Source organism: Bos indicus, chromosome 14 (assembly GCF_029378745.1).
Source record: "Bos indicus isolate NIAB-ARS_2022 breed Sahiwal x Tharparkar chromosome 14, NIAB-ARS_B.indTharparkar_mat_pri_1.0, whole genome shotgun sequence".
NCBI classification, from domain to species: domain Eukaryota; kingdom Metazoa; phylum Chordata; class Mammalia; order Artiodactyla; family Bovidae; genus Bos; species Bos indicus.
Genome location: NC_091773.1, coordinates 7030713 through 7102801, shown reverse-complemented (window position 1 = coordinate 7102801; position 72089 = coordinate 7030713).

The window sequence follows — 72089 nt, the reverse complement described above, 5'->3', positions numbered from 1 at the left end:
TGTTTTGTTTTTTTCTTTTTGATATTGTTTTTCATTGTTTCCATCCTCAGACATTCATGTGGAGCTTGTTGTACACTGAATGTTTGTATCTCCTCTTAAATTCATAGAAGCCCTAACATCCAGTGTGGCTGTATTTGAACATGGGGACTGTAAGGAAGTAGAAAAGGTTACTTGAGGTCATAAGGATGGGTCCCTGACCCAATAGGATTAATATCCTTTTAAGAAGAGTCCCCAGGACACTGACTCCACCTTCCCAGCCCCCACTCCACCCCTTCTCTCTTTTTGTCTTCACGTGAAGTCACTGCAGGAAAGTGATTCTGTGAAAAGTGAAGTCGCTCAGTTGTGTCCGACTCTTAGCAACCCCATGGACTACAGCCCACCAGGCCCTCCATCCATGGGGTTTTCCAGGCAAGAGTACTGGAGTGGGGTGCCATTGCCAGGAAAGTGACTCTAAAAGCCAGGAAAACAGCTCTCATCAGAAACCCGGACTCCTGAGTCTTCAGAACTGGGAGAAGATGAATGGCTGTTGTTGTTACCACTCAGTCTACGGTATTTTATTATGGAAGCTTTTGCTGCCTAAGACGGAGTGGATTCATACATGCTTCTTGAGTTGAAGTCATAACACACCACAGTCCCTGTAATGGGAGAAGAATGGAGTGGAGGCAGGGTGGGACCATTTCCAAAGGGTGATGGAAAAATGAGCCTAGTCAAAGTTAGTAGGTGTCTAGAAAAGCACAGGGGGTAAACTTATCCGTTTATTATATTCTTTCAAGAGAATTTTTAAATTCTTAAAAATTTTTTACCTTTATTGAAATGTAATTGACATATAAGATTGTGTAAGTTTAAAGTCCTCGGTGTGTTGATTTGACACTCTTATATGTTGAAAATGATTATTCCCCTAGCGTTAGTTAGCACCTCCATCACAGCAAGTAATTACTGTTTCCTTTTTGTAATGAGAACATTTAAGATCACTCTCTGAGCAACTTTCAGGTGTATACTATAGTATTATTAACTGTACGCACCATACTGTACATTACTGTACATTAGTTCCCCAGAACTTATTCATCTTATAACTACAAGTTTGGACCGCTTTGACCAACATCCACCTCCGCCCCGGATCCCTAGTGCCTGGTAATCACAACTCCACTTTCTGTTTCTGTGAGTACAGTTTTTATAGAATCCACAGAAAAGTGATATCGTACAACTTTGTCTTTCTCTGCCTGACTTAGCATAATGCCCTCTACTTCATCTATGTTGTAAAGGCAGGACTTCCTTCTTTCCTGTGGCTGAATCATATTCCATTTTTTCTCTATCTCTGCCTCTGTCTGTATCTCCAGTCATCCCCATCGGTATCCATGGGGATGTGGTTCCAGGAGCCCCCATATGTACCAAATCTTAGGATGCTCAAGTCCCATGTCAGCCCTCCGTGTCCATGGTCCTGCATCCATGGATTCAACCAACCATGGATCGTGTAGTTTTTGTTGTTTAGTTGCTAAGTCTTTTGAGACCCCATGGACTCCTCTGTCCATTGGATTCTGCAGGCAAGAAAACGGCAGTGGGTTGCCATTAGTACTGTACACAAAAATGTCTGATGTCTCATCTCACATATTTTCGCTGTTTCGAGAGATTTGCCCCATCGAATACTGCTTAACTTGAATGACTATTCCCTTCTTGATCATTTAGGTGAAATTGTTTTTCTAGTGACAGTGGCCTTCTATCTTGTACCTCATCTTAGAGACAGGGTAGTTTTTGTCTGTTTCGATGGGGCAAATCTCTCAAACAGCGAAAATACGTAAGATGAGACATCAGACGTTTTTGTGTACAGTAGTCGTGGCAACCCAGTCCAGAATTCTTGCCTGGAGAATCCCATGGATGGAGAAGCCTGTCGAGTTACAGTCCATGGTTTCAGAAAGAGTCAGACCGACTGGGCGACTAACACACACAATAATGATCTAATGAAACTAATAAAGATCCACTGCTTAAGTTGCCAAAAGAATTGTTGCTCAGCTTCTACAGATATTTAGAGGATGGTCTCAAGAGTGAACAAAATATGGCTTCTTAATGTGTGCAGAAATTTTGCTGAAGGAAAGGAATAAAGTGAATGATCTGGTGGGGAAACGCATTAACTAGCTTTGATTATAATCCATGGTGATGTCCATGGTAGAAAACAGTGATGACTTCTCTAAATAAGGTCTCTCGGTCCGTGACACAGTTCCAGCACTCTTGTCTTTGAAGTCTTCGAAGTACTGGATATTTACTGTTTATGCCATTTCTCTAACAACTTTGCACGTGATCCCCACTCAGAGATGTGGGTTCGAGTCCCAGCTCTGGCACCTAGTAGGCTGAGTCAGTTAGCCACTGTTCACGTCTTGTGATACTTCCTTCTAATCTTTGTCTTATGCATTTTTCATTACTGAGATATTATTGCATAATTTTGCATCCTGCCTTTCTCACCTAAATTAAGCTCTTCGTGTCTCCATTTTACTGAAAGCTCTTTTTTTTTTTTTTTAAGATTTTTTTTTTGATGTGGACCATTTTTAAAAAATCTTTATTGAATTTGTTACAATATTGCTTCTTTTTTATGTTCTGGTTTTTTTTTTTTTTTTGGCCCAGAGGCATGTGGGGTCTTAGTTCCCTGACCAGGGATCAAAGCTGTACACACTGCACTGGAAAGAGAAGTGGTTCTTAACCACTGGACCACCAGGGAAGTCCCACAAGCTCCTCTTTATGTTTTAATTTCAGTGACTGCTTATGATACATTTGCATAGACATGCCATGATCTTCATGTCCGTGCCTCTGCTATCAGAGCAATTTTGAACAGGAAATGGCATGATTAGATTAATGCTGGTAGCTGTCAAGAGAGTGGTAGCAGGTTGGGAGGGACCAGGGTGACTGAGAGCTACTTTTATTACATGATTATTGTTGGTGGAATCAGAGCAGTTTTGTGCAAGAGGACCCTAAGGATCTTTTAGTCCTATGCCCTCCTTTTATGGTTGAAGAATCAATCAGGGATTCAGACAGGAAGAGTAACTTCACCAGGGTCTCCAGCCTCAGCTGGGGCTCCCTAACACCCAGTCCAGTGCTCTTTCTAGTCCGGTCCAGCCTGGAATCACAGCCAAGTGGTGGCTGAACATCATCTAAAACCCACTCCCAGGGGACTATTTCATTAGCAAATAGAGATCTAGTCTTGAAATATATTTGGTGGTTCATTTTTTTTTTTTTTAACAAATTGTCAGTGTGATTAGTAATTACTGGCTGCTGGCTGAAAATAATTTCCTGCCTACCCAAACAAAGCAAATTAAGGAGAACAAATGATGTAACCCTGTTCAGGAAAAAAAAAAAAAAAGCCATTGAAACGTTCCCCAAAGAGAAGAAGCTATTATTATCCCAGACTTATAAATGGGAAGATGAGAATAGGAAGGCTGGACAACTTGTCCAGAGTGATCAGCCCAAATTAGAAGCCAGAGCTCCTGATGGCTACCCAAGGACGAGACCTCAGCTGACAGTCTGGCTTTGTCGACTACCGGGAAAGCCAAGTTAAACAGGACGTAATTAGGGGCAAAATTCCATGCTTTCTCCTGCTCTGTGACCCCCTGACTGAGAAGTTCTTGCCAAATTTCTTGGCTGCTCTATCAACCTTCTGACCCCCATGCAGTCAGCAGGATGAGGCAGAAACATCGGGGGTGAATAAAACTCTTCCACTGCTCCCTGACCACGGCCCACTGGGCAAGTGGCTTCATCTTTCAGACCTCAGATGGCCCATCTGGAAAGGGGGATAAGAAGTCATTGCCCGCCCAGCTCAGTGATCCAACATGTAAAGTGAGAGTACCTTCCCAAAATGCGTTTGCCTGGCTCCTCGGCTGGCAGGTGATAGAATGCCCATTCGAAAGAGTCTAGGCAGGGACTTCCCTGGTGGTCCAGTGGCTGGGATTCTGCTTTCCCAGTGCAGGGGGCCCAGGTTCGATTCCTGGTCAGGGGACTAGATCCCACATTTGGCAACTAAGAGTTCAGATGCCGCAAATAAAAGGTCCTGCATACTACAACTGAGATCAGAGATCCCACGTGCCGAGACAGAGGCCCAGAGCAGCCAAAGAAAACAGATACTTAAAAGCAAACAAACGAAAACAGAACAAGAAAACCCCAAAACAAAAGAGGTTAGGTAAAGGGAAAATTTACAGCAAGAACTTGGTATCAGCAGTGAGAACCTTTCCCTGCAAAAGTTAGGGTAATAATTGGGACTTCCCTGGCCAGCCAGTGGTTAGGACTTTGCATTTCCAATGCAGGGATGTGGGTTCTATCCCTGGTCAGGGAACCAAGATCCCATGCTGTCTGGCATGGGCAAAACAAATTAGGATAATAATAATAATAGGATTTTCTTCCGGTTCCTACTAGACAGGAAGCTCAAGCCTTGTATAACTTATCTCATTAAATCCTGGTAAACTATGAGATACCACATTTTCAATCCTACTTGATACTGGAGTCAACCAAAGCCTTATGACCAGGATGCCATCAGATAGAACTGCAAGGCTGGATTCTCAAACCCAAGGCTCCAGGCTTCCACTCTTCTGCTGGGTTTGAGGAATGAGAGACAGGCATTTGTAAAGTGCTCACGTCCTGGCATTGTGACAGTTTTTTGAGAGAGGTATAATTATCCCTGATTGGCAGCTGAGAAAAGCGAAGCTGCCTCCACACGACAAAAGTATGTGTCCCATCTTGGGAGTTTGGATTCAAAGGAGCAGGCGCGTCATGTACGCTGTTCCTTATGGTTTGGGTTCAAACCCAGTCAGCGGGCAAGTGTGTCCGTGACTGAAAGGAAAGCAACTTGACCTTGGTTGACTTACACTGAAGGCCTGCAAGCTGAGGACGGTGGTTTCTTGGGCTTTGAGTTTAACTGTGTGAATTATTAATAAATGGACGTTTTCTGAGCAGTCTCTGTGAGTGAGGCCCTGCACCGCTCAGTCATGTTTGCCTCCTCCTTTAAGACTCACAGCAACTCTGTGGGATGGTGTTATTTCCACTTAATAGATGAGGAAACTGAGGCTCAGGGGGTTTAAGTGACGTGTCCTAGATCATGGAGATAATAAACAACAGAGATGGGGGTTGGATCCACAAACGTCAGATTCTGGATTTAAGACACTTTCTATTATTCCTCAGTGGTTTCTTTGGAATCAGCATTGGAAACCTTCTAGGTCCCTGGTTAATAGAACAAAAACAGACCACAGAGATGCTTTATATCCCACTGAATTTCAGAAGATCAGACTGGAAACTTAGTGGTCCTTAAGTTCTGGGGAGGAGTTCCAAAATTTTTTGACATTTTTCTCTGATTTATGATGTATTTATCATTTTCTCTATTTTAATGCACATAGCACAGATACACAGATTCTTGCTCAAAGTCTTGGGGGGAAATTGCCCTTTCCCTCATTTCCTTATGCCTTCACCTCAAGTGTGAATTTAGTATAATGAAAGGAAGTAATATAGTATACTTGCCACTAGAGTATGAGTTCCTGAGTTCCTATCTTAGTCATGGTTCTCTAGAGGAACAACTAATAAGGTGTGTGTGTGTGTCTGTGTGTGTATATATTCATCCATTCATCTATCTATTTCTATCTAGCTGTCTATCTATCCATTCTATTTTTCTGCCTATTTATTTTTCTGGCTTTATCTATCTACTTACCTACCTGCCTACCTGTCTATCTCTCTGGAGGCAGACAGTTATTTTAATGAATTGGCTCATGTGATTGTGGAGGCTGACAAGACCAAAGCTTGCAGGACAAGCAGGCAGGCTGGAGACCCAAGAAAGAGTCGATACTGTGGCTTGAGTGCAAACGCATCTGGAGGCAGAATTTTCTCTTCTTCCAGGAACCTCAGCCTTTTCTCTGTCTTCAACTGATTGGATGAAGCCCACCCACATTACAGAGGGTCATCGACTTTGTTCAAAGTCTGCTAATTTGAATGGCAAGCACACCTAACAAATACCTTCACAGCAAAACATCTGGGCACTATGGCCAGCCAAGCGGATTCATAAGATTGGCCCAGCCAAGCAGATTCATAAGATTGACCCTCGAAGGTCCTCAAAGCCAACCCTGAATTTCACCTGACTCTGTGTTCCCACAGCTAGACACTGTGTCCTGCACAGTGGGTACTCAGGGCATGCATGTGTATGAATGAGTCAAATTCTAAAGCTCCCAGGATGACCTTGGAGGAAGCAAGGAAAGAGAAAGAATATTATGCTCAGCCCAGAAGAGTGGACGTGAGTCTCAGAAATAACTGAGCATCCTTGAAGAGTTGTGGATTAGGGAGGTGAATGTGGCAGTGACTCATAGGGACTTTGGCAAAGGTGTGGGCTCCCATGACCTTGCAGGTGTGTCCCATCAGAGCAATCCTGGCAGGGATTCCCACCCACTGAGACCTGCAGAGCGGGGAGGAGGCTGGACTGGAGCCTGGCTGTCGGGAGGTCTGGTCTTTGTGCCATCTCTGCCACCAACAGGCTGTGTGCCCTTGGCAGATTGCCTCACCTCTCTGGACTCAGCCCTTGCTTCAGTGGTTGGGTCAGCAAGTGGCCATCGGTAGGTAGGATCCAGGCTGCAATGGGGTTAATTGATTCAGGTCAATTTTTAAAAGCAGTTTGTTCCATCCCTGGGTTGGGAAGAGTCCCTGGAGAAGGCAATGGCAACCCACTCCAGTATTCTTGCCTGGGAAATCCCCATGGGCAGAGGAGCCTGGTGGGCTACAGTCCATGGGGTTGCAAAGAGTCGGACACAACTTAGCAACTAAACAAGAAGAAGTAAATGGCCAATATTTAAAAAAAAAAAAAAAAAAGTGGATAGATTTCACACACAAAAAAATGGCTTCTGTGAGAAACTGCAAAGGGCTAACAAGTCTGGGCCTGACTTTACTGGGTGGCCAGGGCAGCCGGCCAAAGCTGATGGGCTCTCTCCTCTGTGGCAGAGAGGCTGCAGGCGGCCACCAGGCAGCCCTGAGCAGCACGGCTGACATTGCTCCTTCTCTATTACCTGCCAGAGTGAGGTAGCTTATGTGCATCTCATAGGCAACACTCTAAGACCCTGAGCAGCCTTGGAGTAGGGTGAGCACTGGGCTGGGGCTGACCCAGGGCGGGGAGAGGGGAGCGAGAAGGACCACCTTCTCCGGTCAGTTGCCGGTCCCAGCCAGGACAACACTGAATCAGCTTTTCACTCATTTTCTGTCCTAGGAGTTCTTATGGGACATGATTTTAAATATGCATCTTGACACCTTCAAGAGTTTGGGAAGGGACTTCCTTGGTGGTCCAGCGTTTAAGCCTTCACCTTCCAATGCAGGGAGTGTGTGTTTAATCCCTGGTTGGGGAACTAAGATCCCACATGACGTGGGGCCCAAAATCCAAAATACATTGTAACAAGTTCAATAAAGACTTTTTAAGAGAATATATTGTTTAAAAAAGAAGAGTTTGGGAAGATTTTGTTTGTCTCCTGAGATTATTCAAATTTGAGGAAATGTGGACTAGCAATTCATCCACAAGCTTAGTCACAGCTCTTCACTGTATGAGGATGCCCAGGATGTGGCCTTATTACCTGCTGCAGGTGACCTTCTGAGTCCTCATTCTCCTTCAAAGATCTATAATTGCTCAGTGAGAAGGACATTTCTGGACTGCTGTCTTTGGTGATGAGTGACAGAAAGCCCACGTGAAACGGATCAGATACAGGGGAAAATGTATTAGAAAGACTTTCACTCATAACCCGAGTACGAACTTTGGGGAAATGTGGGATTATGGCTCTTATCTCAAGGAGTGTAGGCTCAGTCTGAAGGGCAAGGGGAGCCCATGAGAAAGGTAGTTACATTTGATTCCTGCGTGGAAAGCATGTGAGACTTGGAGGCAGACAAGCCCGGCTTGTTGTCCACTAGCTTAGCTAGCAGTGTGAAGTCTCTGTTTTCATCTTTAAGACAACTTCCTTCCTTGCAGGCCTGTTTTGGGAATTACTTGGCAACCTCCTGGGACACAATAGGAGCTTAAGGTATGCCAGCTGTGGTCGTTATTATTCCACTACCCAGATGGGGAGTCTAGAGGTGCTGAGGGCCCTGTTGTCTGGGGGTCTGGGCAGGGTTCAGAAAGGAGATGGGCTTCAGCTGGGTCTTGGGGGGTGGGCAGCCACCTCGGGGGAGAACACAGTGTGTGCAGGGGTGAGGCAGGGGCCAGGTCACTGTGCGTTCGGTGGATAGGGCACACTGGCCTGACTGGAGAGTTGGGTTCACACGGGGGCAGCTGGTTAGAACAACACTTGGCCCTTGTGACAGCTGGTTAGAACTGCCCTGTAATCCTCGCTGAAACACCCTCCCCTTTGCCAAGTGGAAATTGGCATCCTGTGCTCTGGCCGGGGACTCTTTCTCCCTTGCCTGCGTACATGCAGCCTCGGGCAGTGGACCTGATGAATTGTCCTCATTCTCTGCCAAGTATCCAATTAAGAACTGCAAGCCTGGCACTGGCATTTCTGTGGAGCTGGCCTTCGGAGTGCCTCCAGACAGTGGGTCAGCCAGGCTGGAGGAGGGCAACGTTCAGGGTCCACGGGGACCCTCTGAGTTGGAACGGCTGCTGGCCAACTTCTCTCTGTCTCCGTGCGGACTTGAGGGACTGGGGTTTCAGAGCAGGGCTTAGACACCTTGGGGCCCAGATCATTTTCTGTGGAGGAGCCCAGGAAGCCATGTAGTGCCTACCAAGGTCACATCCGGCTGTCATTGCAGGAAACGCTGCAACTTTTCCAACAGGTGGTTGCAGCTCTTGTTTGCAAACTTCCCCGGGGTGGGGTGGGGTGGGGGAGGGGATGAAGGTGGGAGGTTGTGGGGGGCGGGGCTTACTGTCTCCCACGGCTGCCCTTCATTCTGTTGAAAGCCTTAGCAATTTGTGTTTCCTTACACTGAGTTATGAACCAACACCCATTCTTTTCTTGGGCTGATTTCTGTTTCATTTTTATCGCATGGTTACAAGGGTGGATGACATTATCTTAATAGCTCTTAACAGAGTCTAAAATCTAGGAGGAGAGACGTGTAAATAAATGATGTAGTGAAGGGAGGGGGGAAGCAATGAAGGGACTGGGGGGAAGGAGGAGGGGAGGTCCTGGCTGAGAACAGAGCCACGTCCATCTCAAGGCTCCACACTGGACACGTGTCCTCAGGGTCCCTTTGAGGAGAAGCCAAGAGGGAAAAAAAAAACACTCCAGTCTTGAGACAGGAGAGCAGGTCTGGTGGAGCTGGCTCTGTAGGATTCCCCCGTAACAACCACCCGTTTGCTTTCTACTCTCTGCCAACAAGGAGTGACTCCCTTGCACTGTGACAGGTCTTCTTTCCCTCCATGGGGTGAATGAGACAGTCCCTGTCCACCAGGAGGTCACAGTCCGGCAGGAAGAGAGGTCTGGAAAGGAAAGCAGGCAGATAGGAGGACACGGAGGGATGGGTGTCTACAGGTACCAAGAAGAAGACGAGGGTCTTTACCCACCCTCAAGGGTCTGCCTTTCCCACCTCACCCTCAGTCTGGGCCATCTCCTGTACTTTGCAGATAAGATCAGTGGTTGCTGTTTTTTTAACTTTCTTGGCTGCACTGCATGGTTTTCCAATACTTGCATTGGAAGTATGGTGTCCAGTGTGAAGTCGTAACCACTGGACCACCAAGGAACTCCCAATCAGTGGACTTCTTATTTAATCTTTCCTGTTTCTTTTTTTTTTTTTTCCTAAGTTTTATTTTAATTTTAATTGGAGGACAAATACTTTACAATATCGTGTAGGTTTCTGCCTGCCATACTAACCTTTCTTATTTTTGCCTATTCTCGGTCAGTCGTACTTTTACTGAATAGTCATCGCACCGGGGCCTGCACTCAGTCCTTCTCATGGATGATTTCAGTTGACTGCCTACCCTCAGTCCTGTGGGTACCTGCCAGGCACTGCCAGGGGCTGGCATCTGAAGACGTCACGGCTGCACCCCTGAGCCCACTGCGGGACTGGCCCTCACAGCCTCTGTCCCTGTGTCCGGCTGACCGCCATCCAGCGCCCCGACCTCCTGCCTCAGCCTCCATCCCTGTGTCCGGCTGACCACCATCCAGCCCCCCAACCTCCTGCCTCAGCCTCTGTCCCTGTGTCCGGCTGACCACCATCCAGCCCCCTGACTCCTGCCTCAGCCTCCGTCCCTGTGTCCGGCTGACCACCATCCAGCCCCCTGACCTCCTGCCTCAGCCTCCAGCTCGCCGAGCGCACACCCGCCTCGCACACTTGACACCAGCCTTGGTCTGGAATCCCCTTCAAGGAGGTTTGTGAGCCTGGCTTGTAATTCAGATCTGAGCTCAAGTTTCTCTTTCTCGGAGAGATACCCCCGCCTTCCACCTCCAGGAAACCCAGTCCGTCTGCCTTTCTCTTTCTCTCAAAGGAGAAGAAACCAAGGAAGGGCCCTCTCTGTAAGAGGAGGCTGCTGGAGTCTTTACAACATCCCACACTCAGAAACCCCAGAGTCAGGGATGAAGCCTCCAGAGCCTGAGTCTAAAGGTCCAGTTTTACAGGTGGAATCCTGGTGCAGAGAGGGACGGGGCTCCACTCCCATCCGATAGGGGCTGCCCCTGACAATGGGTTTAATGCCTTTTCTCCACCTTCTAGCACTGAGCATTAATACACTGGCCCTCGGCCCTAAGCCCAGCCTTTTGTTCTCTGCTCTGGGATGCTGGGACTGGGACCCTGAAAGCACATTTCTATCCCCTCCTGCCCCTTCCTGGGAGCTCCAGATTAAGTTCTTCAGCAGCAGGTACCAGAGGGCATTGGTGAAGATACAGGAAGACGGTATCCTTGATCTGTTCCACCTCAAAGCTGTCACGACAGTTGACCCCAAGAGTTACATGGGTTCAGGTGTCAGTTTCCACACCCCAGGGGCAGCCTGAGCGTACCCTCAACAAAGAAAGTTCCCCACCAGCCAGCTGCAGCCCTTTCCTTAGACGCTCGTGTTCCAGCCCCACGGGGCCCCTCCTCACCCTCCGAGAAGCTTCAAAGGGTTAGTAACCCTGGCCTCCACTTCCATGTCCCAGCTCTGGGTGGGCTGCTTCTGCAGCCTGTGACTCTGTGATGTCTCAGTGTCTTCCACCCCCCACCCCTTCCTTTTTTTTTTTTCAGTTCTCTCATACTTGGCTGATGATTCTTTATACCAGCATCTCCCCGTTAAAGTGACTGGTAGAGTGTCTGTCTGCCAATGAGACCCTGAGACATACTACTTTTATTTTATTTCATTTTTTTATTAGGGTAGAGTTGCTTCTGTCTGGAAAATTCCATGGGCAGAGGAGCCTGGCGGGCTGCAGTCCGTGGGGCTACAAAGAGTCAGATAAGACTGTGCGACTGAACACGTACAGAGTTGCTTGACTATCTTGTGTTAGTCTCTGCTGTGTGTGCTCAGTCATGTCAGACTCTTTGTGACCCTATGGAGTGTAGCCCACTAGGCTCCTCTGTCCAAGGGATTGGGGATTCTCCAGGCAAGAATACTGGAGTGGGTTGGCCGTGCCTTCCTCCAGAGGATCTTCCTGACCCAGGGATCGAACCTGCCTCCCCTGGGTCTCCTGCATTGGCAGGCAGATTTTTTTTTACCACTGAGCCACCTGGGAAGCCCTAGTTTCTGCTGTACTACTTCTTAATTTCAAGTATCATTGAAAAAGCCCTTTTGCATCCTTTTTCTCCCCTGGTCCTCATTTCCTTCTCATGAAGCAGGACTTGTTCATGTTTCCAGGGAAACTAAGGCCAGGTATCTCAGGCCCCTCAAGTAGTAAGTGGTGGGGCTAGAACTCGACTCCAGGTCCTCTGTCACCAAGGGCACTCACTATAGGTCCTTCTGAAGCCTGGCTGCTTGACCTAGTTACAAGGGAAAAATCCAGGATTCCCACCTTGGCTTGTGAAGCTGAGGTTATTATGTGCCTTGTTCCAGGCATTATAAAACCTGTACATTAGAGAATACACTCCTTGGAAATAAAAAGCCAAGAACTAGAATTTGTTAGTAAGTGCCCATGATAAATTGCAGACTGGAGAAGACATCTTAATAAAATAGGATTATTCTATGAGGCTTACAGTTCTGCAAGGACTTTACTGTGAAAATGATATACCTTCTTGTTTAATTCTCATTCCTCTCTACATGACATTGTAATGGTTGTATGTTTTCCATCAAGTTATTTTAGCGCTGTGCTTTTCTATATGTCTTGTATTTACAGGAGTTTTGGAGTGCATAAAGAAAATATGGGTTTATCCATAGTATCGTACCAGGGAGCAGAGTTTCTCCCTAGTTGGATAGTCTGTTGAAGTGACTGTAATCTCTACGTTGACTGGCCATTTTAAAAAGTTAGAATAGGGACTTCGCTTGTGGCACAGTGGATAGGAATCCGCCTGCCAATGCAGGGGACATGGGTTCCACCTCTGGTCCAGGAAGCCCCCATGCTGTGGGAAACTAAAGCCCGTGCCCCAGAACTGCTGCATCTGTGTGCTGCAAGTACTGAAGCCCGTGTACCTAGGGCCTGTGCTCTGCGGCGAAAGTAGCCCCCGCTCACCGCAACTAGAGAAAGCCCGTGGGCAGCAGCAAAGACTCAGCACCACCAAAAATAAATAAATGAATAAATTTTCAAAAAGTTAAAATAACGTGGCAAACTTACAGGATATTTACAAGATCCCCAGCACTATTCTAAGTACTTGCTGTATATTTACTTACATAATTTCCATATACATAAAAACCCTAAGATTGTACTGTTATCTTTTCAGCCGATGTCATTAAGCTCAAGGAGGTTGCGTAACTTGTCCAGGGTCACACGGCTGACAGATATGAGAGCTAGGACTTGACCCTGTGATACCTGGCTCCAGAATTCTTGCTCTTATTCATTAGACTGATCCTCCTTTAACTTCACTCTTTTTTCTTTTTTTTTGCATGTGCAATTGCCAGCATAGAAAAGTTACACATACAGACCTGGAAGGCGAGGCTGATCCCAGTTTGTAAAGAGTGCAGTCGCGGTGTTTCCGTGTTGCATTGACAGAGTGCTGCCAGCGTTGGCAGACCCTGCCGGTGCTGGGCAGGGTGGCACACACGGTGTGCCTCATCCCGGTTGTCTGCCTCACGTGGGATCTTAGTGTCCCGACCAGCGATCAAACCCACGCCCCTTGCATTGGAAGTGCGGAGACTTAACCACTGGACCACCAGGCAAGTTCCAGGAATTAGTGTTCAGTGGGCACAGGGTTTCAGTTCTGGAAGATGAACAATGGTCTAGAGGTGGAGGGTGAGGACGTTTGCATAGCAATGGGAATGTGCTTGGTAGCACTAAGTCGTATGTTTAAAATGGTAAATTTTATGTTATGCGTCTTTCCCCGCAATTTAAGATTATGTCTCACCTGCAAACCTTCCTGTCAAGGGTAAAAAGGCATTGTTTACCTTATGCTCATGGGTTCTGATGGGAGACTATCTGGGTTCAGATCCGGGCTCTAGCTGTGTGATGCAGTGGTTAGCTCTCAGCAATGCCACTTAAGCTCCCTGAGCTGTAGTTGCCACATTTGCAAAAACCAGGATAATAATAGGACCCAGCTTCCAGCATTGTTGGGAGGGTTGAGGGATGGGACACGTGGAAGGTGCTGAGCACTCGTGCCTGGCAAGGAGGAAGCAGCCGGTAAATGTCAGCTGTTGTTGGTACCTGATAAAAGATAGCACCTACCCCAGTGAGCCTAAAAAAACACCCAATACATACTCATCATTATGCGGAACATAAAGAACATAATTAAGAATCTTGGCAACTGAAACACAGCATATGGTTTCATACCTACTGTGTGATCATAAGAACAAACAACTTGTTCTTTTCCCTTTGGGTTAGTATTCAAAATTAAGGGAAAATTGCCCACAATCAAGTCTGGGCATGATGAAAATGGGTCACAGTACAAAGCCTTCCACAGTCAAATGATTCAATTAGTGTGGAAGCGGGCAAGCCCCAGTCCTGGATCCTCTTTCTGGCTCTGTCCAGCTTACAGGCCCTGTTTCCCTCTGAAGCCCCGAGCCCTTCTTGAAGGCCTTGGGATGCGACATCTGACATCGGGGGCTGATTTACCCTCTAGTAGGTCACTGTGCTGCTGACGCAAAGAAGGCCTTTCTGAGCACCCAGAGGATTAGATTCATGTTGTCGTGAGCACTTTCAGGACATAAACGTTCCCTAAATGCTAGGAGATATGTTTACAATTTGAGTATTCAACTGTAAACCCCACCCACAGTGGATTACAAACTGTGGTTGTGTAAGCATGAAGACACCCAGGCTGCCTAAGACCTGAGTGGGTGTGTGCTCAGTTGCGAAGTTGTGTCTGACTCTTCGTGACCTCATGGACTGCAGTACACCTGGCTTCCCTGTCCTTCACTATCTCCCAGAGCTTGCTCAAACTCATGTCCATTGAGTCAGTGATGCCATCCAACCATCTCATCCTCTGTCACCCCCTTCTCCTCCTGCCTTCAGTCTTTCCCAGCATCAGAGTCTTTTCCAGTGAGTCAGCTCTTCTAATCAGGTGGCCAAAGTATTGGAACTTCAGCTTCAACATCAGTACTTCCAGTGAAAATTCAGGACTGATTTCCTTTAGAATTGACTGGTTTGATCTCCTTGCAGTCCAAAGGACTCTCAAGAGTCTTCTTTAACACCACAATTTGAAAGCATCAATTCTTCTGCACTCAGCCTTCTTTATGGTCCAACTCTCACATCTATACATGAGTACTGGAAAAAATCAAAGATTTGACTACACAGATCTTTGTTGGCAAAGCAGTATCTCTGCTTTTTAATACACTGTCTAGGTTTGTCAGAGCTTTTCTTCCAAGAAACAAGTGTCTTTTAATTTCATGGCAGCAGTTGCTGTCTGCAGCGATTTTGCAGACATCAGTACCATCCCCTAAGGGAAAAGTGTGTCCATCAGAAGGTTGCCTTGGCTACTGGTTGTGGTGGTGTTTACTCAGCCTTGGAGGTATGGAAAACAGTCGCGGAGCCAAATATTGTCAGGACCAGCCCACCTCTCATCAGGGAAGGAGTCATACCTGGGTCTATTCATTGACCCCTGTCCATGGTGGAGGGGGACATGCTGGACTGTGTAAGTCTGACACCGTTGTGGCTCCACTTCCGTGCTCACCAAACCTCCTTCATAGACCTATATACAGGGAAATAATGTATTGGTTATATGAACTCAAGTATTCTTTTTTTTTTTAAATTAATTTTTATTCGAGTTTATTAATAGTTGCTTTATAATGTTGTGTTAGTTTCTATTGTACAGCAAAGTGAATCAGCTATACATACAAATGTATCCCCTCTTTTTTGGATTTCTTTCCCCTTTTGGTCACCACAAGGCATGGAGTAGAATCCCCTGAGCTACACAGTAGGTTCTCATTAGTTATCTATTCTATATGTAGTAGTCTGTGTATGTCCGTCCCAATCTCCCAGTTCCGTCCACCCTCACATCTCCCCAGCTGATGTCCATACATTCGCTCTCTCTGTCTGTGGCTCTTTCTATTTCGCAAATGAGATCATCTGTACCATTTTTCTAGATTATTATTATTTTTCTAGATTGTTGTTAATGCACATACGTGCGTTAATATACGATATTTATTTTTCTCTTTCTGACTTACTTCACTCGATGTGATACTCTCTAGGTCCATCCGCCTCTCTACAAATGACCCAATTTCATCCCGTTTTGTGACTGAGTAATATTCTACTCTATGTACATACCACATCCTCTTTATCCATTCCTCTGTTGATGGACATTTTAGTTGCTTCTCTTGGACTCAAGTATTCCTGTTCTCATGTGTGGTAGGCAGAATAAGGCTCTCCCCCCAAGATATTCATGTTCCAATTCTTAGAACCCGTGACTAAGTTATGTTACATGGCAAATGCAAACTGAGGTTGCAGATGGAGTTAAACTGGTCTTAGAAGAGGGGGATTATCCTGGGTCGTCTGGGTGGGCATGAGATCACAGGGGTCCTTAAAGACCTTAAAGAGGCAGGTGGCAGCAGCCTGAGGTCAGAGTGACGAGATGTGAGGGGGATTCAGCCAGTGCTGCCGGCTTTGCAGATGGAGGCAGAGGGCGGCACGGCAACGAGTGCAGCCGCCTCTAGGAGCTGGAAAAGGCAGGGAAGCAGAGTCTCTCCTGGAGTCTCCGTGGGAACGTAGCCCGCCGACAGCTTGATTTTAGCCCAGTGAGTTGGGGGCCAGACTTCTGGCCTACTGAACTGTAGGATAATAAATTTCTGTTGTTTTAAGCCACTCAATGTGTTACAGTAGCAAGAGGAAACTAATACACCATGGCAGTGATTTCTCGACGTATATGAATAAACTGGCATTTTGATTTATGCTTCCATCTCAGCGTACGTGGTTTAAACTCTCCACGGACTGACAAAAATCAGATTTCTGACTCCACAAAGGTAAGCAGAGTCGGCCCCTGGAAGGCTTCTCCACTAACAGAGAGGAAGATTAATTTTCACTTATTGAGAAGGTCTACGTGTTGAGTGCTTTCAGTATATTTCCTAGAATTCTCTCTACAGCTCTGTGACTTAGGTATGCTTATGCCCATTTAATGGGCTGCTCTGGTGGCCCAGCAGTAAAAGAAGCGGCCTGCAGTGCAGGAAACCAGGCGGGAGCTGCAGGTTCCATCCCTGGGTTGGGAAGATCCCCTGGAGAAGGAAATGGCAACCCACTCCAGTATTCTTGCCTGGGAAATTCCACGGATAGAGGAGCCTGGCAGGCTATAGTCCTTGGGGTTGCAAAGAGTCAGACATGACTTAGCAACTAAACAGCAACATGATGAGATAATTGTGGCTCATGCTGGACCAAATAACCTCAAAGGATCTGAATTTACAGATCATTTACTGTCTGAGTGTCCCTAACATACATGCCTCGCTGCAGTGCTGTCCCAGACAGCTCCATGTTTCAGAGAGCAATCCTTCGGGTCATGCCTTCTCAGTAAAGGACGCGGGCAGAAGCAGGACAGCATGAAGTTCCCGTCTTCATGTTCAGCTGGAGCTTTTATGTTCCATCCAGAGAAGGGGGTGGAGTGCATCCCACATATTTTGTTATTTGTAAAATGCTGCCTGAGTAATTCCGAACATTCTGTGCTAACTGTTTTACACACTGCGTAGGGTTCATCACACTGTGTGTTCTGTTGTTCTCAACGACTGTTATCGTTATTTAAAAGTCTTTCTTTATCTGGCTACACTGTGTCTCAGTTGCAGCACTGGGGATCTTCGTTGCTTTGTGTGATTTCCCTGGTTGTAGTAGCTACAGCAAATGGACTTAGCTGCCCTGAGGCGTGTGGGATCTTAGTTCCTCAACCAGGGCTCAAACCAGCATCCCCTGCATTGCAGGTGGATTCTTTACCATTGAGCCACCAGGGCTGGAATCCATCCCCAAGCAGTAGCTTCCAGCACTTGCCCTTCAGGCTGTAACCCAGCCTCTGCATTCCCCACGGCACTCAGTCTGGATCTGGCTTGGACGAGGAGCCCCAAAGAGCTTCCTGAATGAAGCTGAGGTCGTGCATGAGGGAGAAAAGCGTGAACACTTCTCCTCGTCTTCCTGGGGTTTTGCTGGTAATGGCAGGAAGCGCTCGGCGGGCTTTCATCATCAATACCCAGTTGTGGGTCTTCACATCTGGAAGGCTTCCATCACTTGTGTTCTCAAGTTGTTGCAGAGGTGGCTCACAGGTGCCTGGCAGCTTTGTTCCGAATTTTCCATCCAGATAAGCAAGTAAGTGGAGAAGCCCCTGATTCCAGCCAAACTGCAAATTGCTTGTCTCCTTCCCAAAGGAAAGAGAGAAAATGTGTCCCGAGCTGCAGCCCAAGGGAGTCAAGAGCAGGGGCTTTGGGACCAGCACCTTCCTTGAATTCATATTTTCATTTTTCTGTCGGGCTTGAAGAGACCTGGGCTTTATTTCTTTACTTATTTTTTAAAAAAGTCTTTCTATTGTGTATAATTAGTAAGCAGCCACCTTTTAAAAAAAAATTCTTTTATTTATCTTTTTATTTCTGGCCTCATTGCGCAGCGTGGCATGTGGGATCTGAAGTTCTCAACCAGGAGTTGAACCCATACCCCCTACATTGGATGCGAAGAGACTTAACCACTGGCCCACCAGGGAAGCCTCCTGGGTTTTATTATTATGTGTCTCAGCAGAGCTTTCAACCTCATCACCTTCCCCACTCATGGTGTGTGTGTGTGTGTGTGTGTGTGTGTGTGTGTGTTAGTCATTCAGTCATGTCCGACTTTCTGAGACCCCATGGACCGTAGCCTGCCAGGCTCCTCTGTCCATGGGATTCTCCAGGCCAGAATCCTGGAGTGTGTAACCATTCCCTTCTCCAGGGGATCTTCCCGACCCAGGGATAGAACCTGGGTCTCTCACATTGCAGGCAGATTCTTTACTGTCTGAGCCATCAGGGAAGCCCCCTCCCCACTTATGGTAGGTCCAGCAAATTCAGTTCAGCCCCAGAAGCCCTGACTGTGTGTTCGCCGTGTCTGAACCCTGAGTAGGGTTGTGGGAACAAGAGACAGCCCGGAGCATCTTCTCCAGGGAGGACAAACTCTGGCCGGTGACCAGCCGGCACGAACAGAAGTGTTTGTTCTCTTCAAGTGGCTGAGCAGGAAAGACTTGCTGGAGAACTCACAAGAAGGGGTGGGAGGCCTGGGTCAGATGTCTCCATGTTACCCCCATCCTTGCTGTTCTCCTGGCTGCACGGACAGAAATCCAGTTGCAGATGTGGAGGCCAGAGCGCAGGGAGGTGGCGGGGTCCCCAGGACCTGGCTTCCAACCCAGTCCTCACCCCTTCTTCTGCCTGTGACCTCGGGTGCTCTCCACAGCGTCTCAGAGCCTCAGCCTTCAGCTGGCTGTGAGCTCAGGGAGACCCCAAGGCTGGGAGGCTCAGGGCAGCATCCTCTGTGCTCCTGCAGGTCAGACAGCCCCATGGAGGTCAGCTTAGGTGCTGCCTCTCTGCCAGCCATCTGCTCGGTTCAAGAAGAACTGGGCTCGGTCACCCCAGGGGAAATGCCTGCATGGATCCTGGAGGAGTAGGGGACGTGTGCCTTGCCCACTTGGCAGGCATGGAGCTGATGGATGAGAGGGACCGACCTGTGGGTTTCCCTGCAGGAAGGAGGCTGCCCTTGGGGACAGCCACCCACTCAGCCACTGTTGCACAGCCTTCCAAACTGACCCAGGTCTCCACTTCCAGCACGCCCTCCAGAGGAGGGGGTTGGGAAATTCATTTTTGGGGATGCCAAGTCTCTCTCTGGTCCCGGGTTCGGTGATGGTGAGCAGGGAGTCTACCTGGAGGGGGAACAGCTACTGATTCCAGTGGCTTTCTTTTCCTTCCTTGTTTCTCTCATTTTATTTTGTTGCAGCAGCGGCTTTCTTTTCGCTACCTCTGAGAAGACCCTCGGGAGAGGCTGGCCTGGGGTCTTCCCAGCAAATGCGCATCTGGCTCCGGGCTGCTGTGATGGATAGAGGCAATTTCCCCGCGAAATCGGCTGCAGTATTGGCAGTTGCACGGGACATCCATTACATTCCTGCGGAGAGAGAGCTTTTCCAGGGAGCCTCAGGATGGAGCGATGCCACTCACAAGGCGGGTGGGGAAGCAGAAATAACCTAAAGGGAAAGGCGTCTATTTTAATTTTTTGCAGAGCTGCGTCTCCTGCATATGGGTCCAGCCCACTCTTGTGAAGCGGCTCCTTTTGGAAAATAAGGGGACTTGCAAACGGCTTTGTTAAAGGTAAGGACGCTAAGAGAAACAGAAGCTCGTGCAAACAGAACCCAGTGCCTCTATGTGCATAGGCAGACCCCTTGATCAAGGAGCCCTTAGTTTTCATCGGAGACCAGAGAGACACCACTGATCAACATGCTGGACACTGATGCTTTAAAAGCATTAGGTACTTTAAGTTCATCAGAACCTGGTGATGTAGATATTATGATTATCAACCCCATTTGGGGGCTTCCCTGGTGGCTCAGATGGTAAAGAATCTGCCTGCAATGCAGGAGACTGGGGTTTGATCCTGTGGGTTGGGAAGATCCCCTGGAGGAGGGAACAGCTACCCACTCCAGTATTCTTGCCTGGAGAATTCCATAGACAGAGGAGCCTGGCTGGCTAGTCTATGGGGTTGCAAAGAATCGGACACTGAGTGACTGACACTTTCATACTTCTTTCATCTCCATTTTACAGATAAGAAAACTGAGGCACAAGGCAATGAGGTGACTTGCCCAAGGTCATCTCTTAGTAGGAAGAGGAGCCAGATTCCAACCCACGCTCTCTGGAACCTGCATTCACGTTCCTAACGCTCTTTGCTTCTGTCTCTTGTTCATCTTGGGAAGCCAGACAACTCCCAGAGCTGTAAGTGGCACCTTTTCTGGCTCTTAAATCCCAGATCCCTGTTTGGTGAACTTGTACTTTTCTCCACACTCCTTTTTTAAAAAAATTTTTAATTGAAGTGTAATTGATTTACAGTTATACAATCGATTTACAATTTATTGATTTACAATATAGAATTGATTTATAATATATAATTTACAACATATAATTGGTTAGCAATATAATTTTCACTTTTACAATATGCAATAATTATAATTTATAATATATAATTTACATTTTTATATAATTAAAATGATTTATAATATAATTGATTTATAATATATAATTGATTTACAATTATGCAATCAATCCCTGGGTTGGAAAGATCCCCCGGAGAAAGGAAAGGCTCTCCATTTCAGTATTCTGGCCTGGAGAATTCCGTGGACTGTATAGTCCATGGGGTCGTGAAGAGTCGGACACGACTGAGTGATTTTCACTTCACTTCATACACCTATAGCCATATGTATTCTTTTTCAGATTCTTTTCCCTTACAGGTTATTATGTAATATTGAGTTGAGTTCCCTGTGCTATATGGTAGGTCCTTGTTGGTTACCTATTTTATACATAATAGTGGGTATATGTTAATGCCAGCCTCCTAATTTATCCCTAAACCTTTCCCCTTTGGTAACCATAAGTTTGCAGGCTCACTTCTTCTTCAGCCTTGACCTTCTTCCTCTGTGTGAACTCACCCTACTCCCGCTGAAGGGCAGGGTCTGCGGTGAGAATGCAAAGCGTCTGGCCCAGGACTAGCTGTGGGCTTCATCGCGGAAGCATCGGCTTGGCGTCTGGGAGCTTGCTCTGAGCTGGGCTCTGGGGGTGTCCTGGCCTTTGCATTCGCCTGCTCAGTCACTTCAGTTGTGTCCAATCCTTTGCTACCTTTTGGACTGTAGCCCGCTAGGCTCCTCTGTCCGTGGGGATTCTCCAGCCATTTCTTCCTCTGGGGATCTTCCCGACCCAGGGATTGAACCTGCATCTCTTATGCCCCCTGCATTAGCAGGCTATTTCTTTGTCACTGGGAAGCACCTGGCCTTTAGGATCCTGCCGTTTACCTGGGGCATCAGACAATAAGTCAGCACATAGAAACCTGGGTGAGCGCTCTACAGGGAGCTACAGCTGGCTCATGGGCGATGGGTGTGGGTTTTGAGTTGGATAACCAGGTGTGGCAGAGAAGGCAATGGCACCCCACTCCAGTACTCTTGCCTGGAAAATCCCATGGATGGAGGAGCCTGGTAGGCTGCAGTCCATGGGGTCGCTAAGAGTTGGACAGGACTGAGCGACTTCACTTTCACTTTTCACTTTCATGCATTAGAGAAGGAAATGGCAACCCACTCCAGTGTTCTTGCCTGGAGAATCCCAGGGATGGGGGAGCCTGGTGCGCTGCTGTCTCTGGGGTCACACAGAGTCGGACACGACTGAAGCGACTTAGCAGCAGCAGCAACCAGGTGTGGCCTTTCCAAGAAGTGACATTGAAACTGAAATCGAGTGGCTTGCAGGGTCTTAGTTCCCGGACCAGAGATTGGGCCTGGGCCCTCAGCAGTGAAAGCCTGGAGTCCTACCCACTGGACCACCAGGGAATTCCCCCAAACTGAGATCTTAAAGTCGAAATGGAGCCAGCCATGGGGTGACCAGAAGGAAGGGCTCCCATAGTCTTTAGGATAGGGCTCACCTGTGAGTGGCTGCAGCCATCCTCATGTTACCTAACGGACCCAATTCCCTCTTTAAGTGAAGTGAAAGTTGCTCAGTCGTGTCCGACTTTGTGACCCATGGACTATGCAGTCCATGTAATTCTCCAGGCCAGAATACTGAAGTGGGTAGCCTATCCCTTCTCCAGGGGATATTCCCAACCCAGGAATCGAACCAGTTGTCTCCAGCATTGCAGGTGGATTCCTTACCTCTGAGCTACCACGGAAACCCAGTTCCCTCTTTGATCCCCCGAAAATGCCAAAACCATCCCGGGTTTAATCAAGAGACCTATGTTTATTCAACACAATTAGCTCAAGAAAGATAATCCAGGGGACCTAATGCCTTCTTTTCTCTGTGTAGCTACTCGCATTTTCTAAGTTATGTTTTTGATTTCTGTGTGTGTCTAATTTTATTTTCAAGGATTGACCTGGATTTTAGGTTTTAATAGCGTAAATATCAAATTTTGTTAGTTCAGCTGTATAGTTAAGATGCTGTTACTCTGTTGCTCTTAATTAAAGTATACCATTCAACAACAACAACAGAAAGAAGGAAGGCCTTTCCAGGGAGAGGGACCTGCATGTGGGCCAGAGCCCCACCGTGGGGGCAGGATGGGCGTGTATGGACCGGGGGTGGAGTAGGGGGAGGGGTGGAGAGTGTGGCAGAGATGGGGCGGGGAGATGGGGCTGCAGGGCCTCGAAGGTCACAGCGAGGAGCTGGGATTTCATTTAAGTGCATGAGGAAGCCATGGAGGCCGTGAACACTGCAGGGACTGGGTCAGATAAGATGCTGGCATTTTGCGGACACTGGCCCCTCTGCTAGGGTGCCCGGGGAAGCCTCCCAGGCCAGTAGTGTGGCCCAGTGGTTGGAGCTCGGGTCACACAATGAGAATGGCTATTCCATTCATCCTCCTGTTCATCCGATCGTGGCCCAGCACTTTGCTTGGCACCAAGGATACAGAGTGGCCTGGGGCACACCCTGGCCTCCAGCAGCCCCTGCTATGGGACACAGGGAAGCTGTAAGCCCAGGGCTGGGTGTCAGAGGTTAAAAGTCAGCTTCTGTGAAGGGTACAGGACAGAGGTCTTTCACGAGATGTGCCCAAGACAAACAAGAAACTGAGTAGTTCTCTGTTCAGTTCAGTTCAGTTCAGTCGGTCAGTCGTGTCCGACTCTTTGCGACCCCATGGACTGCAGCATGTCAGGCCTCCCTGTCCTTCACCAACTCCCGGAGTTTACTCAACCTCATGTCCATTGAGTTGGTGATGCCATCCAGTCATCTCATCCTGTCGCCCCCTTCTCCTCCTGCCTTCAATCTTTCCCAGCATCAGGGTCTTTTCCAATGAGTCAGCTCTTCGCATCAGGTGGCCAAAGTATTGGAGTTTCAGCTTCAGCAACAATCCTTCCAATGAATATTCAGGACTTATTTCCTTTAGGATGGACTGGTTGGATCTCCTTGCAGTCCAAGGGACTCTCAAGAGTCTTCTCCAACTCCACCGTTCAAAAGCATCAATTCTTTGGTGCTTAGCTTTCTTTATAGCCCAACTCTCATATCCATACATGACCACTGGAAAAACCATAGCTTTGACTAGATGGACCTTTGTTGGCAAAGTAATGTTTCTGCTTTTTAATATGCTGTCTAGGTTGGTCATAACTGTTCTTCCAAGGAGCAAGCGCCTTTTAGTTTCATGGCTGCAGTCACCATCTGCAGTGATATTGGAGGCCCCCGAAATAAAGTAGTCACTGTTTCCTCATCTATTTGTCATGATGGGACCAGATGTCACGATCTTAGTTTTCTGAATGTTGAGCTTTAAATCAACTTTTTCACTCTCCTCTTTCACTTTCATCAAGAGACTCTTTAGTTCTTCTTCACTTTCTGCCATAAGGGTGGTGTCATCTGCATATCTGAGGTTATTGATATTTCTCCCGGCAATCTTGATTCCAGCTAGTGCTTCATCCTGACCAGCATTTCACATGATGTACTCTGCATTTAAGTTAAATGAGCAGCGTTACACTATACAGCTTTGACATACTCCTTTCCCAATTTGGAACCAGTCTGTTGTTCCATGTCCAGTTCTAACTGTTGCTTCTTGACCTGCAAACAGATTTCTCAGGAGGCAGGTAAGGTGGTCTGGTATTCCCATCTTTTTAAGATTTTTCCACAGTTCGTTGTGATCCACACAGTCAAAGGCTTTGGCATAGTTGGTAAAGCAGAAGTGCATGTTTTTCTGGAATGCTCTTGCTTTTTCGATGATCCAACAGATGTTGGCAATTTGATCTCTGGTTCCTCTGTCTTTTCTAAATCCAACTTGAACATCTGGAAGTTCACGGTTCATGTACTGTTGAAGCCTGGCTTGAGAATTTTGAATATTACTTTGCTAGCATGTGAGATGAGTGCAATTGTGTGGTAGTTTGAACATTCTTTGGCATTGCCTTTCTTTGGGATTGGAATGAAAACTGACCTTTTCCGTTCCTGTGGCCCCTGCTGAGTTTTCCAAATTTGCTGGCTATTGAGTGCAGCACTTTCACAGTGTCATCTTTGAGGATTTGAAATAGCTCAATTGGAATTTCATCACCTCCACTAGCTTTGTTCGTAGTGATGCTTCCTAAAGCCCACTTGACTTCGCATTCCAGGATGTCTGGCTCTAGGTGAGTGATTACGTCATTGTGGTTATCTGGGTCATGAAAATCTTTTTTTGTATAGTTTTTTTGTGTCGTCTTGCCACCTCTTCTTAATATCTTTTGCTTCTGTTAGGTCCATACCATTTCTGTCCTTTATTGAGCCCATCTTTGCATGAAATGTTCCCTTGGTATCTCTAATTTTCTTGAAGAGATCTCTAGTCTTTCCCATTCTGTTGTTTTCCTCTATTTCTTTGCATTGATCTCTGAGGAAGGCTTTCTTATCTCTCCTTGCTATTCTTTGGAACTCTGCATTCAAATGGGTATATCTTTCCTTTTTTCCTTTGCCTTTCACTTCTCTTCTTTTCTCAGCTATTTGTAAGGCCTCCTCAGACAACCATTTTGCCTTTTTGCATTTCTTTTTCTTGGGGATGGTCTTGATCACTGCCTCTTGTACAATGTCACAAACCTCCGTCCATAGCTCTTCAGGCACTCTGTCTATCAGATCTAGTCCCTTGAATCTCTCTGACTGTTAAGAAACCTTAATTAAAATAACATGAATCCTTAGAATCCAATGGAATCAATACTAACAGAACCACGATGTTTGTCCGATGTTGGGGACTCAGAGAGAAGGTGGTCCTTGGAGATGAGGAGGAGAAAGGGTTGGGGGAGGGCGATCTCAGCAGAAAGAAGAAGGTGCTTGGCCCAGGTGTTCTGGATCCTCTTGGCTTCCCTGGTGGCTCAGCGGTAAAAGAATCTGCCTGCAATGCAGGAGACACAGGAGATGCAGGTTTGATCCCTGGGTGGGAAGATCCCCTGAGGAAGAAATGGCTACCCAATCAAGTATCTTGCCTGGAGAATCCCATGGACAGAGGAGCCTGGTGGGCTACAATCCATGGGGTCACAAGGAGTCAGACCCGACTGAGCACGCACACACCAGGGAGCACGTTGAGGTCAAATTTGGAAAAAATTCCTGTTATCCCTTCTTACAAATGTTACAGCCTCACATTTCAGCTAACACCTTCTTATGGGGAGGGGCATTAGCAATGCTCAGAACTAGCCAAGTTTTTCCCAGCAGCTGCTGCTAAGTCACTTCAGTCATGTCCGACTCTGTGCGACCCCATAGACGGCAGCCTACCAGGCTCCTCTGTCCATGGGATTTTCCAGGCAAGAGTACTAGCAGCTATAAACTTACGAAGACCTTGCTGACAACTGGACCTGGTAAGGAAAAACCAAAACCAACTTTCTTCCATAAATCCCAACGCATGTTATAGTGTCCTCTGGTGGTGTAAAGTGAAATGACAATCCCACTGGTCTCCGAAGAAAACGTCCGATTGTTCTCTACTCTGTTTGCTTAGTAATAAATGTATTTATTGTGCTTCACACTCATGCACCCAGCACTTGCAGACCTGGCCAGCGTCGTCTCTTTCATGATGTTCTCCTATATTTCCATTGGCAATAACTTCTACTTCAGTTCAGTTCAGTTCAGTTGCTCAGTCATGTCAGACTGTGACCCCATGGACTGCAGCACGCCAGGCTTCCCTGTCCTTCACCAACTCCCAGAGCTTGCTCAAACTCATGTCCATCAAGTCAGTGATGCCATCCAACCATCTCATCCTCTGTCGTCCCCTTCTCCTCTTGCCTTCAATCTTTCCCAGCATCAGGGTCTTTTCCAATGAGTCAGCTCTTTGCATTAGGTGGCCAGAGTATTGGAGCTTCAGCTTCAACATCAGTCCTTCCAATGAATATTCAGGACTGATCTCCTTTAGAAAGGACTGGTTGGATCTCCTTGCAGTCCCAGGGACTCTCAAGAGTCTTCTCCAACACCACAGTTCAAAAGCATCAATTCTTTGGCACTCAGCTTTCTTTATAGTACAACTCACATCCATACATGACTAATGGAAAAACCATAGCTTTGACTAGACGAACCTTTGTCAGCAAAGTAATGTCTCTGCTTTTGCCTACCCCGTCCTTATTACTCATCCATGCCTTTTTTACTTACCGGTTGAGAAACTATACACTGGGCTTTTCAACTTGCCCTGCATTTGTACCTGTGAGCCTTTCTTTGTCTTCCCAGCCACAACAGAAGCTTCTGGAAGGCGGAGAATCAAATTGAGTCTCTCTGTGTTTGAGAGAGGGGAAGAACATGAATTAGAACCAAAGCAAAGGTGGCCACTTGTACCTTCAAGAGGGGTGTGTGTGTGACGCTATTTACACAAAAGGGATTAGACACTTCTTTTTTTTACGTATGTTTAATCTAAAATTTTCATTGATGTATAGTTCTCTGCCCCACTCCGGTGGCACATGGGCTGCTGGGTTCCACTGTGACTTAGGGTTGTGGTTGTCAAGCCTGTTGTGGAGCTGGAGAAGAAGGAGGAGAACAAGCAAGTTAAGATGCCACACGGTTTATTTTTTAAAAAAAAGAACCAGATTAAGCCTTTTTTTTTTTCTTAAGCAAATGTTCCCCAGATTGTTGTGTTTCTGGAGGAGTGGATTTTTGGAGGTGCTCCCTCCCCCCTCCACCGTCTCTGCGGACACCATCCTCCCAAGCCATTTCAGGAGAAGTTTATCTAAGTTATTTGCATTGTGCTGGCCCAATCACCGCTTTCTTCTTTCCTCACATATTCAAACGTCCTGCAAGAAACCCCCAGGCCTTCTGCTAGAAGGTTTCTTCGTGTGGAATACAAGGCAAGAAGGGTCCAGGGTTCTGTCTGGGGCAAGAGGATTTAACACAGGGACAAGAAGAAAATAAAAGCCACCCTTCTCCCATTTTTCTGTCTTGTCTCTTCTCTCAAATTCTTGGGGGAGATTGTCCCAATGTGGGGATCAAAATAATTTCATTTACATTTCAAACAACTCAGAATAAGGCAGATATCTGAGATGTCTCTGAAGAACATTTACTGAGCATATAGTGCGTCCAGGGTTGGGTATCCAGGGATGGATAAAACAGAGTCTGCTCTTGAGTATCTTGGAATTCAGGGGAGATATAAAGATGTATGATTAAGGGAAATGATGCAGGTGCTGTGAAAGAGAGAGGCTTCCTTGGTGGCTCAGTTGGTAAAGAATCTGCCTGCAATGCAGGAAGTTGGGGTTCAATCCCTGGGTTAGGAAGATTCCCTGGAGAAGGGAATGGCAACAAACTCCAGGATTCTTGCCTGCAGAATCCCATGGACAGAGGAGCCTGGCAGCTTACAGCCCATGGGGTCGCAGAGGGTTGGACATGACTGAACAACTAACCTTCATATTTCATGTCTATTCCACCAGGTGTTAGGTCCACGGGGTGGGGATTTTTGCCTGTTTTGTTCCCTGATCTATCTCCAGAATTTAGAATCGTGCCAGGGGCATGGTGCAAGCATACTTAGTCATGTCTGACGCTTTGCAACCTCATGGACTGTAGCCCTCCAGGCTCCTCTGTCCATGGAATTTTCCAGGCTAGAATACTGGAGAAGGCTGCCATTTCCTACGCCAGGGGAACTTCTCAATCCAGGTACTGAACCTGCATCTCTTGCATCTCCTATATTGACAGGCAGATTCTTTACCACTACACCACTTGGGAAACCAGACGCATGGTACCTCTTAGTAAATACTTCTTGGATGAATGAATGGATCACAAATGGGGTGAGAAAGTGGACTGGGAAGTTATCCACCCACCGCAGTGTATCCCTGTCCCCACCAGACTGTCCCTTGACAGCAAAATCATGTTCCATCACCATCTATTTTCCAAACGCCAGAAGATTCTCATAGGTGTAATGGATGCCAGGTCTTCCCAGGGGGCACAGTGGTAAAGAATCCCCCTGCAGTGCAGGCGAAGCAAGAGACGCGGGTTCGATCCCTGGTCCTGGAAGATCCCCTGGAGAAGGAAATGGCAACCCACTCCAGTATTCTGTATACATATATATATATGTTTTGGGGCTTCCCTGGTAGCTCAGCTGGTAAAGAATTCCCCTGCAATGCAGGAGACCTGGGAGACTTGGGTTCAATCCCTGGGTTGGAAAGATCCCCTGGAGAAGGGAATGACAACCCACAGCAGTATTCTTGCCTGGGTCATCCTATGGGCAAAGAAGCCTAGCAGGCTACAGCCCATGGGGCTGCAAAAAGTCATACCCAACTTACTGACTAAACAACAACAAAAATGGATGCCAGTTCAAGGGCATCTTCTTTGAGGAAGAAGCTTGTGGTGGATTCTTGGAGCAGAAACCGAAAGAAGGGAAGTCAGACTCCAGCTCGGTGGATGTTGATGGAGCGCCTGCTGGTGGAGGCGCTCTGCTTGCTTTGCCCGCCTCATCACCTCCTGTCCACCCTTCTTGGTATAGGACCTTTGACCCAGCTCCATCCTGGTATACGTTGTTGGGATATTACAGAGTCAACTCAGTAATTCATACACAGATGATTAATGAAGCACTGTGATGTGTCATGGAGCTAAGGCTTAGGCTTCAAGGACTCACAGGGCAAGTGGTCCCAGTTCTCATGGATTCATAGCCTCATGGGGAGACTAGTGAACATGGACTTAGGGCACAGTGTAGATTTTAAGTGCTGATAATGGTCAGAGAAGGCTTCCTGGAGGGAGCGGCACCTCATCTGGCTCCTAAGGAATGAGTGGAAGTTGGGAGAAGAGGTGGAGAGTGCGAGGATGAGCATTCTAGGCAGAAGGAAGAGAAGATGCAAAGTGCCGACGGCAAGAGAGAAAGAAAAGATACACAGCTCTTATTTCTTTGCTTAAAATCCTTCAGTGACTCCCTGTGTCGTCAAAATCTGGTTCAAAACCTTAAGCGTGTTTCTCGGGGCAGTTCAGTCTAGAGAGGAAATGAGACAGGAACCCAACTCTGAGGATCCAGTCATGTCCTTGTCATTCACCAGCCGGGAAGGTCTCCACCTCCACCGTCCCCACCTTCTGACAGATCTCTGAGCTTGTGTGCTAAGTTGCTTCAGTCCTGTCTGACTCTGCGAGGCTCTGGATCGTAGCCCCTCCGGCTCCTCTGTCCGTGGGATTCTCTAGGCAAGAACACTGGAGTGAGTTGTTATGCCCTCCTCCGGGGGATCCTCCCAATGCAGGGATCGAACCAGTGTCTCTTACGTCTCCTGCATTGGCAGGTGGGTTCTTTACTGCTCTTGCCACCTGGAAAGCTCAGAGGTCCTCCAGAAGCCCTCTATAACCACTGCCTTCCTGCCGTCATCTGTATTCCCTCGTCTTCTACAGAGATTGACGTGAAGAGGGTACACAGACACCTCTCCCAAACAACCCTTTAAGGACAATGAGGTCCAGGACCGGAAGAGATGAGACACTTTTGCTGATGAGGACAGCCACTGGAGCAGCCTGGCTCCTCACGCCCAGTTTCTTCCAGAATCTATCGGGTGTCGGTCCCACTTAGCACAGGCACCACCGTCGTGATCGTTATTATTATTATTGCTGCTATCATTTGGTGGCGGTTTGCTATTACCAGTACTATCAAGATGCCATCTTTGGAGAAGCAACAACTAAATTTCTTCTAGTTTTATTTAAAGATTCATGTTTGCTTAATTGATGTATCACTGATTTACAGTATTAGTTTCTTTCTTTTTTTTTTTTTTTTACAGTATTAGTTTCAAGTGTATAGCTTAGTGATTTGATTTGATATAGATTATAATCAGTTTAAAGTTACTATGAAACCCTGGCTGTATACCCTGGGCTGTGCATTGTGGTTTTGAATTTTGTATTTAGTTGTTTGAACATCTTAATCCCCTCCTCCCATCTTGCCCCGCCTCCAGCCCTCTCCCCACCAGTAACCCCTAATTTGTTCTATCTGTGAGTCTATTTCTGTTTTGTTTTATATACATATAAATTATATTATATGCCATACTTATAATTGCATTTATATTCTATAAACATACTAACATAATTTCTATGTATATATTTATATGTTTACATATGTTTTTATATACACATAAATTATGTGTATACAATTATATGTAATTACATATGTATACAATAGTATATATGTATGAAAGTGAAAGTTGCTCAGTCGCGTCTGACTCGTAGTGACCGCATAGACTGCATCCCGCCAGGCTCCTCTGTCCATGGGATTCTCCAGGCCAGAATACTGGAGTGGGTAGCCATTCCCTTCTCCAGGGGATCTTCCCAACCCAGGGATTGAACCCAAGCCTCCCAGGTCTCCTGCATTGCAGGGGAATTCTTTACCAGCTGAGCTACCCGGGGAGCCCCCAAAACACATATATATGTATACAGAATACTGGAGTGGGCTGCCATTTCCTTCTCCAGGGGATCTTCCCAATCCAGGGATCGAAGATGCATTGCAGACAGACGCATAACCATCTGAGCTACCAGGGAAGCCAAATAATTATACATATGTATATACACATACATATGTATATGGTGGCTCAGACGGTAAAGCATCTATCTACAATGTGGGAGACCCGGGTTCAATCCCTGGGTTGGGAAGATCCCCTGGAGAAGGAAATGGCACCCCACTCCAGTACTCTTGCCTGGAAAATCCCATGGATGGAGGAGCCTGGTAGGCTGCAGTCCATGGGGTCACTACCAGTCAGACATGACTGAGCTTAGGTTGTATTATTTCTAAGCTAAAAGACAAAAAAAATACACATATAAAAATATGTATATGTTTATATATACATGCATATATATAAGTATTTCCTTGGCAACTCAGTTAGTAAAGAATCCTCCTGCAATGCAGGAGACCCTGGTTCAATTCCTGGGAAGGGAAGATGCAGAAGATGCAAAGGACTGAAGGCAAGAGAGAAAGAGAAGATGTTCAACCCTCCTTTCTTGGTTTAAAATCCTTCAGTGATTCCCCTACGAATTAAAAATCTGGTTCAAAAGCTTGAGTGTGTTCCTGGGGCGGTTCACTCTGGAGAGGAAGAAAGACAGGAACCCGGCTATGAATGTCCAGTCATGTCCTTGTCATTTACCAGCCAGGAAGGTCTCCACCTCCACCGTCCCCACCTTGTGACAGATCTCTGAGCTTGTGTGCCAAGTCGCTTCAGTCCTGTCCGACTCTTTGTGATGCTCTGGGCCTGGGTGGGAAGATCCACTGGAGAAGGGATAGGCTACCCACGAGCCATCATTCTCGGGCCTTCTTGGTGGCTCAGCTGGTAAAGAATCCGCCTGCAGTGTGGGAAACCTGGGTTCAATCCCTGGGTTGGGAAGGTTCCCTGGAGAAGGGAATGGCTACCCACTCCAGTATTCTGGCCTGGAGAATTCCATGGACTGTGTATTCCATGGGGTCACAAAGAGTTGGACACGACTGAGCAATTTTCACTTTTCACGCATATATAAAATTTTTGTGTATGTATAAATTTTATATATATAGGCTGTGCCACAGGGCTTGTGGGATCTTAGTTCCCCGACTAGAAATTGAACCCACACCCTGTACAGTGAAAGTGTGGAGTCCTAACCACTGGACTGTCAGGGAATTAGTTTTAAAATGGCAATTTTCTCAGTCTCTCTTTATTGCTCTATCCCTTTCTCCCTCCCCCTTATGATTCCCCCCCTTTTTTTTAAATATGGAAAATCTCTAAACCTGTGTGACAGCTGAGAGAGACGTATAATGAACTCCCATGGATCCATCAATCAACCGCACCGATTATCACGGTTTTGTCAATCTCATTTATCTGCACTCCATCCCTCTTTGTGTTTTTCACCCCATGCTGGGATATATTAAAGTAAATCCCAGACATCACATTAGTTCATCTACAAGTGACTCAGTATGTATAACAAAGTCTTTAAAAAAATATAATAATGGCACCATCATTACTCCTAAAACTTAAAAATGACTCCTTAATATCATCAAATAGACAGGTTTCAAATTTCCCTGATTGACAAAAAACTCTTCACAATCGCTTTGGTTTGAATATGTCCATATATTGTATTTATTTGATGTGTTTCTAAGCTTTATTTAATCTCAGATAATTTCTCTCAGTCTCTCACTCCTTTGCTCTCTCTTACTTGTCAACTTCTTATTAAAGAAACTAGGTCAATTATCTTCTAGATTTTTCCATGTTCTCGATTTGATGGATATAACATATTTCTTTGTCTTCTATATTTACTATAAGCTGGTAATAGAACTAGAAGTTTGATCAGATTCACATTCAACATTAGGGTAAGGTAAACTGACAATTTTTTTCACTTTGACCCATCAAGGTTTTGCATAGGGTACAGCATTATGCAGGACAGGGAACGCAGGCGAAAGGCCCGTTGGGGGCTGCTGCTGAGGTTATTAGGAGGCTGAGTTTTGCATGAGCAGGGGCTAGAGGCTACTCCAGGCTAGTGACGTAGGAAAGGGCCACTGCTTACAGATGCCCTGGGCAGAGGGAGCAGAATTAATGTGCCTTTTCTGTCTCCTCCTTCGTCATGTCTGCTCATGGTCTCCTGCAGACTGCTTGTACTGGGGGAACAGAGGAGCTTAGAACCTGGCACAGAAATCCCCAGCAATAACCAGGCCTTTGAATGATGACAAGTACCCCAGAAGATCTTTTCAATGGAAGATAATAATACACTGACTCAGGAGCACCTGTTCATCATCATTTGAAAGTTTTCTTTGGCCTTAGACTTTCTCCCACCACAGAACCTGATCTGAGCATGTGTTTGTGTGGTTTCTTTAGAAAAGTGACCCTGAGGAAGCAGAGGGGGAATTTAGAAGAGGGAATCAGGGAAGGAGAGGAAAGAAAGCACGTGCGCAACTGAGCTGGCTGAGGCTGTAGACACCTGGAGCTCAGTTTCACTGAGGACCCTCAGGAGAACTCTATTGAATGCATTCTGGAATTTTCGCCTGAGAGAATAGAATGAGAGTCTTCATTATCGGCTCTCACCTCCCACACACGAAGGGTCTACACAGGGGACCCCATGTGCATCTTCCAGGCCTGTACACACACAGGATGGCTGACTTCGTCTTCAAATGTGGCCCCACAAGAAGCTGAAAAAGCAATGCTGATACAGAAAATGAGCGTTACATGGTATAGCCAAGGTGAGGTGCTGTCCAGGCGGACCTGTGTGCTGCTGTTTGCTATGGGAACGCCTGGAAAAACAGTGGGTCAATAACAGGCACATAAAAAAGACGCTCAACACTGCTGGTAATTAGAGAAATGCAAATCAGATCAGAACTACCTTGAGGGAATTTCCCTGTGGTCCAGTGGTTAGGACTCTGTGCTTCCCTTGCTGAGGGTCCAGGTTCCATCCTTGGTCAGGAAACTAACCTTTTGAAAGCCACAAGGAAAAAAAAACCTACAATGAGGTACCACGCCCCTCAACCCCACTGGCCAAAATGGTCATCATTAAAAAGTCTACATATAATAAATGCTGGAGAGGATGTGGAGTTAAGGAAATCGCCTGTACAGTTGGTGGGAATGTAAATTGATACAGCCACTGTGGAAAACAACAGGATTTCCCGGGTGGTGCTAGTGGTAAAGACCCTGCCTGCCAAAGTGGGAAAGGTAAGAGACGTGTGTTCAATCCCTGGGTCGAGAAGATCCTCTGAAGGAAGGCATGACAACCCACTCCAGTATTCTTGCTTGGAGAATCCCATGGACAGAGGGGCTTGGGGGCACTACAGTTCCTGGGGTTACAAGGAGTTGGACAGGATTGAAGCGACTTAGCATGCATGGAAAACAATATGGAGGTTCCTTAGAAAACTAGGAATAAAACTACCAAATAATCCCACCGCTGGGCATATATCCTGAGAAAACCACAATTCAAAAATATACATGTACCCCACTGTTCATTGCAGCACTATTTGCAATAACCAAGACATGGAAGAAACCCAATAAGCTACTGGAAGATGCCTTTGGTGACTGTCCTTGGATGAAACTTTGAAACTGGCTACATAATCATGCATTTAACCAAATCTGTTCCCAGTACTTAGTACTTGTCACCTGGTTAAACAGTGGGTAATAGCTAAATTTTCACTGGATGGATTAATGAATTATTTCAACCTAATTATAATGTTCATAATAAAAGCCAATGTTTGTGTTCTTGGTATCTGTCAGTCACTGATTTATATTAATTCTAACTAGTGCTGTATGTGTGCATATGTGTACATACATACTAGTATGTATGTTCCTCAGTCATGTCTGACTCTTTGTGACCCCTGCCAGGCTCCTCTGTGCATGGAATCCTCCAGGCAAGAATCCTGGAGTGGGTTGCTACTTCCTCCTCCAGAGGATCTTCCTGACCCAGGGACTGAACCCAAGTCTCCTGCATTGCAGGCAGGTTCTTTACTGTCTGCCCACCAGTGCTGTGTAAGGAACTCACAGTCATTACTCCCATTGGACAGATGAGGAAACTGAGGCTCAGAGAGGTCAGGTGATTGTCCTGAGGCTGAAGCCAGCATGTGAACCCAAAGCCTGGGCCCTGAACATCTGGGCGTCCAAACTCTCAATGGGAAGGTCTACAGGTTATATTTCTGTGCACTTTGTCAACTTGTAGAGGTTTGTTTTTGTTTTTTTTTTGCATACGTTTTGGGCCCTCCATAATTTCTCTTCTTTCACTGATGACTTGCATTTAAGTCAATGACATAGTTCCCTAAGGTAGAAAGAGTTACCACTTTGCTCTAAAGCACAAATTTCCAAGTAATCAGGATGGAAGATTCTTGAGATCAGGAACTCTTAGTTGGGTTCTTGGAGGAAAAATTCTAGACTGACGTGCATATAGCGTGCTGCTATCTACAACACTGGTGCACTTTCTGGGAGCACAATGCACAGACTTCACCAGACTCTAAGTATGTGGATTTAGGAAAGCTAAGAACAACGGCTTCAGACAATTAAAACTGGCTCTGTCAAGAATTATTCTGATGGATATAATTTACTCCCCAGAATTGCCAGAGAGAGAAAATAATTTTGAATATGTGGCAAAAGGGGGGCAGGATTGCTAAAGATGAATTGACCTGATTACAAGCTGCCGGGCTCTGCACCCTCTCTTTTTCTAGCTGCTATCAGATCCTGTTGAATCCTTTGTGTCATATGGCTCTTTCCCCATGAGACAGAGGCAGAGTTCTACTCATAATAGATTCTATGAAGCGTGGCTTGGTGTCGGGCACATAGCAAGAATGTGAATATGTTAGTGAAATTGTTAGATCTGGGAAGCAGCAGGCCTTTCTCTAGCATTCGGTTTCCCATCTAAAATGAGGTCGGTCTCTTGTGCTTTCTGAGTCTCTGCTCATGGGGAGATGAAGGATTCGTCTTCTAGTTCACCACTAGGCGGCGCTATTGGCCCGCGGTTGGGTTTCTCCATTGTCTCCATCTGCTCTGTGACAATGCATCATTCAAACGGATGATTGCTACCAACAGTTAGACTTACAATGTAAAATGTCACATAAAAATGATCAATAACAAATGGGGTGGGGCAGGTGATTAGCTGCACCTCGGCTTCCTTGTACCTGATTTTTTTTTTTTTTTAATTTTTGGGCAGGAATGGTACCTGCAGGGTCGACATCTCGTTGTCTACTCTCTTAAAAGATTCACAGATTCCTTGTGAAAACCCACAGGTTGCTGCCAAAACTATTTCAAAGGGATATGCCTTCCTCGCTCCATATGCTCATCATGAGGAGGATGGAAAATGATCCTTCTGCAAGCCGCACCTATTTCCAGTCTGGATTTTAGTTTAGCAACATTAGATTGTGTAACTTCTAACAGTCCCCTCTGGAGAGATGTGCAGGAAGTTTTAGTGTGCGCGCAGCAGCAGGAGGCGGTCCCCAGCGAGACTGAGCGGTGGATGAAAGGAGCCTTTGAGTCGGCTTCCAGCATCCTTCCTTCCCCTCTGTGCCCTCGCCCAGACAGCCTGCCTCCCTCTGGGGGCCTTGCTCTGAGCTCTCGCCCCTAGGCGGCAGCATGGCATAACCAGGAACACTCTGGAGCCTGCGTCCGGGCACTGGGGTTCTAGCGAGCGCTGCTTTTGCCTAGAACTTCTGCTGTGTGATTCGGGGCAAGTTGCTTCCTGTCCTTTAGACACTTTGTTTCCTTGTCTGCAAAATGGAGGGTGAATACCTGCTTTATCCAGTGTGTGAAGGCTCTGCATATAATTGTGATCTGCCTTTGTAGTGGGAGGCATTCAGAGCATTAGAAAAACCCAGGTTCTAGGTCTTAATTTGCTGCATGGTCTTGGGCAGATCTCTCTGGACCTGAAATTGCTGATATGTAAAAGACAAGTTTGGAACTGGTGATGCTTTAAACCTTTTCCATTCCAACCTTTTATAAAATCTACTTGTCTTGTGTGTTACACTTTCACAGCCTTGACCTGCAAAGCAACCAGGTAAACTAAAGAATTATGGAAGCAAATACATGAATGGGTAATTAAGATGCCTGGCTTATTCCTCTTATATAATTTGGTTTTTACCGGGAGACAAAAATATCCATGATCCTTTCTTTTCCTGGTCTGCTGGTCTTACCATTACAGCTCAGAAACCACCACCCCTGGCCCCCAAGCCTTCTCTAATATCCCTAGGGAATGTGAAGCCTTTTTGATTCTATGAATGCTCATTGCACCTCAAGACACATGTATGTCTTTGAATTGAGTCTTACTTTTTTACTGCTTTTGTAGCTCGGTGTTGCTGTCGTTCAGTTGCTAAGTCGTGTCCGGCTCTTTGTAACCTTAGGGACTGTAGCATGCCAGGCTTCTCTGTCCTCCACTATCTCCCAGGGTTTGCTCAAACTCATGTCCATTGAATCGGTGATGCTATGTAACCATCTCATCCTCTGCTGCCCCCTTCTCCTTTTGCTTTCACTCTTTTCCAGCATCAAGGTCTTTTCCAATGAGTTGGCTCTTTACATCAGGTGGCCAAAGTATTGGAGCTTCAGCTTCAGCATCAGTCCTTCCAGTGAAGACTCAGGACTGATTTCCCTTAGGATTGACTGGTTTGATCTCCTTGCTGTCCAAGGGACTCTCAACAGTCTTCTCCAGCATCACAATTCAAAAGCATCAACATAGCATATTTTAGATAAAACATTTGATTTTATGATTATGTGTGCATGTCTGTCTCTCTGTCTGTAAAGCAGACATCTGTAACAGGGCTGCCAATAATTTCTGAGCTCTCGACAGATAGCACAGGGTTTGGCACAGGGTAACTGCTTGAGAAGAGATTTGTAGATGAATAAATGAGTGGAGAGAGTAGATGAGAGAGAGAATTGACAAATGAATAAATGAATGAGGTATTTCTAATAATGGGTTTCAGGGTCCCTGGCCATGCTGTGGATGGGGATGGATTTAGGAATCATCTGATGCATTGGGCTGCCTCGTCTACCAAGTCAGGTGAAAATAATCCTTTTTTTCTGCTGCCTGAACAATGGATGTCAAGGTCATACATTTGCAATCCCAGGCTCAGTCTTTTTTTTTTTTTGTATTGTGTGTGTTCAAGTATAGAGTTCATGTTCTCTTTTATTTTCCTTGAAGGTTAAACTTTTGCTTTTTTTCATCTATAAGATGTTTTAAAATCCCATCTTGAAGCTTTAAAGATTTTTCTCGCAGCAGCTAGATCTAGATATATAAAATCCATCCACTTTACAAATGAAAATGATTGATATACATCAAAAAAGTTATCTGCATCGGATAATAAAACCTAGCTCAAGTCTCTCTCTAAAAGCTCACTCCAGGAATTCCACTGAAAAGGCAGGTTCCTTGGAAATTCGGGGGTGGGGATTTTAGGAAAGCGGAGAATCGGTGATGGGGAGTGTTGGCTGCAAAAAAGAAGCACAATGTGAGAGTTGTGGGCCAAGTTTTATTTGGGGCAAAATGAGGACTATAGCCTGGGAGACAGCATCTCAGATAGCCCTGAGAAAGAGCTCCAGAGAGGTAGGCGAAAGGTCAGTGTCGTATATGATTCTATGATCCTGGTGAGGGGGGTACATGCAGCTGAGTACACGTTTTGACAGAGGCTCACTGCTCATTGCAAGAAGCAGATGTCACTGTTAATGATTTTAGTGCTTTTTCTGGATATGAGGAGATGCAAAAATTGGGCTCATAAAATCTTCTCCTGAAAATATCCAACTGTCGAGGCAGACCTGTTCTGCCATTTTTCTCAGAGCACAGAGTGCCTCCCTCATTCCTGATCTCCACCCTGAACTCTTTGCAGAGGATGTTGAAGGTCAGCAGCTCCAGCAGTTCATGATTTAATCCTTGTAGAAGTAGATGGCAAGCGCCAATCTGTAGCTGGAAGATGAGAAAGTCATATTTACGTAGAAGACATTCTAAGTACTTTATATAGGATATATCATTTAGCCTCCCTCCTGCAAAGCAGTTAGCATCAGCCTTAGTTTTGCAGGGAGAGAATTTGAGGCTCTGATATCTTTTTAAAATTAAAAAAAAATTTTAATTATGAAAGTATGACAACACATTTAGAGGAGACTTGGAAAATATAGACTTAGGTTACATATGGTTCCACTATACATTACAATTATTGTTAAAAGTAGATAAATGAAGATTTTATAGTTGAAGTTTCAATATTAAACTCTCAAAAGTTAATAGAATGAATATACAGACAAGTAGAAGGATATAGTAGACATGAAAAACACTATGAACCAATTCAACATAATTAAGATTTCTACAATTTTCACACAGCTGCTGCTGCTAAGTTGCTTTGGTCTTGTCCGACTCTGTGTGACCCCTCGGACGGCAGCCCACCAGGCTCCCCCGTCCCTGGGATTCTCCAGGCAAGAACACTGGAGTGGGTTGCCATTTCCTTCTCCAATGCATGAAAGTGAAAAGTGAAAGTGAAGTCACTCAGTCGTGTCCGACTCCTAGTGATTCCATGGACTGCAGCCTACCAGGCTCCTCTGTCCATGGGATTTTCCAGGCAAGAGTACTGGAGTCGGGTGCCATCGCCTTCTCCTTTCACACAGCAGTAGGTTACAAATTCTATTCAGGTTCCCATAGACTGTAAACTAGGAGACACTGGAACATATCCAGGGACATGAAACAAGGTGCAAAAATTTCATGGTCTAAAGGTATTGAATCTGTCTGCAATGTGGGAGTCGTGGGTTCAATCCCTGGGTCGGGAAGATCCCCTGGAGGAGGAAATGGCAACTCACTCCAGTATTCTTGCCTGGGAAATCCCATGGACAAAGGATCCTGGTGGGCTACAGTCCATGGGGTCACAAAGAGTCAGACATGTCTGAGCAACTAACACAAAGATGTTGAAATCATACAGGGTCTGTAATTATATTAGAAATCAATATCAAAAGATTTTTGAAAATAACCCCCATATTTTCAAGAGCAATGTGACATTTACCAAAAGGCTCTGATACCTTAAGCAAAGTGCCCAAAGCTGGAGAGGCAGCTGCTGTTCCTGGACTCCAATCAGATTTCTGAAAGGCAGACCCCCTCCTCACTCTGTGTGATCCCATCATTGTGGAACTCTGGGAAGAGACCTCGGCAGGATTTTTATGCAAAAATTGATTTCATCTCACATTTGTAGGTTTCTTTTGATCCCTTCTTGCCCAAGGCTGAGTCTTGGCATAACTTTATCACCCACAGAGGTTAAGAATGAGGGCTGGCAGGCACTGCTTCTTTTCTTCAAAGTTCCAGATATGTTTCTAAGGAGCAGTCGCATTTAAAAACACCTGGGCTATATGAGGATCTTCTACTTTTATCTAGTTTGTTTCATTTTTCCTAGTTCATATTCAGTGCTCCCATTTTATTTAGTTTATATTTTATGATTTATCCATCTCTTCTTCTTTTTGATGTTCTTTCTCAAGCCTAGCTTTTGTGTGTGTGTGTGTGTGTGTGTATATATATATATATATACACCATATATATATTATATTATATATATAAGTATATATTTTAAATATATAAATTTTTTAGAAAACTTAAGAATTTTTGCCTAACTAAAACATTTATGACATTTTGATTCCACTTGTTTGACTTAGTATGAATAGAATGCTAGATTTCCATTTTTTAAAAATATATATATATAACAAGCAACAAAGTTTTACTGTATAGCACAGGGAACTATCATCAATATCTTGTAATAACCTATGATGGAAAATAATCTGAAAAATAGTCTACATCTATATGTAAAACTGAGTCACTTTGCTGTGTACCTGAAACGTTGTAAGTAAACTATACTTCAATAAAAAATATATATTAGGAAAAAAAAAAAAAAGAGTGAGGTCTGGGAAGTCAAGCAGACACGGTTTCAAGTCTCATCTCTTGGGACTTCCGTGGTGGTCCAGTGGTTAAGACTCCATGCTCCCAATGCAGGAGGCAAGGGTTCGCTCCCCGTTTGGGGAGCTAAGATCCTGTATGCCTTAAGTTGTGGCCAAAAGATAAAACCCAGCTCTTCTACTTACTAGGTGTATGGTTTGGGACAAATTACTTAACCAATTCTTGATTTCCTTTCCTGCAGACTGAGGATTCTACTGTTGTCTTGGGCTTCCCAGGTGGTACTAGTGGTAAGGAATCCACCTGCCAATGCAGGAGATGCAAGAGATGTAAGTTAGATCCCTGGGTCAGGAAGATTCCCTGGAGGAGGAAATGGCAACCCACTCCAGTATTCTTGCCTGGAGAATCCCATGGACAGAGGAGCCAGGCGGGCTACAGTCTTTGGGGTCACAAAGAGTCAGACATGACTGAGTGACTGAGCACAATGGTGACATGTTGTCTACTTCATAGGGTCATTTTTGAGATCATGTGACACAATGAACGTACTTAGAGGTGCACCTGGATAGGTTGGTGCTCAATGTTCACAGGATGAGCCATTGAGAGACTAATAGGTGTATTGTCTTTTCCCCCTTTGCTTTGGGGTGGATTCCTCTCAGCCCCACCTCTAGCCCAAGAGAAAGTCCTCCTCTTCCTCAGTTTATTTTGATCTTCTAGAAATGGCCTTTAATAAGCATTTCCATCGAGGATGGCTATTGCTACGAATGGCGCCTCCTAGGCCAACACAGTGGAGCAGTGTACCGTGGACCACTTGTCCACCAGTTCCCTGGGGCCCTGGCTCTCTCTGGGCGGGGGAGGAGAGTATGCTCCCCTTCCTAAGAGAGAGCGGGAGACTTCATGTCTTAGAGGGACGGGTGTCCCTTGCCCCAGGGTGGAACTGACCAGTGGATGAAGGCTCAGTCCTTTCTTGGAGCTGGGGGTGGAGGCTGAATCTTCAGAGGGGAAAGAAACAGGGAAACAGTTCCAGTGAAAGAGCATAGAAATTCCTGGGCCACTGAGAAGAAGGTGAGTGGGTTACCGAGGCAGCGGGACCTGGAGCTGGAGAACAGCTGGGGTACTGGGCGGACGAGGTGTAGGACTCCTTTAGTGGGGGACGATGGCTAGAAGGCTCCCCATCAGCCTGGCCAATTTGAAAAAAAATTATTTTTTAATTGGAGGACAATGACTCCACAATATTGTGTTGGCCTCTGCCACAGAGCAACATACATTGCCATGGGTACACGTATGCCCCCCACCCCTGAACCTACCTCCCACCTCCCGCTCCATCCCGCCCCTTCGAGGTTGTCCCCGAGCACTGGATTTGAGCTCCCTAGTCACACAGTTAACGCCACTGGCTCTCCATTCTATGTATGGTAACATGCATGCTTCCACGCTACTCTCTGCATTCGTCCCACCCTCTCCTTCCCGCCCCCCAACACCCGACCCCAGGTTCCGCAGTCTGTTCCCTGTGTCTGCGTCTTGATTGCTGCCTGCAAATAGGTTCATCAGGACCGTCTCTCTAGATTTCACATATATGCGTTAATATACGATGTTTGTTTTTCTCCTTCTGACTTACTTCACTCTGTACAATACAGCCTGGGCAAGTTTTTCTTAACTTTCTCTCCTTCCCAAGTGGTGGCTCTGCCTTCTACCGCCGGCTCCCTCCCCTTGTCTTTTGCTGGTGTTTCCTCTACTAAGTACTGTGTGTGTCTTACAGTATTTGCTTCCCAGAGGACCCAAACTAGCACATCCATTGTGATGACTCTGTGGACCATTTCCACCCCTGAGTTAAGTGGTGTACTGTATTTTCCTATAGTAAAAAAGCATTCCATGTGTTTTGTTTATTTACCTTTATAAGGAGCTATGACTTACTTTTTTCCAAGGGACCTAACATCACACAGGTCCTCAGTTTATTTTCCTGGACACCTCCCTCCAGGAGCACCCTGGCCCTTCTCTGCTCTGGAGTGAAGGTCCTTTGGGCTAGAATGCTGTTCTCTCTACATCTTTTCTTGGCCTGTTTCAGATCTCCCACCTTCCTCTCGACTTACTTGATTTCCATCTTCCTCTTGACTGACTTTCATGAATCGCTGAAGCACAACTTCCAGTAACCTCCCAAGAAGGGATACGGAGAAGATAATTTTTGACTCTGCAACTATCTGTAAACGTCTTTATTTAGCTTATTCAGTTGGAAATGGCCTGATGGTGTTCTGATTCCAATTTCCTTGTATAGGACCTCTTTTTTTTTTCTGCTGGAAGTTGCTAGGATCTTATAATAGTGTCTAAGTGTGGGTCCTATTTCCTTTCCTGTTCTGAGCATTTATAGCCCTTTTCCATTTGAAGATTCGAAAGTTCTGAGAACGTGAACTATGCAAAGTCTCTTTCCTAACCCTGTCTGCTGGGCCACACTTTCTTTTCCCAGAGCACTGTTCCCAGTTAGTTGTGTATCTTTTGGAGATCAGCCATGGACATGTGGACAGTCACACTATTAACTTCTCCTCACTCCATTAAAAAGTCTTTGAAAACATCCCTTTAAGAGCATCACAGTATTCTAATAAGTGGGTCTACCATAAAATTGATTTAACCAGTTCACTCTTGTGAAATTCTGGGCTTCCCACATGATTCTGGTAGCAAAGAACCCCTGCCAATGCAGGAGACATAAAAGACGCGGGTTCGATGTGTAGTGGGGAAGATCCCCTGGAGGAGGGCACGGCAACCCACTCCAGTATTCATGCCTGGAGAATCCCATGGACAGAGGAACCTGGTGATCAACTGGCCATGGGGTCACAAAGAGTCAGATACGGATGAAGAGACTTAGCCCTGTGTCCACTTTGATACCGCCAATTGTGATGTGACAAGCATACACATCAGATTATTATATTCTGCTTTCCAAAGTGTGTTCATGTAGAGGATCTCAGTTTTACCTTAGAGTGGAAATAGTTTTATGTGGTTTCATATTCTTTTTTCCCCGTGGACGGTTAGAATGGGACCCCATTTTTACTGGTGATGAAGTGTGAACGCCAGGGAACATTTGGCTGTCCTGTGCCCACACGCTGCATTCAGAAATTCCTTCCCTGCAAATCACTTTTTGCTAAAGGGAGGCTTTCTCACTCATGCCAGATGACATCATCTCCAGGCCCAGCTGTCCACAGACACTCAGAGCTGTGAGATTTGGAAGTCACGATTTCCCAATCCCTCTTCGAGCTTCCAATAACACAAAAATTATACACCTATTTCTTCTTCTTCACAAGTTCTGAATGCTTAGACAATTCAGATGCTTTCAGAATTCTGCTCTCAGTGAGATCTGATGCATGAAGGATAAGCACCATCTTATACTGGTTGGAAGGTTTCCCTCTCTAAGGCATTTTTCTATCCGGAAGCACATCTGATCTCCCCACCCCCGCTGCAAGTTTTCAGAGCCAGACTTGTGGTTCCTCCTGGTGATTAAATGGTCCCACAGAGGGTCATGCTCACATGGTGACTTCAGGGCAGAGCTGGGTCTTAACTCTGGTTTTCCAAGACAACTTAGAGCTGATTCCACTAGGCAACATCAGTTCAGTCACTCAGTCTTGTCTGACTCTTTACGAACCCATGGATAGCAGCATACCAGGCTTCCCTGTCCATCACCAACCCCCGGAACTTGCTCAAACTCATGTTCATTGAATTGGTGATGCCATCCAACCATCTCATCCTCTGTCGTCCCCTTCTCCTCCTGCCCTCAATCTTTCCCAGCATCAGAGTCTTTTCCAGTGAGTCAGGTCTTTGCATTACGTGGCCAGAGGATTTGAGTTTCAGCTTCAGCAACAATCCTTCCAATGAATATTCAGGACTGATATCCTTTAGGATGGACTGGTTGAATCTGCTTGCTGTCCAAGGGACTCTCAAGAGTCTTCTCCAACACCACAGTTCAAAAGCATCAATTCTTTGGCACTCAGCTTTCTATATGGTCCAACTCTCACATCCATACATGACTACTGGAAAAACCATAGCTTTGACTAGATGGACCTTTGTTGGTAAAGTAATGTCTCTGCCTTTTAATATGCTGTCTAGGTTGGTCATAATTTTCCTTCCAAGGAGCAAGTGTCTTTTAATTTCATGGCTTCAGTCACCATCTGCCATGATTTTGAAGCCCCCCAAAATAAAGTCTCTCACTATTTACCATCTATTTGCCATGAAGTGATGGGACCAGATGCCATGATCTTTGTTTTTTGAACGTTGAGTTTTAAGCCAACTGTTTCACTCTCCTCTTTCACTTTCATCAAGAGGCTCCTTATTTCCTCTTTGCTTTCTGCCATAAGGGTGGTGTCATCTGCATATTTGAGGTTATTGATATTTCTCCCCTCAGTCTTGATTCCAGCTTGTGCTTCATCCAATCCAGCATTTCACATAATGTACTCTGTATATAAGTTAAATAAGCAGGGTGGCAATATACAGCCTTGATGTACTCCTTTCCCTATTTGGATCCAGTTTGTTGTTCCACGTCCAGTTCTAACTGTTGCTTCCTGACCTGCATGCAGATTTCTCAGGAGGCAGGTCAGGTGGTCTGGTATTCCCATCTCTTGAAGAATGTTTCACAGTTTGCTGTGATCCACACAATCAAAGGCTTTGGCATAGTCAACAAAGCAGAAGTAGAAGTTTCTGGAACTCTCTTCTTTTTCAATGATCCAACAGATGTTGGCAATTTGATCTCTGGTTCCTCTGCTTTTTCTAAATCCAGCTTGAACATCTAGAAGTTCACGGTTCATGTATTGTTGAAGCCTGGCTTGGAGAATTTTGAACATTACTTTGCTAGCGTGTGAGATGTGTACAATTGTGTGGTAGTTTGAACATTCTTTGACATTGCCTTTCTTTGGGATTGGAATGAAAACTGGCCTTTTCTGGTTCTGTGGCCACTGCTGAATTTTCCAAATTTGCTGGCATATTGAGCACTTTCACAATATCATCTTTTAGGATTTGAAATAGCTCAACTGGAATTCCATCACTTCCACTAGCTTTGTTCGTAGTGATGCTTCCTAAGGCCCACTTGACTTTGCATTCCAGGATATCTGGCTGTAGTTGAGTGATCACACCATCGTGGTTATCTGGGTCATGAAGATCTTTTTCGTACAGTTCTGTGTATTCTTGCCACCTCTTCTTAATATCTTCTGCTTCTGTTTGGTCCATACAGTTTCTGTCCTTTATGTGTGCCCATCTTTGCATGAAATGTTCCCTTGGTATCTTTAATTTTCTTGAAGAGATCTCTAGTCTTTCCCATTCTATGGTTTTCCTCTATTTCTTTGCTTTGATCACTGAGGAAGGCTTTATTATCTCTCCTTGCTATTCTTTGGAACTCTGCATTAAAATAGGTATATCTTTCCTTTTCTCCTTTGCTTTTTGCTTCTCTTCTTTTCACAGCTATTTGTAAGGCTTCCCCAGATAGCCATTTTGCTTTTTGGCATTTCTTTTTCTTGGGGATGGCCTTGATCCCTGTCTCCTGTACAGTGTCACAAACCTCCATCCATAGTTCATCAGGCACTCTTATCTATCAGATCTAGGCCCTTAAATCTATTTCTCACTTCCACTGTATAATCCTAAGGGATTTGATTTAGGTCATACCTGAATGGTTGAGTGGTTTTCCCTACTTTCTTCACTTTAAGTCTGAATTTGGCAATAAGGAGTTCATGATCTGAGCCACAGTCAGCTCCTGGTCTTGTTTTTGCTGACTGTATAGAGCTTCTCCATCTTTGGCTGCAAAGAATATAATCAATCTGACTTCGTTATTGCCCATCTGGTGATGTCCATGTATAGAGTCTTCTCTTGTGGCTGTTGGAAGTGAGTGGTTGCTATGACCAGTGCGTTCTCTTGGCAAAACTGTTAGCCTTTGACCTGCTTTATTTTGTATGCCAAGGCTAAATTTTCCTGTTACTCCAGGTGTTTCTTGACTTCCTACTTTTGCATTCCAGTCCCCTATAATGAAAAGGACATCTTTTTGGGGTGTTAGCTCTAGAAGGTCTTGTAGGTCTTCATAGAACTGTTCAACTTCAGCTTCTTCAGCATTACTGGTCGGGGCCTAGATTTGGATTACTGTGATATTGAATGGTTTGCCTTGGAAATGAACAGAGATCATTCTGTGTTTTTTGAGATTGCATCCAAGTACTGCATTTGGGACTCTTTTGTTGACCATGAGGGCTACTCCATTTCTTCTAAGGGATTCTTGCCCACAGTAGTAGATGTAATGGTCATCTGAGTTAAATTCACCCATTCCAGTCCATCTTAGTTCACTGATTCCTAAAATGTCAGTGTTCATCTCCTGTTTGACCACTTCCAATTTGCCTTGATTCATGGACCTAACATTCCAGGTTCCTATGCAATATTGCTCTTTACAGCATTGGACTTTACTTCCATCACCAGTCACATCCACAGCTGGGTATTGTTTTTGCTTTGGCTCCATCCCTTCATTCTTTCTGGAGTTATTTCTCCACTGTTCTCAAGTAGCATATTGGGTACCTACCAGCCTGGAGAGTTCACCTTTCAGTGTCCTATCTTTTTGCCTTTTCATGCTGTTCATGGGGCTCTCAAGGCAAGAATAGTGAAGTGGTTTGCCATTCCCTTCTCCAGTGGACCACATTCTGTCAGACCTCTCCACCATGACCCGTCCTTCTTGGGTGGCCCTACATGGACTGGCTCATAGTTTAATGGAGTTAGACAAGGCTGTGGTCCATGTGATCAGTTTGGTTAGTTTTCTGTGATTGTGGTTTTCATTCTATCTGTCCTCTGATGGAGAAGGATAAGAGGCTTATGGAAGCTTCCTGATGGGAGAGACTGACTGAGGGGAAAAAGAAAGCTGGGCACTGAAGAATTGATGCTTTTGAACTGTGGTGTTGGAGAAGACTCTTGAGAGTCCCTTGGACTGAAAGGAGATCCAACCAGTCCATTCTGAAGGAGATCAGCCCTGGGATTTCCCAGGAATGATGCTAAAGCTGAAACTCTAGTACTTTGGCCAGCTCATGCGAAGAGTTGACTCATTGGAAACGATTCTGATGCTGGGAGGGATTGGGGGCAGGAGGAGAAGGGGACGACAGAGGATGAGATGCCTGGATGGCATCACTGACTCGATGGATGTGAGTCTGGGTGAACTCCGGGAGTTGGTGATGGACAGGGAGGCCTGGCGTGCTGCGATTCATGGGGTCGCAAAGAGTCGGACACGACTGAGTGACTGAACTGAACTGAACTGACTGAGGGGAGACGGGATCTTGTTCTGATGGGCGGGGCCACACTCAGTAAATCTTTAATTCAATTTTCTGTTGATGGGCGGGGCTGTGTTCTCTCCCTGTTGTTTGACCTGAGGCTAAACTACAGTGGAGGTAATGAAGATAATGGCGACCTCCTTCAAAAGGTCCCATGCATACCCTGCTTCACTCAGTGCCCCCGACCCTGCAGCAGGCCACTGCCAACCCACACCTCCACCGGTGGGGCATTTTCAGAAAACAGAAAGGACCATCAGAGAATCAGAGCTGCCGATGACAAGATTTAGGAGCTTTGGAGTCAGGAGGACCTGGCTGTGAATCCTGGAAGCTCTCTTATCCTCTCTGTCTCAAATACTCTTCAGCAAAATGGGAATAATGCTACCTAGCTCACCAGTTGTTATTAAGAGCATTAAAACACATACATGAAAATATTGATTGTGGTGTCCACTGTACAGCAAGTTTCCAAGCACATGAATGGAACTGTTACATGAATGATCTGCAATCAAGTGAAAAACTGGAGTCAAAGTCTTAAGAATCATGAACTATCACAGCTAGAGTAGACCTCCCTCATGGCAGGCCAGACCTAGGAGAGGAAGAGGGGCCCCACAGAGGCAAAGCCAGGACTAGACCCAAAGAGTCCATCTTCCTGTCCGTTGTTCTTTTTGCCACCCCACAGCTTCTCTAATGATTACCGTCACAGAAGGGATTGTAGGCTCCTGCCCTGCAGCCATTCTACTTCCTCCTCTCAGCAGCAGCACGAGTCCCATTTGAGGAAGTTGCTCCCCCAGGAGGTGAAATGTCAGTGGGAGTGTCAAAGATATGGGCATGGGACTTGGCCAGTCACATTTTCTCCCCCAAGACTTTGAGTCCTGAGTGAAAAGATGGGAAGTAGAATACACACAATGCAAAGTGGAGATAGGAACCGGGGAACAGCAAGTGACTGTGGCCAGCTTCTCCTGATGGTGGTACCAGCACCCAAGGTCACTCTCACTGCTGCTTTTCTTGAAGCTGGCTGCTCAGCTTTGCCTTTGGTTGCTGGAGCTACCCTACATCCTTCCACAAATTCTTTTAGGCTCAGGTTAGCTAGAGCTACTTTCTGTTGCTTGCAACCCACAAAATCTAATCAGAACCATGACCTAAAACTTGCTCTTTAGATGCTAATGAGTGGTTACCATTGCAATTGGATTAACTGCTATTAACAGTGTTTTTAAACAACCAGTGGTTAAAGAGGAAGAGTGAGAAGCTCTGTCAACAGCTCTGAGAGAGGACGGAGAAAACCACCCTTTTTTCTGGACACTCCCAGGCGGACGGACAGGCATGGGCTTGCATCTCACAGCATACTGTGTGGCTTATAATGGGTTGTGTCACTTCTCTGAGCTCAGATTTCCCTATAAGCACACAAGTGCTATGGATCTTCACCAGATATAAACCCAGTGAGAACAGGAGTTTCATCTTATTCTCTGCTGTCTCCCCAGAGAGTAGCACATAACAGTGTCTGGTTCAGGGAAAGGAATCGACACAAGAGAACTTAAGGCATCTGACTCTGACTTTGTCCTGACTTCAGGCTCTGCCCTCATTCATCAGACTCAGTGACTAAACCCAGCCTTCTGTACCCCCCACTTCTCTGGGCTCGCATTCACCCTGGCTTCTCCTGTTTCTGGCCTCTCTCCTGGCTCTGACCTCCGGGATGCAAAGCTCAGCCCATCCATCTCCTGCGAGAGGCAGGAGGACCAGCCAGCCAGAAGGAGGCTGCCTTCCACCTTCCCTCTCCTCAGCCATCTTGGCTCCTTCAGCCAGGCCAGCCTTCCAGCACTAAACAGGCCTCCACCCTAAAAGTTTTTCAGAGAGACGAGAAGCCTGATCTGTGTCAGGGCTGCTGATGTCAGATCAGAGATATGTCGGGCTGGGAACAGACCTTCATCCTGGCTCACAAAGCACAGAGGGCCCTGGGCCCCTGCAGCTGCAATCCCAGGCCTGGGTAGAGAGTGCCCCTCCCTGGACCAGTTCCTTGTCAGCCTCAGACCCAGAAAGGGCGAGTCCAGGGACGAAGGGGAGGTAACAAGCAACTCCCAGCACGCCAGGCAATGTTGTTTCTCAGCATGGGGGAAAAAAATGCCAGTTCAAAGGGCTGCCCCAGTTTCTTGCAACAAGGTTTCCCCTCGGGAGGCAGGAGCCCGCTATGTTGATGGAGCACAGGGGAATGATCAAAAGAGATGTTTTGGAGGCAGAGAGGAGTCAGGCTTTTGATGAAAAACATTGGTTTCTTCTCCAAAAAAAAAGAAATTTGAAATAGAAAAAATATATCAAGATGGCATTGGGATAAATAATTGCTTTTTTTTTTGGTCTACTATATGTCAAGTACTTTTTATACCATTGAAATATAGTGTGAGGTTGAGGGTGTCATCTGTGTTTTATAGATGAGGAGACTGAAGCTCAGAGAGCTTGAGGAACGCAATCAAGGTCACACAGCTCTAAGTGATGGAGTCAGGAGTAGGACCCAGGACTTTTCTGAGTTGATTTCTCCCCTGACTATTTCATACTTTCCAGCTGTCAGATTCTTCCTCCATGAGAAGAAAGAGTCACCACTATGCAAACTTAGAATTCATTACTTGGGATATTGTGTCCAAAGCCATTTTATGCTATATCTCAGTGAAGACTGACAACAATCCTATAAGAAGCTCATTGTTATTTTTCCAGGTTTTTTTTTTTTTTTTTGCCAAGGAGGAAACAAACCCATAGACAGTAACTTGCCACCGTTAGGAAGGTCGGGTGAGGAAGCAGGACTGGGATATGGCTGTGTGATAACGAGCTCAGTGCTTGTCCCTCAACAGTGGGGTCCGGCAAACGGCAGCCCCCAGGCCAGACCTGGTGGATTGCCTCTTATGGTATGAACACTCGTTTCTCCTCTGTTAAAAAAATTTTTTTTTAAGTTGTTTTTACTTTTTAAATATTTATTTATTTTATTTGGCTGTGCCAATTCTTCGTTTTGACATGTGGGCTCTTTACTTGCGGCATGTGAACTCTTAGTTGTGGCATATAAGATCTAGTTCCCTGACCAGGAATTGAACCCAGGCCCCCTGCCTTGGGAGCGCAGAGTCTTAAACACTGAACCACCAGGGAAGTCGCTGATCTGTGACTATTCACAGGACTATTCATAGGAACCGCTAATCTTGACTGAATGAGTACATGCAAGCTTAACTTGCTTCAGTCGTGTGGCCCCACAGGCTGTAGGCCTCCAGGCTCCTCTGTCCCTGGGATTCTCCAGGCAAGAATACCTGAGTGGGTTGCCATGCCTTCCTCCAGGGGATTTTCCTGACCCAGGGACTGAACCTGAGTCTCGCGTCTCCTGCACTGGCAGGTAGATTCTTAACCACTAGTGCCGCCTGGGAAGCCCATTGTTGCGTACGATGTGCTAAATACTCTTGTAAGAGCTTTCAGTGCAGTAACTGATATTTTCCAAGCAACATTTTCCCCATTTTACACGGAAGTGCAGTAGGAGCCTGTGATTACACAGCCAGGTGTGGTGCCTCAGGCGTTTAACCACCAGACTGTGTTCCTGATTGCTCTGCTTCACCGCCTCCCAGTGGTCTGGAAGGGAATGACGTGTGGTGAGCAGAGTCCAAATGAATCCTGTTTAGAGGCACTTCAACCAGTTCTCTAGTGGCTCAGACTGAAAAGCATCTGCCTGCAATGTGGGAGACCTGGGTTCAATGCCTGGGTCAGAAAGTGGATCCCTTGGAGAAGGAAATGGCAACCCATTCCAGTACTCTTGTCTGGAAAATTCCATGGACTGAGGAGCCTGGTAGGCTATAGTTCACAGGGTTCCAAAGAGTCAGACACGACCGAGCAACTTCACTTTCTTTTTCTGTTCGACCAGTTCTCAGGTACGAGGTGGGTCTTCCCAACCAAAAAAAGCATGTCACTGGAAGCCCAGGCTCAACTGTGTCCCTGAGGGGATGTTCAGGTTGCTGTCCTGCAGTAAAGCAGGGGCGGTTCCCAGGGCCCATGAGGAATGCCTGGGAGATTCCGCTGGGTCTCAAAGACCTTCCAGAAGTATGTATTCAGCGTCCAATGCAGCCGCAGCAGCAGCCTTGCATTTTGCCATCATCCCTTGGCCCCTGTCTGTCTCCTTTCTTTTATGACTGCTGAAGATTTTTGCATGAAAACGTGGTTTTCTTGGTCTTCTGAGGGCTTGGTATCCTGCTGTTTATCCTCACCTGAAGCCATAATTCTCCATTTGTGGTTCAATAACTGGCTCCCTGGTGGTTAATTATGGGCCATATGCTCCCGGGGCTGGTGTGCTGGAAAGGCAGACTGGCACGCTTGGATGTCTCCATGCTGTTCCCATTTTTCGGGCTTGCGGGTTCCAAGCTTGTCCTCCACGGTGTCTCCCTGGGGCCTCGAGAGACTCTTTCCCTCCTCAGGTAGTGTTCTGTTTTGCAGATGACCCCAACTGGGCTTAACTGGGCATTCACTCATCTGCCTGCCAGCATCTCGGGGTTGACCATTTGGCAAAAACCAACCAAAGGGCAGATGATGTCTGCTGTTTAAATCTCCTGCAGGTGAGGTGATGAAGTGGAAAGAGCTTCGAGCCTGGGATTCAGGGAAGTTGAGTTCTGCTCTGAGCTGTGCTGGGAAATTGCTGTTATGACTTTGGAGAAATCTCTTTATCTCTCTGGATCTTAGGTTTTTTTCCCTAATGTGAAAGAAGTAGTTTTGGTTGGATCAGTGATTTCTAACCTGATTTCTAGGTGTCTGAAAAAATAGTGGTGGGCATTTTGTTGCTGTTGTTTTAGTCACTCAGTTGTGTCCAACTCTTTGCAACCCCATGGATTGTAACCAGCCAGGCTCCTCTATTCATGATATTCTCCAAGCAAAAATACTGGAGTTGGTTGCCATTTCCTCCTCCAGAGGACCTTCCTGACCCAGGGATTGAACCCTCGTCTCCTGAAAGTCTCCTGCATTGGAGGTGAATTCTTTACTGCTGAGCCACAAAGTGAAAGTGAAAGTCGCTCGGTCGTGTCCAACTCTTCGTGACCTCACGGATAGTCCATGCAATTCTCGAGGCCAGAATACTGGAGTGGGTAGCCATTCCCTTCTCCAGGGGATCTTCCCAACCCAGAGATCAAATCCAGGTCTCCCTCATTGCAGGTGGATTCTTTACCAGCTGAGCCACCAGGGAAGCCCAAGAATACTGGAGTGGGTAGCTTATACCTTCAGCGGATCTTCCCGACCCAGGAATCGAAGCCGGGTCTCCTGCATTGCAGGCAGATTGTTCACCGGCAGAGGAGAGCATTAAAACAGCTCTGGACTCCTTCTATTTGCAAACTCTTAGAAGTGATTGTTGCCTAGTCAACCCTGAGTCTTCATCATCAAAGAGGATTTGGTACAAAAGATGCAAACAATGAATGTTTGTTGAAATAATAAGGCCCTTCAGAAAGCCTGACAAAAATTGTCCTTTGGCCCTGATGAAGCTGTGCAGACTAAAAAAAACCTTGGTTTCTTTAGTGGCTAGCATTACGTTACAGATGTAAAATTGTCTCTGCATACCCAACACTGTATAGAAAAGGAAAAGGCAGGAAAGGGATTTCTTATTCTTTTTGCTGTGCCCTGAGGCATGTGGGATCTTAGTTCGCTGACCAGGAATTGAACCTATCTTCCCTGCACTGGAAGTGTGGAGTCTTAACCACTGGATGGCCAGGGAAGTCCCAGGAGAGGAATCTTTGAGAAGGGTGCTGGCTAGTTAAAAGAGTGAAAACCAAGCTCAAAAAAAATGATGGAGACCATAGGAGGCAAGGTGTTTGAGAACCCAGGCGAGACTGAGTGTTCAAGATGGGAAGTCCTACTGGGCAGTCATGTGACTGCCCAGCTGCTGGGTGGTGGAGGGGAGTTATCTAGCTTCCCTAGGCTTCCATGGATGTTGTGCATCACCAAGATTATCGCACAATTTGGGGATTTCTGCCAAACAGGAAGAAACTTTGGACTTAAAACAATAAAGGACTACTGTGCCTGTTCCTCTGGCCCTGCTGCACTCACCGGCAGCTCTTTTCAGTAGTTTGGCTGGCTTTGGTGAAAGGCAAGGAGAAGACAGACCTACACATGCATTTTGATAGAGAAAAACACCTCTGTGCCTGGAGTCCATGTGAAAGACATTATAACAGGGTTCTTGTAGATGAAGGAGGACCCATCTCTAGTCTACAAAAGCTGAGGTTTTCTACCAAGACAAGTGATGGGGAACCCTCTGAAGAGACGCAGATGCAAATGCCAAGGGAGATTCACGTTTCTGTGTCTCTAGTTGTTTAGTGAAAGCTCCGGCAAACTGTCTTGTCTGTTCTCTCTGAGCTCATCACCCCAAGCTGGTTAACTTCACTGGGCTTTTGTGAGATTAAGCGAGATAATAGATTCGAATATCTACAACCCTAAGGTACTCACGGGCTTCTCAGGTGGCGCTAGTGGTAAAGAACCAGGCTGCCAATGGAGGAGGCATAAGAGATGCGGGTTTGATCCCCTGGAGGAGGTCATGGCAACCCACTCCAGTCTTCTTGCCTGGAGAATCCCCATGGACAGAGCAGCCTGGTGGGCTACAGTCCATAGGGTTGAAAAGAGTCGGACAGGACAAGTGACTGAGCACGCATGCAGGGTACTCGCACTTCCAGTGACAATCAACAACACTGTCTGGGCGTTTTCCTGGAGAGTATGGATGGGCAGCCACGGTGGGAAGCACCTTTGCTTTTCCCGCTCCTTCTCATTAGCTCATATTCTTTGTGCTAATTTTATCTCCATAGTTAACACATGTCACTTGCAGCTGTCCAATATCTCTTTAATGGCCTCTGTATATCCTAATTATTTTTCACATTTTGACTCCTGCCTTCTCAAGGTAGAATCCAGAAAATTTTCATCCTGAGGCTTGTTTTCAGCCAGTATAGTAGCAGGGGACCGAGGTCCCTATAATTAGATAAACTTGCTTGAGACTTGGAATCAGAGGTGAACCATGTGAGGCTTCAGTCTGCCTGGGGAAGGTCCTCGTCCAGAAGGCGGTGGAGTTGTCTGGTTCTCTGGGGGCAGGGCTGGTAGAATTTCTGTCGTCTAGTCCTGGTCATTACACTTGCTACATAGTGAAAGTTGTGATGTTTTTGTTAGAGAATCCCCACAAGTGTGTCTGCATTTGATAGATTCAGAGTCCATTCTTCACTCTTCTCAGAGATACTTTGAGCTGTGTATGTTCCTTTCATGCTTACATTCGTCCTTCATTGCTGCTGGTTGTGAGATCAATAAAGATTTTGTCTTTTCATAAGTGGATATTATAGTTCTTGAAAATATGTAGACAAATGAAAATGAATAGAGGAGATATGATGGATAGAAGAAGAGATAAAGAAGAAGAGAGTAAGGACAAGAAGAGAGAGAAAGAGAAAAAGAGACAGAAAAGGGCCCTGGCGACCTCAGAAACGATCCCCGGTGGGTGAGCGTCTGTGGTGGCCAGCCTCTACCACAGCCTCCTGGAACCCATGTCCTGTGCAGTCCTTTTCTGTGTTGAATCAGGGCTGGCTGGTGTGATCCATTAAATATGGTGGAGGTGACAGTGTGTGATACCCAAGCCTGGGTAATAAAATGCGTTGCACGTTCCGTCTTGGCCTTTTGGATCATTTTCTTTGAAAGAAGCCAGCTGCCATATTGGAAGGACACTCAAGCAGCTCTGTGGAGACCTCACATGAAGAGAAACCAACTTGGCAGTTCCAACTTGCTGGCCACTTGAGTGAACCTCCTTGGAAGTGGATCTCCTGGCCATGGTCCATCACTTAGAAGACTGGAACTCCAGTCAAGGCCCAACAGAGAGCATCCTGTGAGAACTTGAGTCAGAACTGCCCAACCAACTTGCTCCTTCATCCTTGGTCTACAGAACTGGGGGAGGTAATGCATGGGTCTTGTTGTTTTAAGCCACTAAACGCCACGTTAGTTGTCATACAGCGTTCAGTCAGTTCAGTTCAGTTCAGCCGCTCAGTGGTGTCTGACTCTTTGCGACCCCATGAATCGCAGCACGCCAGGCCTCCCTGTCCATCACCCACTCCCGGAGTTCACTCAGACTCACGTCCATAGAGTCAGTGATGCCATCCAGCCATCTCATCCTCTGTCATCCCCTTCTCCTCCTGCCCCCAATCCCTCCCAGCATCAGAGTCTTTTCCAATGAGTCAACTCTTCTCATGAGGTGGTCAAAGTACTGGAGTTTCAGCTTTAGCATCAGTCCTTCCAAAGAAATCCCAGGGCTGATCTCCTTTAGAATGGACTGGTTGGATCTCCTTGCAGTCCAAGGGACTCTCAAGAGTCTTCTCCAACACCACAGTTCAAAAGCATCAATTCTTCGGTGCTCAGCCTTCTTCACAGTCCAACTCTCACATCCATACATGACCACAGGAAAAACCATAGCCTTGACTAGATGGACCTTTGTTGGCAAAGTAATGTCTCTGCTTTTGAATATGCTATCTAGGTTGGTCATAACTTTCCTTCCAAGGAGTAAGCGTCTTTTAATTTCATGGCTGCAGTCACCATCTGCAGTGATTTTGGAGCCCCCAAAAATAAAGTCTGACACTCTTTCCACTGTTTCCCCATCTATTTCCCATGAAGTGATGGGACCGGATGCCATGATCTTCGTTTTCTGAATGTTGAGCTTTAAGCCAACTTTTTCACTCTCTTCTTTCACTTTCATCAAGAGGCTTTTTAGTTCCTCTTCACTTTCTGCCATAAGGGTGGTGTCATCTGCATATCTGAGGTTATTGATATTTCTCCCAACAATCTTGATTCCAGCTTGTGCTTCTTCCAGCCCAGCGTTTCTCATGATGTACTCTGCATATAAGTTAAATAAGCAGGGTGACAATATACAGCCTTGATGTACTTCTTTTCCTATTTGGAACCAGTCTGTTGTTCCATGTCCAGTTCCAACTGTTGCTTCCTGACCTGCATACAGATTTTAGACACTTGAAACAGTTCTCCTGCTGTCCTTCCCATTGGGAAAGATGCTCTTGTCTCTGAGGCAGGGGCAGACAGTGGTGATGTTGGAGATGTGTCTTCTTATGGCTGCTGTCATTGTTCTGCTTCATGTGTTGTGCTGTGCTTAGTTGCTCAGTCATGACTGACTCTTTGTGACCCCCTGGACTGGATTCTGCCAGGCTCCTCTGTCCATGAAATTCTCCAGGCAACAATACTGGAGTGGGTTACCATGCCCTCCTCCAGGGAATCTTCCCAACCCAGGGATCAAACCCAGGTCTCCCGCATTGCAGGCAGATTCTTTACTGACTGAGCCACCAGGGAAGCCCATTCTGTTTCATTGGTTCAGTTCAGTTGCTCAATCACGTCCGACTCTTTGCAACCCCATGGACTGCAGCATGCCAAGCTTCCCTGTCCATCACCAACCCCTGGAACTTGCTCAAGCTCATGTCCATCAAGTCTGTGATGCCATCCAGCCATCTCATCCTCTGTCGTCCCCTTCTCCTCCCACCTTCAATCTTTTCCAGCATCAGGGTCTTTTCCAATAAGACAGTTCTTCACATCAGGTGGCCAATGTATTGGAGTTTCAGCTTCAGTATCAGTCCTCCCAATGAATATTCAGGATTGATTTCCTTTAGGATGGACTGGTTGGATCTCCTTACAGTCCAAGGGACTCTCAAGAGTCTTCTCCAACACCACAATTCAAAAGCATCAATTATTCGGAGCTCAGCTTTCTTTATAGTCCAACTTTCACATCCATACATGACTACTGGAAAACCATAGCTTTGACTAGATGGACCTTTGTTGGTAAAGTAATGTCTCGGCTTTTTAATATGCTGTCTAGGTTGGTCATAGCTTTTCTTCCAAGCAGCAAGCATCTTTTAATTTCATGGCAGCAGTTCTGCTTCATAGCAGCGCTCAATTCTTCACTTAGTAGAATTCCTCTTGGGCTCCAGTAGATAATGGAACATTATTTCTGGTTTTCAGTATTATTGTACCTTTAGTTCTCCAGGGTATATTTTCAAAAGTCTTTCAATGGGGGAGGTGAATAAGGATGAATCAAGTGCTGTTATTTTGTAGTTCTCTTAACCAGGAAATCGAAAATTTATAGCTGCCCCTAAATTCTTGATTATGCATCTCATCAGTACACGTTTTTTGACAACATATGTTTCCTACAGGGTGCAGTGGTAAAGAATTTTCCTGTAATATATAGGAGATGTGGGTTTGATCCCTGGGTCAGGAAGATCCCCTGGAGAAGGAAATGGCAAACTACTCCAGTATTTTTGCCTGGAAAATTCCAAGAACAGAGAAGCCTGGTGGACTATTGTTCATGGGGTCACAGAGTAGTACATGACTGAGCGCACAATACTCTAAAATATTTCTTCCTTGTTCCTTCATTTATTTATTAGTTACAAGTGCCATTGTATTGTTTTATCGTATGTTATAAAGCGTACAAAATATACATTTAGAAAATACGAGATAAAAACAAACAGAAATAGGAGTTCTAATATTTTATTTTTCTTTCCTAGTGGTTGTCTTGGTCACTGCTGGTAAGTGTGTCCCTTCTCCCACTTTGGAGACTACTGGTCTCCGATATGGTTAGCTTTTTGCATTTTCGTATTATCTGCATGATTTTTTTAAGGGCAGAGATTGTGCCTTGTTTATGTTTTCCATGATTATAAGATTACTGCTCTATTTGTGCTTCTTACAATACAGAATGAATGAAAGAATGAATACATGAATACATGATTGGATGGAGAAATGACATCTATGTTTCAGTATGATACTAAAAACAAAGAAAACAAAAATTGATATGTTAATTTTAAAAATTTAAAAAGTAATATTAATTAAAAGTGATATGTATATTAAGTAGATGAGACTTAAGCATACACTCAGTGGTTAAGATATTTTTTTAATCTTAAGTTTATTTGTTTTTAATTGGAGGATAATTGCTTCACAGTGTTCTGTTAGTTTCTGCTGCACAACCACGTGAATGAGCTATAAATATACACATATCCTGGGCTTCCCTGGTGGCTGAGTAGTAAAGAGTCTGCCTGCCAGTGCAGGAGATGCAGGTTTGATCCCTGGGTCAGGAAGATCCCCTGGAGAAAGGAATGGCAACCCACTCCAGTGTTCTTGCCTGGAAAACCCCGTGGACAGAGGAGCCTGAAAGGTTACAGTCCACGAGGTCACAAAGAGTTGGACAAAACCGAAGCAACTAGAGAACAATAACATACATATGTCCTCTCCGTCTTGAGCCTCCTTCCCCTCCGCCATCCTGCCCAGTGGTTAGGGTCTAAACCTGGGTGTGCTTGATTCCAAAACTGTGTTCACCACTTAATCTCCCCCTAATTCCAGAGCCCCTCTCTTCCGCAGTCAGAGAATCACCTTCGTACCAGACACACCCCGGGAGGAAAGTTCCTGGATTTATTTCTAAGACAAACAGTGTTCTGTTTTCCCTACCCATCCCAACCCCCACACTGACATCCACAGGCCCCCGAGTCACACCCCCGCACACAACAGTTTTCTCCTTTTCCTTCAAGCTGTCTTCCAGGCCTGGTTCTCTGGCAAATAGCCATCACCCGTGAAGCCCTTTCTAGTGAGTACATATGTGGGGGAGGATTTTCCTTCACTAGCTTGCCTCGCCAGGACACATGCTGTCTGAATTTCTGTCTCCTCGCATTTCCTGGAGTGAGGACTTGGGGCAGACGCAATCATAACCAGCTTGTCGACTCTATTTGTTCAGCTGGGCATCTCTCGACCATGTCAGTCGACCTGGCTCTTTATCCCCATTTAGACTTTGGACAGCCCTAGTGCATTAGACCCAGTGCTGCCATTTCCCTCTGCAGCCCCATTCTCCACGCCACTGGCTCTTCCCGGCCAGGCGTTATGCAAGAAACTGGGAACCCAGAAGAAGGCAAGGAAGGGGCAGTTTTTCTGAGAATATACAGCTTGGTTCTCTCTGTATGTCTTTTTATGTGTGTACGCATGCATGCACTCAACAAGTAATAGAAGGATGCATAGCTGAATTTACAGTCTTAGCTTGCTCTCCGGATTCTTTCATTGTTGCTGCAGCTTGGCCATGACAGCTCAGCTGGGGCCAGTGGGTGGGAGTTCTTGGGGTTATAGGCAATTACTGAATTGGCAAAAAAAATTCAGAAGGTCTTATGGAAAAACCCAAATGAACGTTTTGGCCAACCCATACAATGTAGTATTATAGTCGACCTGCCTTGGTTGCCCTGAACCTTTGAATGCCTTTGGGATGGGTTAGTTTAGACTCCCAAATCTTCGTGGCTTTAAAATAATAAAATTTATTTCTCATTAGTGCTGTGTGTCCATCAGGGGACATCTGGGGGGCGGGGGTCCAAGTCACTCTAGGACTTGGGCTGATAGAGAAGCCACCGTTTGCCAGCGACCCTGGTGGAGGGCGGTGAAAAAACAGGTACATCTTACACAGATCACAGTAAGACATTACCCAGAAGCACTCTGGCCTCTTTTCCTGTTCCAGTGGCCAGAGCAAGTTGCATGGGCATGATCGTTTCCAAGGGGGCAAGTAAGTAAGTATTACCATGTGACCAGGAGAGAGAACTACCCCTTATGTGAGCATGTATGTGCCAATGACCGTCATCATATACTTTCCTGCTTTTAGAGAATTTTCTAGTTTCTGAATCCTACTTTTCTTTTTTTAAAAAAAATAATTTTATTTATTTATTTTATTTTTGGCTGTGCTGGGTCTTAGTTGCTCTGTGGGCTTTTCTCTCGTCATGGTGAGCGGGGGCTGCTCTCTAGCTGTGATGCACAGGCTTCTGATGGCAGTAGCTTCTCTTGTTGTGAAGCACGGGCTCTAGGGCACACAGCCTTCAGTAGTCACAGCACAGAGGCTCAGTAGTTGCGGCTCCCAGGCTCTAGAGCAACCCCCGGGAGGCGTGGCTCCCAGGCTCAATGGCTGTGGCACACAGGCTTGGTTGCTCTGGGGTCTTTGGGATCTTCCAGGATCAGGAATTGAACCCACGTCTCCTGCATTGTCAGGTGGATTCTTTACCACTGAACCACCAGATAATTCTACTTTTCCAGGATAGAAGTTAGAAATTCACTGTGATGGACAGAGTACTGGCCACCCAAAGAGGTCCATGTCCTCCTACCCAGGGCCTGTGAATATATATGAAAGAATTTTGCAGATATGACTACATAAAGGATCTTGAGAAGGGGAGGTGACCTAGGATTATCCAGGTGGCCCAACATCAGCACAAGGACACTTACAGGGAAAGAGGGAGGCGGGAGAAGCAGAGCCAGGGAAGCAGACATGAGGATGGGCACAGGCTTGCAGTCACTGATGCAGACAGCCTTGGGTCCAAGATGCCTGCAGCTCTCAGGGCTGGGGATGGAGGCTTGTACTGGGGGAGGGTCTGTAGGGTTAGGGTTAGGGTAATGACGTGAGCTGGTCTCTGTAAGAAGGCTGAATTGGGGTGTGAGATAATATAGTCACTTTGTTTTTAATGTTCACATTCAATCATTTTCTTCTGTTCACCTTACCTAAGACTTGTATCGATTATTCAGACATTAACACTACCTACCACCTACCTTTACCACCTACTTCCCTTGTGGCTCAGATGGTAAAAGCGTCTGCCTACAATGCCGGAGACCCGGGTTCGATCCCTGGGTTGGAAAGATCTCCTGGAGAAGGAAATGGCAGCCCACTCCAGTATTCTTGCCTGGGAAATCCCACAGACAGAGTAACCTGGCGGGTTATAGTCCATAGGGTTGCAAAGAGTTGAACATGACCGAGCGACTGAGCAGCAGCGTAACGTATGAGAGATTTGCACTGATACGCTGGCCTCTGATTCACAGCACAGTGCAGAGGTCATCGGAACTGGTGCTGCCCCCGTTTGATGGGCACTGCAGTCTCCTCTATGTAGCACACATGCACAGAATTCCAGCGGGATAGAGCAGTGGGCATTCCCCTCTCCCCCACCATGGATCTTCCTGCTGACGGTATCTATGGGATCCAGGCCGACATGGGCTGGCTCAGCTGGTGGGACTCGTTTACTGTGGATCTGGCTGCAGCTTGAGCTCAGACGTAGGTCCTGGGCTGAAGGAACAGAAGCTCCCCCAGGTCACAGTAGACCACCAGAGCACAGAAGCAAGTCCACTGGAAGCCCAGTTGCGTTTCACATCTCTGCTCCTATCCTGGTGAGTGGTTAAGCCAAAGCTAGGGTGCGCAAGTGGGGAGAGATGCAGAGACTGTTACTGGGGTGTGAAGAATTGGACCTAATTTAATCTGTCACAACAGAGAAGGAAACGTAGGTTTGGGAAAATTAGGGTTGTTTTCCTGGATTTCATAGGACTTATGTCTTGAGTCAAGGCTCCCTCTCCATTCATTACTCTCCACTGTCACCGAGGCAGAGCTCATGAAAAGCTCCAGCAGGTAGCCTTCTGGGCGCGAATGTCTCATTTTGCTCTGACCTTGTCTTTCTATTTCTGGAGGTTCGTCTGTTTTCAAACCACAGTGTTTCAACAACTCAGCTCACCATTTATCCCTCTGGGGAACTCTCTCTTTCCGATCAATTCCACCCCCGTTTCTGGGATGACACGTCTCTCTCCAGATCTTTGTCTACTCATCTGTAAAGAGAGCCAGTTCTCCCTGAACGCAGTGGACTCGGACTCTTTCTGGCAGCAGTTCGCAGGTGACTCCAGTCCCTCCTCTGTGCAGAGCTCCCTTGGCGCTGTCAGAAACACAAACCGTGTCTCAGACACATTCGGAGCAGGGCACTGTCCACAGAGAGAAACTGGTTCAGCTTTGGGGGCCCTGGGTTGCTCGGACCCTGCATGAAGCATTGTGTGGTAGGGGTGGCCCTATAAAGTGCAGGCTTGCTCCTGGTCTGGGGTCCAGAGTTGCTGAAGACTCTGTATGGTGTTAGGCAAGGCGAAGAGATTTGGTAAGTGGGTGGGGGGTGGCATTTCGTGTATCACTGTTACTGGATTTAGTTCATTTCAATAACACTTGTTGAGCCCTAGCAATGCTCCAGGGCTTCCCTGGTGGCTCAATGGTAAAGAATCTGCCTGAGATGCAGGAGACACATGAGACGTGGTTTCGATCCCTGGGTGGGGAAGATCCTCTGGAGGAGGAAATGGCAAGCCACTCCTGTATTCTTGCCTGAAAGATTCTATGGACAGAGGAGCCTGGTGGGCTATAGTCTGTGGGGTTGCAAACAGTCGGATACAACTGAGTGACTGCACACACACACACAGAACAATGCACATTGGGAACTAAGCTACAGACATGCCCAGACACATACAGAGCCGGCCTCGTGAGGCTTAAGTCCAGCAGGAGAGATGAGGGTATTAAATACACAGCTACGTTCTCTGCTTCAAGCTTGGCAAAGCCCCTGCAAACGATGACAGAAGTGTTGGGGTTATTCTTAACAGCTTTTGGGCTTTGTCTGAAAAGGGCACGTCCTTTTTTCCCATCTTGCTGTGAACAATGAATGGCTGTGTTGTATGGGAACATTTAGTGCCAGCTCCTTGCATTTCCAGAAGGAGAAGGAAAGTCCTACTTTCCAAGAGGGAAAGGTTTGGGAGGAGCACTGCTGATGTTTTTTTCCTCTATGCCTGTGACCCGCTAATTTCTCTGCACAGAAGGAAAGGTGATTCTGACTCAATGAATGAATTTGGAGGTAGGAGCTGGGTAGGAAGCGGAGTTTGTGATGAGTTGTAGGGACTCCAGGGAGAATTAGAGCCCGTTGGGACCTGAAGTTCAAGAAAGGGAAGTGACTCGGCTTCCTCTGTCCTTGTGTGTGGCAGAGACTAGAGGTCTGGATGCAAAGGAAGGAGAGGCTGGTAGCCGGGGACAGTTGGCAGCTGTGGTGATGATGGAGAGACGGTGGGTGGACATGGACCAGCCAGAGTCGAGGAGATGCAGAGACTCTGAGCAGTGATGAGCAGGAACTCAGATATGGTCCAGCCAGGGCCTGAGGGGGGCAGGCTGGAGTGGAGGTTCCATGGCTCAGGGGAACATCTGGAGCATCTGTGGCTTCGAGAGGGGGCCAAGGTCACTCATTTGTGCAGCTGGAGTAGTCATGACCCCGGCTGTGGCTTCTTCCCGAGCAGCTGTGAACACACAGGAAGACTCTAGCACAGAATTTACAAAATGGAAGTCTTCAGGCTGAATCTAGCTTCTCCATGTGTTTCATTGAACCCAGGTAAAACTGAAAGCTGTGAGTTAGCTGAAGGAAACAAGTGCAGGATTATAAGTAGAAATATGGATTTTGATTTATTTTCTTAAAAAGCAAAGACTGGGGCCTCCCTGGATCCCATTCCTGATTGGCCATCATCTTCTGGAGCTGAGTGGGGGTCCCTCCTTTTCACTGGGACCCCCCCAGTTTGCCATAGTCCCCATGGGTCTGTCAGTTTTGCAGACTCACTCAGCTTCTCTTCCAGGTCATCTACCTGATCCTCGGTCATTTGGTTTTACAGCCCCATGTTGCACCTGAGATGCTGGGTTTAGCCTCTCCTGGGTTAGAGATCCTCTTGATATTTTAATGTAAGTTAAAGACCTCTCCAGAGAGACACACCTTGCACTTGAAACTTTTGCATAAAATTAGAGGTGGTTTCCAGAACCCCTAAAGCTGCTGAGAACCTGCTTCCTAGGTTGAAGCACCCTGCTTTGAAAAAATGGATCCTGCAGTCTCTGAAACCTCAGAAGCACTTTACAGTTTACAAAGCACACCTCCTTTCCCGGGAGAGTGGGCAGTGTCCTCAGTCTAGCTTCCCAGGGCCCCTCCTTCCACTCGCTTGCTTTATACCCCTTGTAGGCAGGTGTAGGGGTCCCCCAGCCTCCTTTACAGATGAAGAGTGGGGTCCAGGGATTCTGAGTGATGCCTGCAGAGCCGTGCAGCTGGGAGCTGGAGGGGCTGGCACTCAGCTCCCCCCACCATTCCTGCTTTGGTCTCCCTTTCCTTCCCACTACCTTCCATTTGCCAATCGGTTATAAATAGCTCAAAGAAGATTTTATTTCCAGCTTCGAAGTGACATGTGCTGTCAGCAACACCACAAAACACTTCATTGATGTTTTTAAGGGGGGTAGGGAAGAGGAAATAAAATTGCTTATTTGCCCAAAGCAATGTTCAGTGAAGTGAAATCCATTGACTCCCTGTGGGACTCTCTGCTTCTCCCAAGTGAATGGATTCTCAAATTTGGAACACAGGTGGCCTTCAGGTTGGATGGACATAGCCCGCCTCTCTGATTAATTCGGTGGATGCTGCGCTCCAAGGAGGGCCGGGAGTCGGAAATTCCCCCCTCCCCACCACCTACTTCCTGCCTGGGGAAAACAGCAGGGAGAGGGGAGTGAAGGGGAGGCAGCTCCTAACAGCGATGGGGGCCTTGCCTGGAAGGGGTAAGCAGCGGTTTTTCTGTCTTGCTGCATGTCAGGGTGAAGGCTGGTGGGAGAAAGCGTTCCTCTGAGTCTTCTCAGCACAAGAAGAAATCGCAGCCAAACCTGTGCAATCAAAGAGAAGGGTCTGTGTGAGACGGTGGGGTGACGCTAGGTGATTTTTGATGATATGGCAGGGAATCCAGGAATAAGCAACACGGCTGAGCACCGACATAGAAAAGGGAAAAGGAGTAGCCCAGTATTGTTATTGTGCTGAATATGTTAGCTGCTCAGTTGTTTTCTGACTCTTTGCAGCTCCATGGACTGTAGCCCACCAGGCTCCTCTGTCCATGGAATTCTCCAGGCAAGAATACTGGAGTGGGTTGCTATTCCTTTCTCCAGTGGATCTTCCCAACCCAGGGATCGACCCTGGGTCTCTCGCATTGCAGGTGGATTTTTTTACCATCTGAGCCACCAAGGACCAACCCAGTATCATGAATGGGTTGGCCAAAAAGTGCTTTTGGGTTTTTCTGATGCGATATGTAAGGAGCTCTGAGACATAAGGCCTGGTGCAGAAAGTTGGCAAATGAAGAAGGATGTTTGGGTCTCAAGAACCAAAAAAGCTCTTCCTTGGCCTGAACTAGGGGAAATAGCCAGGAGTCATCCGGTGCTTTACATAGTATGCAGCCCTCGACCTGCCGCTTCAAGACTATGAGATGAAAATCACTCCTGCTGCACGCATTTGGTGGCTGAGAGAATCCGGATGTGAGAGCCTCCCTTGTTTACTTGAGGCCACACAGCTGTGGTGCGTGGCAGAGCCTAGCAGTTTGGCCCCAGAGTTTATCTCTTTAACCTTTTTGCTTTCTTGCCTCAGCAAGCTGAGCTTGAAATAGAGAAAGCTCCCATCCCTGGAGGAAAAGAAACCCGGGAGAGAGAAAGAGGCAGAGAGAGGCTGTGGGTTGCAGTGTTTGGCTCCAAGTGGGCTCAGGTCGCCTGTCTGAGAAAGAGAGACCAACTGCTAGAAAGAGGAAGCGGCGATGAGAGCCCTGCTGAGAGCTGACCCTGGCTCTGACCCCTCTGGACTCTCTAAAAGCAGAGAAATGAGAGCTGATTTATGTCCTGACCCTTTAACACTACTCTGAAAGCAGGTGGTGACCTTATTTATCTTATTCACGGCTGTGTCCCCACTGGTTTCTCTCGGGTGCTCAGAAAAGCCTTGTGGAATTAACGTGGAAAGTGACTGGCCTGGTGTCAGACACCATCATTTAAACTTAGGTCTCTTTGCCCTGAGATGAAGCTGGATGTTCTCATTTCCCTGCATTCCGGAAAGGGAGGATGAATGGAATTTAGGTTCTCGTGTCTGGGTGGAGCAGCACGCTGGGAAACAGCCCTGCTGCACCCATCAAGGCTGGGGGAGAAGCTCACAGCACTTACTATTCAATTCAAATCAGTGTGCATCTCTTTGGCTCTGATCGTGTACCCAGCATTGTATCTGGTGTCCCAATAACACTAAAGGAACAGAAGACAGGCATCATCTCAGCCTTTGGGAAGCTTCTTCTACAGACACGGAGATAAAGTGAACATCTCAAAGCATCTTACTCTTTCTCTTCCAGTGTGAAGTGAGGAGCTTGTTTTTATCACATGTATCCTCTTACTACATGGTAAGCGCCTCTCAAAGATAAGACTTTAGGTGCAGTTAATTTATTAGGGATGTGGTCCGTGGTCCCAGGAAGCACTGGCATGAGAGTGGGAAGGGCCCTGGGGAGGAAGGAAAGTCACAAAAAGTATTTTCACCGAGGACCTCTGAGAGATGGTTTCAGACACACCCCAGAACCGTCCCTCTGCAGATCAAGGAGACTGGGGTCTTCATCTGCTGTCTCCCTCCCTGGTTGGTCCTTGATAACTCCTGGACACTGAGTCCCTGGCACGTCTAGACTTCCTCTTGGCCAGAGCACATCCTTAGGTAGAGAGATGAAGGGAACATGGGGTGGGTGCGTGGGGACAGTTAACAGGAGGCCCCCCGGTAGACTGAGGGGATTGCAAGCAGGGACCATTTAGACAGGAATAGTTAGCTCTAGGTCCCGAGCGTCTGACGCACAGACTCCTGCATAGAGAGTGCTCAGCGTGTATCCATGGATGAACTCAAAACCACCCATGTAAGCGGGAATGAGAGATGAAAGACAAAAGCAAAGTGGCAGCATTTTGGTATGCTAAGAGCCCTAATGTGCTTTGTTAAACGACCCCAAACTTTTAGGGTACCAGAGGGGGCAGCCTATTTGGAAGCCTCACAGCTGGGGTTCCTGTTGCATATTTGCCCATGGCTGGTTTGGCCACATCAGTGACTGTGAAACCAGCTTCCACCTGACAGGTGCTTGATTTAATAACCACCCCCCCACCTCCACCCCGGCCCAGCCTCGTATCAGCCCTGACATGCCCAGGGAATAAGACGGCAAATTAGAGAGATGGAAACTCCACTTCACTGCAAGCCAAGATTTAGATGGTCCTCGTAGCCCCTTATTTATGAAGTTTGGGTTTCCCTTTCACCTTTCAGTGAGATTGGGATGGCTTGCTGGCCCTAAATAGTAATGAATTTGGGGCTGTGTTCTGCCTCCTGGCATGAAGTGCTTAATGAATGTTCCCATCTTTCTACAGGGAAATCTCTCTCTCTGCTAATTGCTGTCATCATCCATCAAGATCACCAACAGAGCAGCATTCCAGCCAGAGAGGCCTTGGGGCCCAGGTGAGCTCCAGGACCAGGAAGCCAGGGGCCCATATGGGGCTGCACCTGCTGGGCATCTCCATCAGGAGGCGCCAAGGAGGCACACGCAGTCGGAGTCCGGACCAGCCTCTCAGGCTGTGTACCTTGGAGTCATTGGCCCTGGGACTACCAAGCCACCTACCTTGGGGACCTGGGGGTGGCGGAGCTATGTGGTGCAGGATGCCTTCAACATTTTAATCAGACCAGCCCCCCTTTATCTCTTTTATACCTCAAATCAGATTTTGTCAAAGAAGTCCTACTAATTTGAAAAGAAAGATTTGAAAACCACAGATCTAGTCCAACTATTAGCTTTAACAGGTGAACTGACACAGTCTGGAGGCCAGGCGAGGAGTGTGCTACAGGTCAAAGAGAAAGTCAGGTTCAGACCTGGGACACGAGCCCAGGTCTCCTGATTGCAAAGACAGCATTTCTGGGTTTTTATTTGTTTTTAATTCTCTACTTCCCACCTCCATCTGTTTTATACATTAATGAATGTGCAAGAACCCGCCCCGAGTGTCTACCTTGGAGGCTGTAAGAGAGAAAGAGTAGGGGGATTGAGCATCCAGAGGGCAGGGAAGGTCACACATGCTGGCACTGGTTGGGAACTTCACAGACTTACTCTTATTCATGGATTTATTTTATTATTGGAGCATGATTGCTTTACAAAATTGTGTTAGTTTCTGCTGTACAAAGAAGTGAATCAGTAGTATGCATATATACATTCTCCTCCCTCTTGGATCTTCCTCCCCCCATCCCACCCCTCTAGGTCATCACAGAGCACCGAGCTGAGCTCTCTGTGTTACGGCAGCTTCCCACCAGCTCTCTGTTTTACACACGGTAATGTATGTATGTCAGTGCTATTCTCTTAATTCATCCTACCCTCTCCTTTTCATTCCTTTGTATGTAGGTCCACACAGAAGTCTACAGTGCCATAAATGCATTCAAGACATGGACATTGCTAGGATGATAATGCAAAGATGCGGTATATTATATATAAAAAAAGATACGTTATATTCATAGTTACCCAGAGGTGAAAAACAGTTTTTGTATAAGCAAGTACATCTCTCGCCAAAGAATACTCAAGACACCTTTTACTTGATAAATGTGTATTTTGTGAAGTTTTTCAGAGTCAGCGTATTAGAACTAGATGGATCCTATCTAAGCCTTATCTTAAAGATGGAGAACCTAAGCTATGCTGCTAATAAAGATCAATGCCGGAACACCAAAAGAAAAAAAGAAGAAGATCATGCTGTCTGGCCACCACTGCCCATCCTTCTAGAATGCCCATGAGGTGACCCAGCACCCAAATGGCATCAGTTAGAAGCAGTTAGGTTGGGAATCCTTGCTGCGTCCGCTTCTATACTTTCTTCATTTCCTATTTCAATGGACGATGCTTCCTGCTTCCATCAAAGGGAACTCACACTTGTGGTCTTCATTACAGGTTCATCTTCTACTGGGATGATTTGTGCTCTAAAATCTCCTGCCTTTACCATGGACCCAGTAGCTTCAGGTATTTGCCTCTGCTCTCATCATAGGGTCTTGTCTTCAATGTCCCACTCTGATTTCTGCTACTACCATTTGGGCTGAATATGACCCCCAGCCACTGCACTACAGCCACTGCTTTGTCAGGTCATCATCAACTTCCAAGCTGGTGAGTTCCAGGGCCTCTTCCATGTCATCAAGTCTATTTTCCAGTCACGTGGCCGGTCCCTTTGGCTTCTTGAAGCCAAAGTTTTGCCAGCTGGTTTTGGCTTTTCTCCCACCGCTCTCTCCAGCGCCCACTCCCGCCTCCCAGCCTGTCTTCACAAAGTCTTCTCTGCTGCTCTGGGTCCAAATGTTGGATCAGCTGTGGGTCCCCTTTTCTTCTTTACCTGCACACTCTCCTTAGGTGACCTCAGCCACTTCCGTGGCTTTAAATACCTTCTTCATGATAATGACTTCCAATTTTCCAATTCCAACTCCAGCACTAACACCCTAAAGCTGCAGACTCATATATCCTGCTAACTTGACATTTCCACTTAGGTGACTAATGGGTATATCAATACATTAAAAAAAAAAAAAAAGGCTTAATTTTCTCACCTTACCGCCAAAGTTGTTCCTCCCTTACTGTTCACCATCTTGGTAAATGTCACCACTTTTTCCCCAGTGGTTCAAACTCAAGCCTGGGAACCATCTTTAATTCATCTAAGCATTTCACCCGAACATTCAGCCCATAAGTGAGCCTTGTGGGGGCTCTTCTTAAGAGAGACTCTGGATCTGTTCACCTCTCTCCATCTCCCCTGCTGCTCTGAGTGCCCCCAACTCCACCATTTCTTCCTTTAGCATTAGTAACAGTCTCCTAACTGTTCTCTGTGCTACCTGTATTGCTTCTTAGAATTTTGTCTTTATATAGAACACTGAGTGTTCTTTGAAAATTGTAAATCAGATCTCATCACTTATCTACCCAAGGACCTTCAAAAATTCCCACTTGCATTTAAATTTAAACTATTTGCCATGCCTAGCAAGTTGTTATGTGAGCTGGCCCCATCTAGTTTTTTTTTTTTCTTTTTTTGTAGGCAAAGGAGTTCATTTTATTTTTTAATATTTATTTTTTTGGCTGTACCAGGTCTTAGCTGCAGCTTGCAGGATCTTTTTTGCAGCTGAAGAATGCTGGATCTTTGGTTGTGGCATTCAGACACTTAGTTGTGGCATGTGGGATCTAGTTCCTTGACCAGGGATTGAACCTGGCCCCCATGCATCGGGAGCTAAGTGTCTTAGCCACTGGACTGCCAGGGAAATCTCCCTCCAATCCCCTAATCCTACCTTTGACCTCATCTCATACTGCACTTGACTTCTCTGAGTATATTTGCCCCCTCTGGTGTTTTTCCTTCCTTCTCTTCTTCCTCTCCTTCCTTTCCTTCCCTCCTTCTTTCCTTTCCTCTTCCCTCCCTCCTCTAAACATCAAGTCCATTTCTTCCTGACAGCCTGTGTTGATTTTCTCTTGCCCCGTAATAAATGGGCACAGGCTTATACATTAGCACATATAGTTGGCTGCTCTCTTCTTCTCAATTTGTCATGGGGTGTCAGCCATCTCGGGGGTGTGGGGTGGGGAACAGGGGACAGCTTAACAAAAGGCCCTGAGAGGGAGCAGAATAAAGCCATCCAGACCCTTTTTCCTTGCAGCAGAAGTCACATTCCATGACTAATCAGGAGCCGGAAGTCCTGAGGCTGCAGAGGACAAAAGGAAATATAAATGTTACGTAAGGATAATGGCACCGATCTGAAAGCTCCGTGGTGAGGAGTCGCTTTTACCCTGTAATTGGCACCAGGCTGGGTCAGTGCCGGGGGCAGGGAGTCACCTTGGAGGGCCTGATGGAGGAGGGACGTGATGGCCCTGGGGGTCCTTGCATGTGGGTCAGTCTGCAACAGGACACAGGGCCGACTTCTGCTGCAGGCAGAGCTTCATGTTGCCTGCCTGCCGGACAAGAGATAGCATGGATGTGAGGAGGGGGTGGGGAGGGTGACCGGCCCCCACCTGGTGCCCTCTGTGGTCAGGTCACCCAGTTCTCAGCACCAGTCACGCTGGACAACTGGCAGTCTTGCAATAAGACCAGCTTTTGCTGACCACTGATCTGGAAAATATTTTTTCTTCCCTTCTCTGCGGATAAGGCCCATGGATTCTTTCAGCCTCAACCCAGATAATATATCTTTCAGAAAGCGTTCTCTGATTTCTCTCCTCCAGATTTGGAGAAGCATCTCTGTACACCCCCTCAGCCTCCAGAGCTTCCTTCTCTCTTGTGAAAACTTTCAGTTTTGGAGCTGAAAACAAAAAGTGCACTCAGAAGAGATCTGCAGAGTCGGGCCACACAGACAGACCCTGGTCTCCTCTGGGTGGGTCAGAAAATTGAGCAGGAGATACACGCTTTACTCCCCTTATAGGTGTGAGGTGCAAAATGTTGAATAAATGTA